The following is a 72,089-nucleotide window of genomic DNA, read 5'->3' as shown; positions in this document are numbered from 1 at the left end:
TCCATACCGTAAACAAAGCATGCAAATTGAATCAGGAAAATGTCAGACACTGTAATTTTCCCAGCCTTGATCTCATCAGCATAACAGTGTCATTCAAATGCATAGGTGCTAATTCAATCAGTCTGGCAAGACTGGTGAGGAAGAGCACAAAGACAAAAGGTCATTATCTCAGACTCTTGATTTTCTTGATTTGATCTTCTTGGATATGTCAGCTTTATTACCTACTATTATATTGGAACCTATATTTAACATTTTATAAATTTGTAATCCCACAGTCCTCCCGTTGAGAGTTCTAATAACTCTCACATAATAAAAATTTATACATTTAAAAGTTCATTCTTGTAACCTGTGATCGTTACAGGCACATAGCACTTGCTCTGTGTTGATTGTCTGTAGTGACGAATGGCATGTTGACACAGAAACAAACATGCAGCTAGGGTCTGTCTAGTTCTTATGGGTAATAATCTTTTCTGGTCGGAATTGTCATTTCCTCGTGATGGGCATGAGTAAGTTGTTGAATAAAACACTTGATACTGTGGACGCATAGATAGTACACCAGTAGTAAGAACAACAGCAGAATTGCTATTTCCTTGATCCACAGCCAGGGTTTACCTAACAGGTTTCCGAACCATGACGAATTGTCTTCAGTCATCTGGTGTAATTTTGATGAAAGTTCAAGAATGTCTTGTTGAATTTTGTTCAAGTTCTCTGTTGGATCCAGTAAACCGGTGCAGCACTCAGGTCCGATAGTGGTACATGCTCCCCCTTGCATTGCAAGAATGTAATCCAAGGCAACTCTGTTCTGTAAGATCATTATCTTGTGTGAAGCGAGAGTGTTTGTGATGTTACCCAGGGCCAAAGCCGTATCGTTGGCCAGTTTCTGTACAGAATTCGATAAGCTTCTGACTTGATCCAGGGCTTGAATGAAACCATAAGATGAGATTAATGTTCCAAGAGTTCTGGACCACCATGTTTGTGCACATGTGAGTCCTGGAATGCAGTGATCTTCTGTGTTCGTGGTAGGAGCTGAATCACTTAAACGTGGAATATTTTGAAAGGTGGTATTGCCTGTTATTAGGGCTGGAGTGGATTTCACATTTTCTCTGACTGCAGGTAGGGCATAGACTAAGGTGCACCTGCCATTCAACTTCACCGTTAGCACACTATAGATTGAGGTTCCACATAGCCAAAACATGCCTGTTGGGGGGGAAATCCTGCACCATTGGTTCACATTAAATAGCTTAGGAAATGATTGCGTTTGCCTAATACATACTTCCACATCCTCATTCTTTTGTCGTGTGGATGATGAAATTTCTGTCTTCAGTGACATTCCCATTTTAATTATGAAACCACATGCAGCACTGGGAATTTTCCCCAAATCTTTAGAGTCTAAGGATAGCTGTTCAACACACCAACTAAATGTCATTGGTAAGAGTAAGTCTGTCATAACAGGTGTTGTTGAGGTCAAATTGCAGGACCTTAAACCTGGAATGCAACATGGTGAGGCTTGAGGAACAGTCACCTCATGACATGTGCTTTGGTTAAAAATTCCATTAGTGACAACACCAAATAGAGTGCAGGTATCACAGTCAGAAATGGGGTGTGATACCCATGGGATTCCTGCTCCTACAGAAGGTGGACGTGGCATGCAAACGCTCTTTCCAGCAAACAAGGAGTTTCTTGACATATTCATCAGCTCTAAGAATATGTTGTCTAAGAATATGATGGCCTCACTGGCCATCTAGAGAACTTGTCCAATACTACCAAAACATCAGTTTTTCCCTTACAAGGAGGCAATGATATGTAATCAACTTGCAGGTTGATGGTCCTTGTGGAGCTGGAGTATGTGTTGCTGCTGTAGCTGCTGCTGGCACATCATTATTTTTTTGACATGTAACACATCTCTTGACTGTTCGGTTGCTACATTTCTGAATTTTGGATTCCACCATTGATTTGAGAACCTGTGATTCATCGTTGCTGGACCACTGTGACCCAAATTGTGTATTTGTTGAGCCAAATATGGCAGCAGTGATTCGGGAGCGACATACTTCCCCTCTTTGGTCCAGCATCCAGATGAATCCACTGTGGCCCCTTTGTCTAACCATGTCCATGCTTCATATAGAGGAGCGTCTTTGTACAGATCAATAATTGATTTAGGAGGCAGAATTGTCTTCTACATTTACATTACATTTACATTTAATCATTTAGCAGACGCTTTTATCCAAAGCGACTTACAAATGAGAACAATAGAAGCAGTCAGGTCAACAAGAGAACAACAACAGTATACAAGTGCCATGACAAGTCTCAGTTAGTCTAGTATAGAACGCATAGGTAGGTGTTTTTTAAAAAAAAATTTATAATAAAATTAAAAGACAAGAAAAGGAAAAGTGCTAGTGTTAGTGTTAGTTGGTTAAGTGCAGGCGAAAAAGATGAGTCTTTAGATGTTTCTTGAAAATGAGTAAAGACTCAGCTGTACGAATTAAGATTGGGAGGTCATTCCACCAGCTGGGCACAGTCCAGGAAAAAGTCCGTGAGAGTGATTTTGAACTTCTTTGGGATGGCACTACAAGGCGTCGTTCACTTGCAGAGCGCAAACTTCTGGTGGGCACATAAGATTTAACCAATGAGTTTAAGTAAGTTGGTGCGGTGCCAGTGGTCGTCTTGTAGACTAGCATCAGTACCTTGAATTTGATGCGAGCAGCTACTGGCAGCCAGTGTAACCTGATGAGGAGAGGAGTAACATGAGCTTTTTTTGGCTCATTGAAGACAACCCTCGCTGCTGCATTCTGGATCATTTAAGAATATGTTGTTTCTGGAGTCTATACTTTGTGCGATGTCCATGATGATTACTAGTACGGCAATCTTGATCATGTTGATGGATGACTGAAGTTCACGTGTATGATTTTCTGCGTTGTGTATTTAATTTATTTATTTTTTTCTTCCGTGACAGTTGGCTCGGTTGTGGGTCTGGTTGTCTTTTAAAATTGGTGTCGTCATACACAAGTGAGGAGGTTGGTGTGTATGGGCCTCGGGACAGCCATCAAGTGGTAACTGCACAGAGTAAGAAAGAAAACAAACAACGACAGAGCAGCATTTGTTGTAAAAAAAAAAAAACTGTAAACACTAGGGTTGTATCCTCTGGTCGATTTGAGTCTGCTATTGTTGTTCCTTTCTTTCCCTATTTCTTAATTACTGCGACACCTAAAGAACAGTGAGGTAAGGATGGACTAGTTGGTGGGGGAATGCCTAAAAGGGAATCTTCACCGCAGGATTGGCCCCCGAAGCCTGTTGCATTCGGTTCTTTCCTGGGCTCCTCACTGGTCCATGTGTCCTATCCTATCCCTGTAGGTGGAGGAACAACTTTACAGTGTGAAACATGAGTCCATGTTTTCCTTCCCTGACAAAACACTGCAGCTGCTGTAATCAACATCACTTGATGTGGTCTGTGCCACTTAGGCTCTAACGGCTCGTTTCTGAATGACTTTATCATGACCCATTGACCTGGGATGATTGTGTGTCCCCCTTCTGGTGGAGTCTGCCAACACGACTCAACTCTCTCTCTGGCACTCTGTACTGCCTTTGTGAGGTTTTCACAGTAAGTGATCAGGGCATCTGAGGCTATGTGTACATCAGCATTTCTAAGATCAATCACACCTGGCATCTGCATTGGGCGTCCTGTAATAATCTCATGAGGGCTCAGTCCTACTGATCTGTTAGGTGACGCTCTCATACTACACAATACCGCTGGCAGTGCCTTGACCCATGGTACTCCTTCCTGGTGCATTTTGCTTAGCCTGGTTTTTATAGTTCTGTTTGCTCGTTCAACTTGTCCTGATGCTTGTGGCCTATAGGGGCAGTGAAGATTCCACTTAATTTTCAACATTTTAGAAACTTCCCTGACTACCTGTCCTGTGAAGTGTGTACCTTGATCTGAGTCAATGCAATCTGGTAATCCCCATCTGGGAATGAAATCAGTGACTAGACATTTAGCAGTATGTGCAGCTGTAGCACGCCCTGTTGGATAAGCTTCTAGCCATCTAAAGAACTTGTCCAATACTACCAAAACATCAGTTTTTCCCTTACAAGGAGGCAATGATATGTAATCAACTTGCAGGTGACGAAATGGTCCTTGTGGAGCTGGAGTATGTGTTGCTGCTGTAGCTGCTGCTGGCACATCATTATTTTTTTGACATGTAACACATCTCTTGACTGTTTCGGTTGCTACATTTCTGAATTTTGGATTCCACCATTGATTTGAGAACCTGTGATTCATAGTTGCTGGACCACTGTGACCCAAATTGTGTATTTGTTGAGCCAAATATGGCAGCAGTGATTCGGGAGTGACATACTTCCCCTCTTTGGTCCAGCATCCAGATGAATCCACTGTGGCCCCTTTGTCTAACCATGTCCATGCTTCATATAGAGGAGCGTCTTTGTACAGATCAATAATTGATTTAGGAGGCAGAATTGTCTTCTACATTTACATTACATTTACATTTAATCATTTAGCAGACGCTTTTATCCAAAGCGACTTACAAATGAGAACAATAGAAGCAGTCAGGTCAACAAGAGAACAACAACAGTATACAAGTGCCATGACAAGTCTCAGTTAGTCTAGTATAGAACGCATAGGTAGGTGTTTTATTTTTATTTTTTTATAATAAAATTAAAAGACAAGAAAAGGAAAAGTGCTAGTGTTAGTGTTAGTTGGTTAAGTGCAGGCGAAAAAGATGAGTCTTTAGATGTTTCTTGAAAATGAGTAAAGACTCAGCTGTACGAATTAAGATTGGGAGGTCATTCCACCAGCTGGGCACAGTCCAGGAAAAAGTCAGTGAGAGTGATTTTGAACTACTTTGGGATGGCACCACAAGGCGTCGTTCACTTGGCAGAGCGCAAACTTCTGGAGGGCACATAAGATTTAACCAATGAGTTTAAGTAAGTTGGTGCGGTGCCAGTGGTCGTCTTGTAGACTAGCATCAGTACCTTGAATTTGATGCGAGCAGCTACTGGAAGCCAGTGTAACCTGATGAGGAGAGGAGTAACATGAGCTTTTTTTGGCTCATTGAAGACAACCCTCGCTGCTGCATTCTGGATCATTTGCAGAGGCTTGACAGTACATGCAGGAAGGCCCACCAGGAGAGCATTACAATAGTCCAGTCTGGAGAGAACAAGAGCTTGGACAAGAAGTTGGGTTGCTTGCTCTGACAGGAAGGGTCTAATCTTCCTAATGTTGTATAAGACAAACCTGCAGGACCGGGTAGTTGTAGCAATGTGGTCTGTGAAGCTTAACTGATGATCCATCACAACTCCTAGGTTTCTAGCTGTCCTCGAAGGAGTAATGACTGATGAGCCCAGCTGTATAGAGAAGTTGTGATTAAGCAATGGGTTAGCTGGAATCACCAGGAGTTCTGTCTTCGTAAGGTTAAGCTGAAGGTGATGGTCATTCATCCAGCTGGAGAGGTCACTCAGACAGGCTGAAATGTGAGCAGCTACTGTCGGGTCATCTGGTTGGAATGAGAGGTAGAGTTGGGTGTCATCAGTGTAGCAGTGATAAGAAAAGCCATGCTTCTGAATGACAGATCCTAATGATGTCATGTAGATGGAGAAGAGAAGTGGTCCAAGTACTGAGCCTTGAGGAACCCCAGTAGCAAGGTGGTGTGACTTTGAAACATCACCCCTCCAAGACACACTGAAGGATCTGTCAGAGAGGTAGGACTTAACCCACAGGAGTGCTGTTCCAGAGATGCCCATCTTTCTGAGGGTGGACAGGAGAATCTGGTGATTAACAGTGTCAAAAGCAGCAGAAAGGTCCAGTAAGATGAGTACCGAGGATTTTGAAGCTGCTCTTGCTAGTCGCAGGGCTTCAGTAACCGAGAGCAGAGCAGTCTCAGTTGAGTGGCCACTTTTGAAGCCAGATTGGTTGCTGTCCAGGAGGTTATTCTGTACAAGGAACATAGAAAACTGGTTGAACACATTTCGCTCAAGTGTCTTTGCACTGAATGGAAGAAGGGATACCGGTCTGTAGTTTTCAAGAAGCGCTGGATTTAGAGATGGTTTCTTGAGCAGTGGGCTTACCCGAGCCTGCTTGAATGTGGAGGGAAATGTTCCAGAGTGAAGAGATGAGTTGATAACGTGAGCAAGCGAAGGTATGACTGCAGAAGAGATCGCTTGAAGGAGGTAAGTGGGGATCGGATCAAGTGGACAAGTAGTAGGATAATTGGACAGGAGAAGTTTGGAGACGTCCATATCTGAGAGTGGGGAGAAGGAGGAGAAAGAGTGTGCATCGGTCATTGTGAAGTTGTCCTCAGTCTGCGGTGTGGAGAATTGGTCACTGATGGATCTTGTCTTATTTGTGAAGAAAACTGCAAAGTCTTCCGCTGTAAGAGTCGATGGAGGAGGTGGTGGCGGCGGATTAAGAAGAGAAGAGAAAGTCTTGAAGAGTGTCCGAGCTTCACAACAGCTGTTAATTTTGTTGTGGTAGTAGGATGTTTTAGCCGTGAAGACATTTGCAGAGAAGGAATAGAGGAGAGACTGATACACACTGAGGTCTGTAGAGTTTCTTGATTTCTGCCATTTCCTCTCTGCAGCCCTGAGTTTAGAGCGATGTTCACAGAGAACCTCGGACAGCCAGGGAGTGAACGGGGCTGTGCGTGCTGGTCTAGACAACAGTGGGCAAAAGTTGTCCAAGCAAGATGTTAAAGTGGAGCAAAGAGTGTCCGTAGCGCTGTTTGTGTCCAGAGCAGAGAACTGAGAGAGTGCAGGAAGCGAGGATGAAACCACAGAAGATAGGTGAGATGGAGAGAGGGAGCGTAGGTTCCGTCAAAAGGTGACCTGCGTTGGAGTGTAAGGCACTTCAGGAGTAAGTGCTAGGTTAGCAGTAATGAGGAAGTGGTCTGAGGTGTGCAGTGGAGCAACTGAAGAGTTGTCCACAGAGCAACAGCGGGTGTAGATGAGGTCCAGTTGGTTGCCTGATTTGTGAGTCGCTGTAGTAGACACTAGCTTGAGATCAAATGAGGTGAGCAGAGTTTTGAAGTCAGCAGCCTGGGGTTTATCTAGGTGGATGTTGAAGTCACCAAGCAGTACCAGAGGAGTACCATCTTCAGGAAAGTTTGAAAGCAGCACATCCAACTCCTCCAAGAAGTTTCCCAATTGACCTGGGGGATGATAAATGACCACAAAGTGGATTTTAACAGGGTGGGTTACAGTAATGGCATGTGATTCAAATGAACCAGTACCTGAAGGTGATGGCTGAAGATCAAATTTCCATTCTTTTGATACAAGGAGACCTGTCCCTCCACCCCTCCCAGTGGTACGAGGAGTGTGGGAACAAGTGAAATTAGTGGAGAGGGCTGCAGGGGTGGCAGTATCTTCAGGTTTGATCCAAGTCTCAGTCAGTGCCATGAGGTTGAGACCAGAATGAGCAGCAATAGAAGAAATGAAGTCTGCTTTGTTAACTGCAGACTTGCTTTGTTAACTTCTGTGCTATACTATCTGAACACACTTGTACAGTTGCATAGGAACAAGCCTGTTTAGCAGCTACATCAGCAAGAGTATTACCTTTAGCTTCTGCAGTGTTAGTTGTGAGATGTGCTTTCACTTTGATCACCGCTAATTTCTTTGGAAGATTCATGGAAAACAATAAATCTTTTACTAATCCAGCATGCTTGATGGGGGATCCAGCAGAAGTTAGAAACTGTCTAGTTTGCCAAATGACACCAAAATCATGAACCACCCCAAAAGCATATCTGGAATCAGTGTAGATATTTGCAATCGATCCTGAAGCTAGCGTGCATGCTCTAGTTAAGGCTACTAGTTCTGCAGCTTGAGCTGAAAAATGATCTGGAAGACGGCCTGAAGCTACAACTTCAGTGGTGGAAGTTACTGCATAACCTGCTCGTCTGTTTCCCTCAATGACTTGAGCTGAACCATCAACAAACAACTCCAATTCTGCATTCTCTACGGGAGTTTCTTTTATGTCACTCATAGCTGCGTATGTAAGCGTAACACAATCGTGAGTTATTTCACCTTCATCCTCTAACAAAACTTCAGTCATTGCAGACATCATACATGAGGATGGGTTTGTTACTGGTGCACGTTGTAAAACAATGTTCGGGGCTGTGAGGGTCGTTAACCAATTTCCCCAGCGAGAGGAGGTGACAGAAGTGACTTTTGCTTGATTCATTAGTGCGGACACTGCATGAGGACATCTTACATTTATAGTCTGTCCTAGCACCATTCCTGTTGAAGCCTGAAGAGCTAGATGAACTGCCTGCACTGCTCTAAGACATGGGCCCATGCCTTGAGCAACAATGTCAAGTTTACATGAATAGTAATGAATTGGGCGTAAACTGCCTGTATTTAATGGAGCACATAGCAATTTTGTAGTCAGAGTCTTTGGGCCTAATTGTACATCTATGGACGGGGTTTCATACAAAACAGAATCTTCACCTATTACACCTGTTAAACAAAGTTTAGTTTTCTTGTATGGGATGTTTAAACCTTCAGCCAATTTTATAGGAATTACGGTAATTTCTGCACCTGTATCAAGCAAAAAGTCAATCTCTTTCTCTTGTATGCTACCTTTCACAAAAAATATTTTGTCATTGTGATGGATTACAGGGTAAAGGTAGCTACTCACAGCCCCAACAATTAATTTTTTTCCTGTTCTTTTTGTGCTTTTAGAAGAACCTGATCGAGTTGTCCTAAAGTTTCTGTGGTCATTGTAGGAATTACTTCAGGATTGTAGGCAGGCTGAGAAAGAGCAGAATTATGCATAACATTTCTTCTACTATCTTTCAACTTCTTTCTACACTCTTTCTCCCAGTGACCTGATCTTTCACAGTAATTGCATTTGCCTTCTCTTTTAGGCCATCTATGGTCATGTTTCCATGTGCTAAATGTAGCTGCTGCTGCTACTCTCACTTTTGTCTTAACATCCGCATCTCTTTCCCATGTAGCTAAACTGTCTAGATTACTTCTGAGAGTTTTGTTAGACCAAGTGAGATCTAGGAATGGCAAGGCTTTTCTGTACTCCGCTACAAGGCCATCTGACCAGATGCGTACTAATGGTCCCTTGTCATCTAGCACACGTTCAGGATCATCAACGATCCCACTGTACGTTACTGCTGACTGACAAAATCTTTCAGTGTATTCACTCACAGTTTCTTCTTTCCTTTGCACGCAGTTAGTGATTCTAGACCAGTCTATTTTAGGTCCCATAATATTTTTTAGAATTTTCAAAACACCTTCCCTCAAATCGCCTTTACTGACATGTTGTAATTCAGAAGTAACAGCAGACTCAAAGGTGTTGAATTCAGATTCAGTTAGAATTTGTGACATTAGCTGTGTGACTTCGTAGAGACGCATTTTGCTGATTAATGCTCTTCTAAATTCAGAAAAATGTGTGCGTGCTGAGGGTAAGCTCTGGGATAGTCTCTCTATATCTTTAGGTCCTAGAACTTTGGTAACAGTTTGTACCTGGACAACAGAGGGGTTGGGAGCAACACTTTCAGTTCCCTCAATTCCCTGAGATCTCCTCCTAGCGCCACATACCTTAACAGAATCTACAGGCACATCAGTTACTGACTGGATGGCTACATCTGTTTCAAAGAAAGTTTGTAAATCAGGATAAATGCTATCAGTCTGACTAACTTCTTCCACATCAGTTTTTGCTGCAGCTTTGTTGCGGTTAAATTTCCTAGTCAAAGAGGATACTCTAGCTCTGAGCTCTTTGTTCTGTTCCTCTAGTTCTGAGTTACGCTGAGACTGTTGCGTAGCTAGCGCTAAGGCAAATTCTCTGTGGCAGCAGATAATGCCTTTCAAATTGTTCTTGCGAATACATGCTCCTAGTACCTTTTTACACTCATCTACAGACCATGTTTTGTCTGGATGGATATCATATTTCTGAGTTAGTACTTGTCTAACTTTCTCAGTGACTATTAGGTTCATTTGCACACCTAACATTGATTTGAATTTGCTATCAGACCACAAAGGAGTCGCGAGACCACCTTTTTCAGTTGTGAGGATCAATCTAGCATTCTTTCTAAACATCTTGTGAGTTTCCTTTTTTTTTTTTTTACCACACATTCAAAACACTAAAACTTCTCTGATCAACAGAGAGTACCAAAAATTAACACAAACTTCTATCACTTTACGCTAAACTTCCCTGCCGAGACACAGAGGGTAGCAAAATATTAGCATGTGATGCTAATCTTCCCTGCCTAAACAGAGGATTATTTCCATCTCTAAAATATAATTTTTAGAGGGTAACTTAGTTAACCAAACCCTACAGCTGTCTGTTAACTCTTCTCTGACAGCGCAGAGGATAACATTTGTTCTGGTCTTAAAGGTTCTTTTGGATAGAGGTACACTCACCAACCATTGGTTGTACAGAAAGATTCAGACTGGAATGAAGTCAGATCTTTTTTGAGATTGCAGTTTCAATCTGGATTCAGGTGAGAAGCTCTATCCAGGTCACGGCACCAAAAACTGTTGGGAACTCAGAAACGAAGACCAGGAGACTCTTGGGTAATCTTCAGCAGGATTCTTTATTGAGAACGGTCTGCGTGGCGCTGCAGTCATCAAGAAGTCTAACTTGTCCTTAAGACATTGTAGTTTTTATACATTCAAGTGGGAGGGATCCATACCGTAAACAAAGCATGCAAATTGAATCAGGAAAATGTCAGACACTGTAATTTTCCCAGCCTTGATCTCATCAGCATAACAGTGTCATTCAAATGCATAGGTGCTAATTCAATCAGTCTGGCAAGACTGGTAAGGAAGAGCACAAAGACAAAAGGTCATTATCTCAGACTCTTGATTTTCTTGATTTGATCTTCTTGGATATGTCAGCTTTATTACCTACTATTATATTGGAACCTATATTTAACATTTTATAAATTTGTAATCCCACAGTCCATACAAGAGGAGCTGACAGAGCCTGCAGATCGTCATACTTCTAATAGAGAATAGATGATTTCAAAAGTTATCAGACAGAGTTAAATGGCTCAAATGGATGGCCTGCCAGGCCTTCCAACTGAAATAAGTCCCAAAAAGGATCTGTGCTGGGTGGAAAGGCCTAAGCCATCTCGTCCCTGCATAATAGAAAACCAGAGGGTGACATCCCTCTGAAAAACCTCTATGGGTAATGCTCAGCAGATATGGCAGCCACATAAACCTGTGGCAGGTCATTACAGGGTAATGGACTGAGTCCAGATTGTGTCCACTTAAGGGCATACAGCTCCATGTATGAGTGGGCCAAAAAAGGCACCACCAAAAATAGATGTTCACTCAGACCAACCTTACTCTGAACAGAATCGTTTGGAAGCAAACAGGTCAACGGGAAGGCAGAAGACTGGTCCTGGGCCATTCTTGGCTAGAGCGTCCACACCCAGAGGCGACGGACGAGACAAGGAAACCAGAGCGGGCAATGCACATGCTCGAAGAAAACAATCCACTTCTGCTCAGCCGAACCTCTGCCATATGAGACTCACCCACCTGAAAGTGCAATCTCCTGCCTTCAAACTCAGCCTCAATAGTAAGTCCACTCCTAAATTCAGGTGACCTGGGGCATGAACTGCTCTGATCGACAGGAACCTGGTCTGCGTCCAAAGAAGAACCAGTCTCACCGACCTGACAAGGGGCAATAGCTTAATCCTCTCTGACCAAAGTATGGGGCCGCAGCAATGTTGTCTGTCCTTGACAGATTCTTATGTACGGAACGTGAATATAGAGACACCAGCCACCATAGTCAAATGTTTACCGGGAGCCAGAGCGCCTGACATCTTGGCAAATTTAAAAGTGCTGGCTAATGCTAAATGTAAATACAGTAAGATTGTTATTCATGCCGGCGCTAATGATGTTCGACTTCGCCAGTCGGAGATCACTAAAAATAACATTAAAGAGGTGTGTGAACTTGCAAGCACGATGTTAGACACTGTAATATGCTCTGGTCCCCTCCCTGCTTACCGTGGTGATGAGATGCATAGCAGATTTTCATCACTCAATGGCTGGATGTCTAAGTGGTGCCCACAGAATAACATAGGTTTCATAGACAATTGGACGAGCTTTTGGGGCAGACCTGACCTGTTGAAAAGAGATGGTCTTCATCCCTCCTGGGGTGGCGCCACTCTTCTCTCTAGAAATATGGCAAATAGTCTTAAAGTTTATACTTGACTAACTGGGGCCCAGGTCAGGAAGCAGACAGACTGGCTAAACCGACCGTCTGCTAGCTGCCTCCCGTCACAGAGGTCAGTTAATTCTCAGCACATAGAGACTTTTCCATCTAGATATAACACTATAGAGACTGTGTCTGTTCCCCGAACTAGAAAATACAAAAAACGTCCAAACCAAGTTAAGATTAACAATTTAATTGAGGTTCAACAAATAAAAAACAGAAGCAATATGGATAAACAAATGATAAAGCTTGGCTTATTGAATATCAGATCCCTTTCTACGAAAACACTTTTTGTAAATAATATGATCACTGATCATAATATAGATGTACTCTGTTTGACAGAAACCTGGCTAAAACCTGATGATTACATTATTTTAAATGAGTCCACCCCCCAAGATTACTGTTATAAACATGAGCCGCATCTAAAAGGCAAAGGTGGAGGTGTTGCTTCAATTTATAACAACGTTTTCAGGATTTCTCAGAGGGCAGGCTTCAAGTATAACTCGTTTGAAGTAATGGTGCTTCATATAACATTATCCAGAGAAACAAATGTTAATGATAAATCCCCTGTTATGTTTGTACTGGCTACTGTATACAGGCCACCAGGGCACCATACAGACTTTATTAAAGAGTTTGGTGATTTTACATCCGAGTTAGCTCTGGCTGCAGATAAAGTTTTAATAGTTGGTGATTTTATTATCCATGTTGATAATGAAAAAGATGCATTGGGATCAGCATTTATAGACATTCTGAACTCTATTGGTGCTAGACAACACGTTTCAGGACCTACTCATTGTCGAAATCATATTCTAGATTTAATACTGTCACATGGAATTGATGTTGATAGTGTTGAAATTATTCAGCCAAGTGATGATATCTCAGATCATTATTTAGTTCTGTGCAAACTTCATATAGCCAAAATTGTAAATTCTACTTCTTGTTACAAGTATGGAAGAACCATCACTTCTACCACAAAAGACTGCTTTTTAAGTTATCTTCCTGATGTATCCAAATTCCTTAGCATATCCAAAACCTCAGAACAACTTGATGATGTAACAGAAACTATGGACTCTCTCTTTTTTAGCACTTTAAATAAAGTTGCTCCTTTACGCTTAAGGAAGGTTAAGGAAAACAGTTTGACACCATGGTATAATGAGCATACTCGCACCCTTAAGAGAGCAGGCCCGGTGAAACACACCAATTTGAAAAACTAATGGAATGCATAGTCGATATAAAAAACTGGATGACGATTAATTTCTTACTGCTAAATTCTGAAAAAACAGAGGTGTTAATTATAGGACCTAAAAACTCCGCTTGTAATAACCTAGAATGCTGTCTAAGACTTGATGGTTGCTCTGTCAATTCTTCGTCATCAGTTAGGAACCTAGGTGTACTATTTGATCGCAATCTTTCCTTAGAAAGCCACGTTTCTAGCATTTGTAAAACTGCATTTTTCCATCTCAAAAATATATCTAAATTACGACCTATGCTCTCAATGTCAAATGCAGAAATGTTAATCCATGCATTTATGACCTCAAGGTTAGATTATTGTAATGCTTTATTGGGTGGTTGTTCTGCACGCTTAGTAAACAAACTACATCTAGTCCAAAATGCAGCAGCAAGAGTTCTTACTAGAACCAGGAAGTATGACCATATTAGCCCGGTCCTGTCAACACTGCACTGGCTCCCTATCAATGTCAATGTCAATGTCAATGTCACCTTTATTTATATAGCGCTTTAAACAAAATACATTGCGTCAAAGCAACTGAACAACATTCATTAGGAAAACAGTGTCAATAATGCAAAAATGATAGTTAAAGGCAGTTCATCATTGGATTCAGTTATGTCATCTCTGTTCAGTTAAATAGTGTCTGTGCATTTATTTGCAATCAAGTCAACGATATCGCTGTAGATGAAGTGTCCCCAACTAAGCAAGCCAGAGGCGACAGCGGCAAGGAACCGAAACTCCATCGGTGACAGAATGGAGAAAAAAACCTTGGGAGAAACCAGGCTCAGTTGGGGGGCCAGTTCTCCTCTGACCAGACGAAACCAGTAGTTCAATTCCAGGCTGCAGCAAAGTCAGATTGTGCAGAAGAATCATCTGTTTCCTGTGGTCTTGTCCTGGTGCTCCTCTGAGACAAGGTCTTTACAGGGGATCTGTATCTGGGGCTCTAGTTGTACTGGTCTCCGCTGTCTTTCAGGGATGTAGAGGTCCTTTCTAGGTGCTGATCCAGCATCTGGTCTGGATACGTACTGGATCCGGGTGACTGCAGTGACCCTCTGATCTGGACACAGACTGGATCTGGTGGCCATGGTGACCTCGGAACAAGAGAGAAACAGACAAATATTAGCGTAGATGCCATTCTTCTAATGATGTAGCAAGTACATAGGTTGTTATGGGAAGTGTTTCCGGTTCCGGTTTACCTAATTAATGCAGCCTAAAAATCCTTTAACGGATTTGGATAATAAAAGCATATTAGTATGTTATGTGTATGCCAGGTTAAAGACATGGGTCTTTAATCTAGATTTAAACTGCAAGAGTGTGTCTGCCTCCCGAACAATGTTAGGTAGGTTATTCCAGAGTTTGGGCGCCAAATAGGAAAAGGATCTGCCGCCTGCAGTTGATTTTGATATTCTAGGTATTATCAAATTGCCTGAGTTTTGAGAACGTAGCGGACGTAGAGGATTATAATGTAAAAGGAGCTCATTCAAATACTGAGGTGCTAAACCATTCAGGGCTTTATAAGTAATAAGCAATATTTTAAGATCTATGCGATGCTTGATAGGGAGCCAGTGCAGTGTTGACAGGACCGGGCTAATATGGTCATACTTCCTGGTTCTAGTAAGAACTCTTGCTGCTGCATTTTGGACTAGCTGTAGTTTGTTTACTAAGCGTGCAGAACAACCACCCAATAAAGCATTACAATAATCTAACCTTGAGGTCATAAATGCATGGATTAACATTTCTGCATTTGACATTGAGAGCATAGGCCGTAATTTAGATATATTTTTGAAATGGAAAAATGCAGTTTTACAAATGCTAGAAACGTGGCTTTCTAAGGAAAGATTGCGATCAAGTAGCACACCTAGGTTCCTAACTGATGACGAAGAATTGACAGAGCAACCATCAAGTCTTAGACAGTGTTCTAGGTTATTACAAGCAGAGTTTTTAGGTCCTATAATTAACACCTCTGTTTTTTCAGAATTTAGCAGTAGGAAATTACTCGTCATCCAGTTTTTTATATCGACTATGCAATCCATTAGTTTTTCAAATTGGTGTGTTTCACCGGGCTGCGAAGAAATATAGAGCTGAGTATCATCAGCATAACAGTGAAAGCTAACACCATGTTTCCTGATGATATCTCCCAAGGGTAACATATAAAGCGTGAAGAGTAGCGGCCCTAGTACTGAGCCTTGAGGTACTCCATACTGCACTTGTGATCGATAGGATACATCTTCATTCACTGCTACGAACTGATGGCGGTCATATAAGTACGATTTAAACCATGCTAATGCACTTCCACTGATGCCAACAAAGTATTCAAGTCTATGCAAAAGAATGTTGTGGTCAATTGTGTCAAACGCAGCACTAAGATCCAATAAAACTAATAGAGAGATACACCCACGATCAGATGATAAGAGTAGATCATTTGTAACTCTAAGAAGAGCAGTCTCAGTACTATGATACGGTCTAAATCCTGACTGGAAATCCTCACATATACCATTTTTCTCTAAGAAGGAATATAATTGTGTGGATACCACCTTTTCTAGTATCTTGGACAGAAAAGGGAGATTCGAGATTGGTCTATAATTAACTAGTTCTTTGGGGTCAAGTTGTGGTTTTTTGATGAGAGGCTTAATAACAGCCAGTTTGAAGGTTTTGGGGACATGTCCTAATGACAATGAGGAATTAATAATAGTCAGAAGAGGATCTATGACTTCTGGAAGCACCTCTTTCAGGAGCTTAGATGGTATAGGGTCTAACATACATGTTGTTGGTTTAGATGATTTAACAAGCTTATACAATTCTTCCTCTCCTATGGTAGAGAATGAGTGGAACTGTTCCTCAGGGGGTCTATAGTGCACTGTCTGATGTGATACTGTAGCTGACGGCTGAATGGTTGCAATTTTATCTCTAATAGTATCGATTTGAAAAGTAAAGTATCGAAGTAAAGTAGTTCATAAACTCATTACTGCTGTGGTGTTGGGAAATGTCAACACTTGTTGAGGCTTTATTTTTCGTTAATTTAGCCACTGTATTGAATAAATACCTGGGGTTATGTTTGTTTTCTTCTAAAAGAGAAGAAAAGTAATCGGATCTAGCAGTTTTTAATGCTTTTCTGTAGGATATGTTACTTTCCCGCCAAGCAATACGAAATACCTCTAGTTTTGTTTTCCTCCAGCTGCGCTCCATTTTTCGGGCTGCTCTCTTTAGGGTGCGAGTATGCTCATTATACCATGGTGTCAAACTGTTTTCCTTAACCTTCCTTAAGCGTAAAGGAGCAACTTTATTTAAAGTGCTAGAAAAGAGAGAGTCCATAGTTTCTGTTACATCATCAAGTTGTTCTGAGGTTTTGGATATGCTAAGGAATTTGGATACATCAGGAAGATAACTTAAAAAGCAGTCTTTTGTGTTAGAAGTGATGGTTCTTCCATACTTGTAACAAGAAGTAGAATTTACAATTTTGGCTATATGAATTTTGCAAAGAACTAAATAATGATCTGAGATATCATCACTTGGCTGAATAATTTCAACACCATCAACATCAATTCCATGTGACAGTATTAAATCTAGAGTATGATTTCGACAATGAGTAGGTCCTGAAACGTGTTGTCTAACACCAATAGAGTTCAGAATGTCTATAAATGCTGATCCCAATGCATCGTTTTCATTATCAACATGGATATTAAAATCACCAACTATTAAAACTTTATCTGCAGCCAGAACTAACTCAGATGTAAAATCACCAAACTCTTTAATAAAGTCTGTATGGTGCCCTGGTGGCCTGTATACAGTAGCCAGTACAAACATAACAGGGGATTTATCATTAACATTTGTTTCTTTGGATAATGTTATATGAAGTACCATTACTTCAAACGAGTTATACTTGTAGCCTGCCCTCTGAGAAATCCTGAAAACGTTGTTATAAATTGAAGCAACACCTCCACCTTTGCCTTTTAGACGTGGCTCATGTTTATAACAGTAATCTTGGGGGGTGGACTCATTTAAAATAATGTAATCATCAGGTTTTAGCCAGGTTTCTGTCAAACAGAGTACATCTATATTATGATCAGTGATCATATTATTTACAAAAAGTGTTTTCGTAGAAAGGGATCTGATATTCAATAAGCCAAGCTTTATCATTTGTTTATCCATATTGCTTCTGTTTTTTATTTGTTGAACCTCAATTAAATTGTTAATCTTAACCTGGTTTGGACGTTTTTTGTTTTTTCTAGTTCGGGGAACAGACACAGTCTCTATAGTGTGATATCTAGGTGAAAAAGTCTCTATGTGCTGAGAATTAACTGACCTCTGTGACGGGAGGCAGCTAGCAGACGGTCGTTTTAGCCAGTCTGTCTGCTTCCTGACCTGGGCCCCAGTTAGTCAAGTATAAACACTAAGACTATTTGCCATATTTCTAGAGAGAAGAGTGGCGCCACCCCAGGAGGGATGAAGACCATCTCTTTTCAACAGGTCAGGTCTGCCCCAAAAGCTCGTCCAATTGTCTATGAAACCTATGTTATTCTGTGGGCACCACTTAGACATCCAGCCATTGAGTGATGACAATCTGTTATGCATCTCATCACCACGGTAAGCAGGGAGGGGACCAGAGCATATTACAGTGTCTGACATCGTGCTTGCAAGTTCACACACCTCTTTAATGTTATTTTTAGTGATCTCCGACTGGCGAAGTCGAACATCATTAGCGCCAGCATGAATAACAATCTTACTGTATTTACGTTTAGCATTAGCCAGCACTTTTAAATTTGCCAAGATCTCAGGCGCTCTGGCTCCCAGTAAACATTTGACTATGGTGGCTGGTGTCTCTATATTCACATTCCGTACAATAGAATCACCAATAACTAGAGCACTTTCATCAGGTTTCTCAGTGGGTGCATCACTGAGTGGGGAGAACCTGTTTAATGTTTTGGTCGGAACAGAAGAGCAGTGTTTTGACCCACGACTACGCTGCCTCACCGTCACCCAGTTGCCCTGCTGCTGGGGCTCTGTTTCCGGAACCGAACAATGTACAGGAATCCCTGAGCTAGACGCATCCAAAGCCGTATCTAGAGCCCTAACATTTTTACTATCCTCAATTAAAGTTTGGATGCGTGTCTCTAATTCTGAAATCTTCTCTGTCAGCCTAACTATTTATCACATGTGAATCCCTCATCAGCGACAGAGATAGATAAATTGTACATGTGGCAAGAGGTGCAAGAAACAATGATAGGAGAAGCCATTACTCACCGTGCTTGATGAAAATTCTTACTGCGGTTGTTTGATGAACTTGTGAAAAACTGGAGCGAGGGAGAGGAGAAAAGAAAACAGCGATAGGTTCAAATGAAGACGCTAATGACAAGCTAACGAGTGCTAACGCTTTGCAGGTGTACTGCACTCACGGAAATAAAATAAAAGTGAACGATCAAAGTTAATCTGATAAGATTGATCGATAGTATCAGAAATATGGTGTGAATTAAGTTATATTTTACCACTTTAAAAAACAGAGAGTGATAGTAAGATAAAGATTTTTACTAGAACCAGGAAGTATGACCATATTAGCCCGGTCCTGTCAACACTGCACTGGCTCCCTATCAAGCATCGCATAGATTTTAAAATATTGCTTATTACTTATAAAGCCCTGAATGGTTTAGCACCTCAGTATTTGAATGAGCTCCTTTTACATTATAATCCTCTACGTCCGCTACGTTCTCAAAACTCAGGCAATTTGATAATACATAGAATATCAAAATCAACTGCAGGCGGCAGATCCTTTTCCTATTTGGCGCCCAAACTCTGGAATAACCTACCTAACATTGTTCGGGAGGCAGACACACTCTTGCAGTTTAAATCTAGATTAAAGACCCATCTCTTTAACCTGGCATACACATAACATACTAATATGCTTTTATTATCCAAATCCGTTAAAGGATTTTTAGGCTGCATTAATTAGGTAAACCGGAACCGGAAACACTTCCCATAACACCCTATGTACTTGCTACATCATTAGAAGAATGGCATCTACGCTAATATTTGTCTGTTTCTCTCTTGTTCCTAGGTCACCGTGGCCACCAGATCCAGTCTGTGTCCAGATCAGAGGGTCACTGCAGTCACCCGGATCCAGTACGTATCCAGACCAGATGCTGGATCAGCACCTAGAAAGGACCTCTACATCCCTGAAAGAAAGCGGAGACCAGGACAACTAGAGCCCCAGATACAGATCCCCTGTAAAGACCTTGTCTCAGAGGACCACCAGGACAAGACCACAGGAAACAGATGATTCTTCTGCACAATCTGACTTTGCTGCAGCCTGGAATTGAACTACTGGTTTCGTCTGGTCAGAGGAGAACTAGCCCCCCAACTGAGCCTGGTTTCTCCCAAGGTTTTTTTCTCCATTCTGTCACCGATGGAGTTTTGGTTCCTTGCCGCTGTCGCCTCTGGCTTGCTTAGTTGGGGACACTTCATCTACAGCGATATCGTTGACTTGATTGCAAATAAATGCACAGACACTATTTAACTGAACAGAGATGACATAACTGAATCCAATGATGAGCTGCCTTTAACTATCATTTTTGCATTATTGACACTGTTTTCCTAATGAATGTTGTTCAGTTGCTTTGACGCAATGTATTTTGTTTAAAGCGCTATATAAATAAAGGTGACTTTGACTTTGACTTTGACTGAAAGACAGCGGAGACCAGGACAACTAGAGCCCCAGATACAGATCCCCTGTAAAGACCTTGTCTCAGAGGACCACCAGGACAAGACCACAGGAAACAGATGATTCTTCTGCACAATCTGACTTTGCTGCAGCCTGGAATTGAACTACTGGTTTCGTCTGGTCAGAGGAGAACTGGCCCCCCAACTGAGCCTGGTTTCTCCCAAGGTTTTTTTCTCCATTCTGTCACCGATGGAGTTTCGGTTCCTTGCTGCTGTCGCCTCTGGCTTGCTTAGTTGGGGTCACTTCATCTACAGCGATATCGTTGACTTGATTGCAAATAAATGCACAGACACTATTTAACTGAACAGAGATGACATCACTGAATTCAATGATGAACTGCCTTTAACTATCATTTTGCATTATTGACACACTGTTTTCCTAATGAATGTTGTTCAGTTGCTTTGACGCAATGTATTTTGTTTAAAGCGCTATATAAATAAAGGTGACTTGACTTGACTTGACCTAATGTCACAGCCACTCAAATGGTGTTCAAGGCCAGTTCAATGGAATAATAAAGTATTGGCAAGCTTCATTCAAAAAGCAAACCTGAGGAACTTTCTGTGTCTCTTGACAATCTGAATGCAGAAGTACGCATCCTTATACTGATGGTCACAAACCAATCTCTGGTTCAGATAGAGACAGGATGAACATCTGTGTCAGCATTTTGACATTGCTTACTCCAGGCACAAGGTTAGGTGACGTAAATCCAATCAACCCAAATAAGCTGGATGGTGTAACCATACGACAGCCTGATCCTCCCTCATGAGGCCCCGAGACACATCAGCTGCGGGAAAAACCTCTGGAACAGGAACGGATACTAAATCAGGCATGGCAGCACAAACCACAGAGTGGGGACTTGGATGTCAACATAGGCCCTGTACCAATGGCTTTAGGGCTATCCTCTCCATCTTCAAAGCAAAAGCGCGGAGAACTGTAAAATCAATCAGAAACGCAACATATGGCGGAACAGCTGATGAACATACCACCCGATGTACTTGCTATATCATTAGAAGAATGGCATCTACGCTAATATTAGTCTGTTTCTCTCTTATTCCGAGGTCACCGTAGCCACCAGATCCAGTCTTTATCCAGATCAGAGGGTCACTGCAGTCACCCGGATCCAGTACGTATCCAGACCAGATGGTGGATCAGCACCTAGAAAGGACCTCTACATCCCTGAAAGACAGCGGACACCAGGACAACTAGAGCCCCAGATACAAATCCCCTGTAAAGACCTTGTCTCAGATGACCACCAGGATAAGACCACAGGAAACAGATGATTCTTCTGCACAATCTGACTTTGCTGCAGCCTGGAATTGAACTACTGGTTTCGTCTGGTTTAGAGGAGAACTGGCCCCCCAACTGAGCCTGGTTTCTCCCAAGGTTTTTTTCTCCATTCTGTCACCGATGGAGTTTCGGTTCCTTGCCACTGTCGCCTCTGGCTTGCTTAGTTGGGGTCACTTCATCTTCAGCGATATCGTTGACTTGATTGCAAATAAATGCACAGACACTATTTAAACTGAACAGAGATGACATCACTGATTTCAATGATGAACTGCCTTTAACTGTCATTTTGCATTATTGACACACTGTTTTGCTACTGAATGTTGTTCAGTTGCTTTGACGCAATGTATTTTGTTTAAAGCGCTATATAAATAAGCTTTAAGCTTAAGCTCGGCCTTAAGAGTGTTGGGTCTTGCGTCTCTCAACTTTCTCTTCACAATATCCCACAGATTCTCTATGGGGTTCAGGTCAGGAGAGTTGGCAGGCCAATTGAGCACAGTAATACCATGGTCAGTAAACCATTTACCAGTGGTTTTGGCACTGTGAGCAGGTGCCAGGTCGTGCTGAAAAATGAAATCTTCATCTCCATAAAGCTTTTCAGCAGATGGAAGCATGAAGTGCTCCAAAATCTCCTGATAGCTAGCTGCATTGACCCTGCCCTTGATAAAACACAGTGGACCAACACCAGCAGCTGACATGGCACCACAGACCATCACTGACTGTGGGTACTTGACACTGGACTTCAGGTATTTTGGCATTTTGGCACCTGTAGCCCATTTCCTGCACACGCCTGTGCACGGTGGCTCTGGATGTTTCTACTCCAGACTCAGTCCACTGCTTCCGCAGGTCCCCCAAGGTCTGGAATCGATCCTTCTCCACAATCTTCCTCAGGGTCCGGTCACCTCTTCTCGTTGTGCATCGTTTTTTGCCACACTTTTTCCTTCCCACAGACTTCCCACTGAGGTGCCTTGATACAGCACTCTGGGAACAGCCTGTTCGTTCAGAAATTTCTTTCTGTGTCTTACCCTCTTGCTTGAGGGTGTCAATGATGGCCTTCTGGTCAGCAGTCTTACCCATGATTGCGGTTTTGAGTAATGAACCAGGCTGGGAGTTTTTAAAAGCCTCAGGAATCTTTTGCAGGTGTTTAGAGTTAATTAGTTGATTCAGATGATTAGGTTAATAGCTTGTTTAGAGAACCTTTTCATGATATGCTAATTTTTTGAGATAGGAATTTGGGGTTTTCATGAGCTGTATGCCAAAATCATCAGTATTAAAACAATAAAAGACCTGAAATATTTCAGTTGGTGTGCAATGAATCTAAAATATCTGAAAATTTTATTTTTATCATTACATTATGGAAAATACTGAACTTTTTCACAATATGCTAATTTTTTGAGAAGGACCTGTATATATATATATATATATATATATATATATATATATATATATATATATATATACACATGTTGGTTTTCTGAGGTTAAAATAAGGCTCAAGATATTTTCATGTTTTCATCACAGAAGAAAACTCATCCACACACTTGTCTGCTTTTTGTTCTAACTAAATGTAAATGTTAAATCTCACTGAAATTGTTTTTAAAAGAGTTGTAACTTAGTGTTGGTGATATTTAAATCATTTGACTGTAGTTTGCTTCATTCATTCATAAGTTATCATCATTTGTGAATATTATCTTCACCGTTATCCACTAGCAAATCTATTATCCAGTAGCAATTGTGAAAAACCTACAATTATTTTTATTGATTGAACCAGGGTGATTCCAACTCCAGTATCTGCAGTACTATATTGCAGACAACCTGTGTGGAAACACTTTTTTGCTGTTGGCACAGAAATTGCACACGTCACTTTTAAGAGCTAACTCTGTGACATAAACTCATGCTGTACATTAGGAGATATATATTAAGGTTTTCTGGTTGTCAACCTCTGTAAGAAGGCACACATATACAGTACAAAGCTCAGAGTTGGGTTGCTCAGTACAGGTTGGCAACTGTCAAAGGACACACACATGAACTGACACACACACACACAAACATGTATACACTCTCCCTAAACCCATCTGTTGCTCTTTAAAGCGTGTGCCACTGTCCCAAGTGGTGAGGGGGAGTGTGGTCATCTGTCTGATCTTGCCTCATTTGTGTGTATGTGTTTGTGTTTGTCTTCCCCCACGGCCCCCTGTAACACTGAGAATGTGCAGTGATGAGTTAGCTGGTGGGCTAAGATTATTGTCCACAGTATGTAGCCTCAGGCTCGGCTGCATCATTTCTGCAAAGCACACCAAGAAAAAAGGGCACTTATGACAAGGAGTGACCTACTACTGCGTGTTTGGTTTCCGCAGACTGTGTGTCCCGTCCCCTGCCCTAACCTTTGATTTTTAGTGATGAGTGAGCTTGTGGGTACAGATGAAAGTATGTGTTCTTGCGTTTTTATGAAATACTCAGTGTTTATCATGTGATATTTCATAATGTCCACTGAGAGAAAGAGTAGGAGAAGTACAAAAACTGTAAAAGGTGTGCATATCTGCACAAGCACATGATCGCATTCTGGGTGAGTGGACTGTGTGCATGTGTGTGTACAGATAAAGATAATACCATTAGCTCAGTATAAAAAAAGGTCAATAAGAAAGATACAAAAACAAATGTGTTTGCATGTGTCATGACATGGGTACACAGGTGTGTGTGTACAGATGGGCTGCATCATGCTGAAGTTGGAGCACTCAGTCATGTTCAGCGAACAGAACTCTTTGACTCAGTGCAGCCCACACACGTGACACTTGCACACAAATGCATACATGAATTTCTAATGCTTCTTTTACACAACCATTTGCAAATGCAGCAGATTTTTTTCTGTTAAAACTGTGGTTCTGGAAATCAAAAACCCTGCATTGCCAATGAGTCCCTATAGTAAAAATGTTTCAGGTTAGTAGGATCAAATTTGATTGCTAGAATCGTCTCGGATATGATTGTATATTGATGTTTAAAAGAAATCACAATGAGAGCTATAGGGGTTTTAAAATTCTAAAAGATTTATGTTAGAATCACCAACACCTGATTTAGTTTACAAGTAATTTTAGGAGGAGTGTGATCCTCTTTCCAACTCAGTGATTCTGTCTTAAATTTTTAATTTTATATTTTAAAAACTATAAAAGTAAAAATACAACTGGATAAAACTGTCTGTCTTCATTTCAGGCTGCAAAGCAACAAAATGTGATTATTTTAAAAGTGGGTTATTCTTTTGTTTACCCACTGTACGTTAAGCCTATATAGCCTACTACAGTATAAGTGTATAAATATACTAAAAACTGAAAAACCATTGTACGTAATCTTCTAAAAGCTTATATAAGCTTAATAAGACATGATTGGAAGATATAAAATAGTCTATAGTCTGATATAATTGTTTTGACTAGGCCTAACATTTTTATGCCAGGCTTTACAGGATTAATATTCCACATGAGATTTATCCCATGGGAAATTTAAATTTCTTATACTGATGTTTTATATCTTATTGGAAACTATTTCTTTATTCATGTCTTGTAGGAAATACTGTCATTCACAACAAGAACAGAGTTGTTTTCACAGACGTAGCAATTATTTCCTGTGGCAACACTCATATCATCATTTTATTGTTGATGACCACAAAATTCCAAAAAGTTGGGACCAAACTGATGTACTGTGCATGTGACTAATCCTAATCACACTGCTCCAAGCAGGATTCAAACCAGCAGTCAGTCAGCCACTAATTTGTTTCTTGAGGCTGAGGGAATGATTATGTTCTTACCATTATTATTACACTTACATGAAAGAAGATATTTATATACACCTAGGATGACTTGACAGATTAATATCCAAATCTGTTAAAGGATTTTTAGGCTGCATTAATTAGCTAAACCGGAACCGGGAACACTTCCCATAACTCCCGATGTACTTGCTACATCATTAGAAGAATGGCATCTACGCTAATTTTAGTCTGTTTCTCTCTAATTCTGAGGTCACCATAGCCACCAGATTCAGTCTGTATCCCAGTGGCGGCTGGTGAAAATTATGTTAGGTGGGGCTGTCATATTCGGTTATTTTAAATAGCTTGGCCTTGGTAACCATGGGACACCAGGTCTTATAGCATTGTGGCTCCCAGGTTGTGGAATGCTTTTGCTCAAGACGTCTGTCAAGCATTCACCCTTTTCTCCTTCAAAACCTTTTTTTTTTGTCTGAATATTACTCTTTAGCTCAGAATCTTTAAATTTTACCTTATTATTAATGTTTATGTTACTTGCTTGAATCTTTAACCTAACTTTTGTAACTGAACTCTGTATATTTATATCTGCCCTTGGTATGTCTATCTTTGATGTTGAGGTTTATTTAGTTCAATTCCTTAACCTAGGCCTATATTGTAAAGCGACTTTGTTGGAAAGGCTATATAAATAAAAAAATCCTATTATAATTAATAACCACCCAGGATACCAGTGCTCTGTGAAAAGTAATTATTTAATGCCAATATTAAAAGGTTGAGGCATTTTTGCACAAAAACAAACATATTGCACAAACTTTCTATTTGCATTTGAAATTTAACTCAAACAAAATACTTAGTCATTAATTAGCTGATTAAATACAACTATTACCTGCAACAATTTTGAGTGATTTCAAACAAATGTTCCACAAAATGTACAGTAAATAAACATAATAAACTCGATACTTTAGTAGTGGCTCGCGCCCATTGCTCGCGCCTCGCGGCCGCGCGCAGTCTGGGGCGCTAGTCGAAGCGCCCATAGCTGACTAGATTTTAGCTCGCTGATTGGCTACAGTTTATGTCAAACATTTATATCTAAAATCAGCAATTGGCTAAACTGCTCCAAAGACCCGCCTTTCTGGGGCGCTTTCTCCAGCGCCCCAGAGCTGATCACGTGTACAGATCTAGACGGGACGTGTAGAAAAACAAACATTTTGAATTTCTATAATATTTTTCAAATATACTAGCTGCATTTACTATCTCAAACACACAAATATTGATAATTTTATATATGATTTATTTATGTATTTACATGTATTTGACTGCAGTCTATGGTATATGCTCATGGGGGGGCGGCGCCCTAGCGCCCTCTATTGGCCAGCCGCCCCTGCTGTATCCAGATCAGAGGGTCACTGCAGTCACCCGGATCCAGTACGTATCCAAACCAGATAGTGGATCAGCACCTAGAAAGGACCTCTACATCACTGAAAGACAGCGGAGACCAGGACAACTAGAGCCCCAGATACAGATCCCCTGTAAAGACCTTGTCTCAGACGACCACAAGGACAAGACCACAAGAAAGAGATGATTCTTCTGCACAATCTGACTTTGCTGCAGCCTGGAATTGAATTGCTGGTTTCATCTGGTCAGAGGAGAACTAGCCCCCCAACTGAGCCTGGTTTCTCCCAATGTTATTTTCTCCATTCTGTCACCGATTGAGTTTCGGTTCCTTCCACCGTCGCCTCTGGCTTGCTTAGTTGGGGTCACTTCATCTACAGCGATATCATTGACTTGATTGCAAATAAATGCACAGAGACTATTTAAACTGAACAGAGATGACATCACTGAATTCAATGATGAACTGCCTTTAACTATCATTTTGCATTATTGACACACTGTTTTCCTAATGAATGTTGTTCAGTTGCTTTGACGCAATGTATTTTGTTTAAAGCGCTATATAAATAAAGGTGACTTGACTTGACTTGACTTGACTTGACTTGAGGGTTTCAAGCAGGATTCAAACCAGCAGTCAGTCAGCCACTAATTTGTCTCTTGAGGATGGGGGAATTATTATGTTCTTACCCACTGCTTTGGGTGTGTGTTCATGGTTTGTTCACTTCTCACTGTTGTGTGTGTGTTCTTGGATGGGTTAAATGCAGAGCACCAATTCCGATTATGGGTTACCATACCTGGCAAATGTCATGACTTTCACTTTCACTATATATTATGTACTTTGTCATCTAGTTTATGAATTTAAGATAGATATGAAGGATAGGGAGTCTCTAATAGAACACTTAACATTTTCATTTTTTTACTACAGGGAAACAAAATGACATTTCAGCCTGATATGATGAAGCTCCATTTAGGTCCTCACCTTCCCCGCTACTTTAGTTTATTTTACTTTATTGTCCTTAAAAGCAATTATTTATGAAGGTAGCAGTATACCACAGCAAAACACATCAGCTTGTCTCCCAAAGCTACAACTAATATATAATTTATAATTTGTAACTACTATATGAGTGCATATTAAAAATGAGTCACCCAGCTACTGTATATACTGTACTGTACCACCTTGACAGCAAACAGCAAACCAGGCTGGTTTAAGCAGACATTTAGTCACAACTTATATTCACAAATATATTTACTTTAAAATAAATAAATAAATAAATAAATTACATGACAGCTGTCAATTGAGAGAAAAAGAAGAGCTTCCTCTAAAGTTGATGCTTCCAGCATCATGGTTTTCAAAAAAGATGTGAAATGAAAACACAACATACTGTACATCAGGGATAGGCAACTCCGGTCCTGGAGGCCCACTGTCCTGCAAAGTTTAGCTCCAACCCTAATTAAACACACCTGAATGAGGTAATCAGTGTTTTCGGGATAACTAGATAGATACTAAAACGTACTCGGTTACTAAACGTTACCTCGGTTCTCTCTAGAAGAGCGAACGAGTACTGCGTCTTAGCTAAGACGCTACGGGAAAAGTCTCTTTTCACGAAATACTGAAGCAAAAAATTATCCTTAATTTTGTATTTTTGTAAAGCGCATTTGCAGCAGTACACAGCCATAGGCGAGACGGCTCATTCGCTCATTGGCTTGTTCTGCGGCAACTGCACAACCTATCGAGCGCAGGCTGATGCAACATCAGACCAATAAGGGCGCTTCGCGCCCTTCTTGCCACTTCCCGCCGAAACGGGTGTGGCCCAACCTATTAAAGGAGCTTGAAAAGGCTGACTCACCTGATTTATTTCATCGCCGAAGCGAACCAGAGTGAATCGTACACACGGCAGAGAACGCAGTACTCGTTCGCTCTTCTAGAGAGAACCGAGGTTACATTTAGTAACCGAGTACGTTCTCTTATGAGAGCTCTCTTGTACTGCGTCTTAGCTAAGACGCTATGGGAACCCAATGTAAAACGCCGTGCACGCAGGGATCACACACCAATAAACCTGAAGCAACGCCCAGGATTTACAGTGCACAGTCACCTGAGGGACTCACAGAGAGTCCAGAACAGAAAAGGGAAAAAGCCTTCCGTCCTATATCTAGCAGCATCCGTAGATGCGGCAATATGACATCACACAGCCGAGGCAAGGCCTGACCAATGTGGCAATGCGGGTCTTACGCAATACTGCCCATATAACAGTCGGCAGCGCATAGCGCTCGTGAACTCAGAATTCCCCTCAGTTGCCCATGGTGAGAGGCAGCGGGCGGGTGTGGGTTTGCTTATAGCCCCCCAGCTCAGCTGCCATGTGTTGGAGTTTACCCCAGTGAATGAGAGGGTCGTTTCCCTGCGCCTTCGGGTCGGGGATAGGTCTCTCACTGTCGTTTGTGCCTACGGGCCGAACGGCAGTGCAGAGTACCCGACCTTCTTGGAGTCTCTGGGAAGGGTGCTGGAAAGTGCTCCGACTGGGGACTCCGTCGTTTTACTGGGGGACTTCAACGCCCACGTGGGCAACGACAGTGACACCTGGAGGGGCGTGATTGGGAGGAACGGCCCCCCTGATCTGAACCCGTGCGGTGTTCAGTTATTGGACTTCTGTGCTAGTTGCAGCTTGTCCATAACGAACACCATGTTCAAGCATAAGGGTGTCCATCATTACACGTGGCACCAGGACACCCTAGGCCGTAGGTCGATGATCGACTTTGTGGTCGTTTCATCCGACCTCCGGCCGTATGTCTTGGACACTCGGGTGAAGAGAGGGGCGGAGCTGTCAACTGATCACCACCTGGTGGTGAGTTGGATCCGATGGCGGGGGAGGAAGCTGGACAGACTCGGCAGACCCAAACGTACTGTGAGGGTCTGCTGGGAACGTTTGGCCGAGTCTCCTGTCAGAGAGATCTTCAACTCCCACCTCCGGCAGAGCTTCGACCGGATCCCGAGGGAGGCTGGAGATATTGAGTCCGAGTGGACCATGTTCTCCACCTCCATTGTCGAAGCGGCCGCTCGGAGCTGTGGCCGTAAGGTCTCCGGTGCCTGTCGAGGCAGCAATCCCCGAACCCGGTGGTGGACACCGGAAGTAAGGGATGCCGTCAAGCTGAAAAAGGAGTCCTATTGGGCCTGGTTGGCTTGTGGGACTCCTGAGGCAGCTGACAGGTACCGGCAGGCCAAGCGGACTGCAGCCCGGGTGGTTGGGGAGGCAAAAACTCGGGCCTGGGAGGAGTTCGGTGAGGCCATGGTGAAGGACTATCGGTCAGCCTCGAAGAGATTCTGGCAAACCGTCCGGCGCCTCAGGAGAGGGAAGCAGTGCCCTACCAACGCTGTTTACAGTAGAGGTGGGGACCTGTTGACCTCAACTGGGGATGTCGTTGGACGGTGGAAGGAATACTTCGAGGATCTCCTCAATCCCGCTGTCACGTCTTCCATTGAGGAAGCAGAGGCTGAGGGCTCAGATGTGGACTCGTTCATCACCCAAGCTGAAGTCACCGGGGTAGTCAAGAAACTCCTTGGTGGCAAGGCACCGGGGGTGGATGAGATCCGCCCTGAGTACCTCAAGTCTCTGGATGTTGTGGGGCTGTCTTGGCTGACACGCCTCTGCAGCATCGCGTGGCAGTCGGGGACGGTGCCTCTGGGATGGCAGACCGGGGTGGTGGTCCCTCTTTTTAAGAAGGGGGACCGGAGGGTGTGTTCCAACTACAGGGGGATCACACTTCTCAGCCTCCCTGGGAAAGTCTATGCCAGGGTACTGGAGAGGAGAATCCGGCCAATAGTAGAACCTCGGATTCAGGAGGAACAGTGTGGTTTTCGTCCAGGCCGTGGAACACTGGACCAGCTCTATACCCTCTACAGGGTGCTGGAGGGTTCATGGGAGTTTGCCCAACCAGTCCACATGTGCTTTGTGGATTTGGAGAAGGCATTCGACTGTGTCCCTCGCGGCGGCCTGTGGAGGGTGCTCCGGGAGTATGGGGTCCGGGGCCCTTTGCTAAGGGCTATCCGGTCCCTGTACGACCAGAGCAGGAGCTTGGTTCGTATTGCCAGCAGTAAGTCAGACTTGTTCCCGGTGCGTGTTGGACTCCGGCAGGGCTGCCCTTTGTCGCCGGTTCTGTTCATGATTTTTATGGACAGAATTTCTAGGCGCAGCCAGGGGCCGGAGGGGGTCAGGTTTGGTGACAACACGATTTCGTCTCTGCTCTTTGCGGATGATGTTGTCGTGTTGGCCTCATCAAGCCAGGACCTTCAGCATGCACTGGGACGGTTTGCAGCCGAGTGTGAAGCGGCTGGGATGAGAATCAGCACCTCCAAATCCGAGGCCATGGTCCTCAGTCGGAAAAGGGTGGCTTGCCCACTTCAGGTTGGTGGAGAGTTCCTGCCTCAAGTAAAGGAGTTTAAGTATCTTGGGGTCTTGTTCACGAGTGAGGGAAGGATGGAACGGGAGATTAACAGACGGATCGGTACAGCTTCTGCAGTAATGCGGTCGATGTACCGGTCTGTCGTGGTGAAGAAAGAGCTGAGCCGCAAGGCGAAGCTCTCGATTTTTTTCTCGATTTAGCTTTAGGTCATGACCGAAAGGACAAGATCCCGGATACAGGCGGCCGAAATGAGCTTTCTCCGCAGGGTGGCTGGGCGATCCCTTAGAGATAGGGTGAGAAGCTCAGTCACCCGGGAGGAGCTCAGAGTAGAGCCGCTGCTCCTCCACATAGAGAGGGGTCAGTTGAGGTGGCTCGGGCATCTGTTCCGGATGCCTCCTGGACGCCTTCCCGGGAAGGTATTCCAGGCGCGTCCCACTGGGAGGAGACCCCGGGGAAGACCTAGGACACGCTGGAGAGACTATGTCTCCCGGCTGGCCTGGGAATGCCTCGGTGTCCCCCCAGAAGAGCTGGAGCCCCCCCGCGACCCGGCCCCGGATAAGCGTAAGAAGATGGATGGATGGATGGATGGCCCTGATTCGACTATACCGACAGCAGCCTTGCTTGCAAGGCGGGAACCTCCAGGTTATAGAACCTGATAAATGTAGACGGCGAGGCCCAACCTGCCGCCATACATATATCCTGCAAGGAGATCCCAGTAGACCACGCCCACGACGAGGCGACGCCTCTTGTGGAGTGTGCTCTGACGCCCAACGGGCACTGAAGGCCCCTGGAAGCGTAAGCTAACGCTATGGCGTCAACTATCCATCTGGATAGAGTCTGTCTTGAAACAGCCATTCCCTTGGAACGTCCACCGAACGAGACAAACAGCTGCTCCGTCTGCCGAAAGGCAGCAGAGCGAGACACATAAGCTCTTAAAACCCTGACAGGGCAAAGAAGACTCGAGTCTCCATCCTCCCCTGACACCGGCAGGGCAGACAGGGCAATAACCTGAACCCGAAACGGTGTGTTGAGGGATTTCGGCACATAACCGTGCCTAGGTTTGAGTATGACTCTTGAGTCATTGGGCCCAAACTCCAAGCACGACTGGCTCACCGAGAGTGCGTGCAAATCACCCACACGCTTCACAGAAGCGAGAGCCAACAAGAATACTGTCTTGAACGATAGATGCTGAAGGCTAACCGATTGGATAGGCTCAAAAGGGGGACCCTTCAAGGCCTCCAAAACCGCCGCGAGGTCCCACATAGGGACTGACGGAGGTCTGGGAGGATTCAGCCTCCTAGCTCCTCTGAGGAACCGGATGACTAAATCGTTCCTTCCTATTGACTGACCGGACGCCGTTTCAGAAAACGCCGCGATGGCCGCCACATAAACTTTGAGCGCGGATGGGGCTCTGCCCTTATCCAACAGCTCCTGTAGGAAGGAGAGGACCTCCGTCACCTCACAACTAAGGGGTGAATAACCTCGAGCTTTGCACCAGCTGGAGAACACCGACCACTTTGAGGCATACAGACGTCGTGTTGACGGAGCTCTAGCCTGAGTGATGGTATTTAGCACTCCCACTGCGAGATCAGCGGGTAACCGTTGAGCGCCCACACATGGAGGGACCACAACTCCGGTTGAGGGTGCCAAATCAAGCCCCTGGCCTGCGAGAGGAGGTCCCTCCTCAACGGTACCGGCCACGGGGCGACATCTGCTAACTGCATCAAATCTGGGAACCATGGTTGGTTCTTCCAAAGAGGTGCTACAAGCAGTAATGAACATCTCGTTTCTCTCACCCGTTCTATCACCTGCGGAAGGAGGGAGACGGGAGGGAAAGCATAAAGCGGGCAGCACGGCCATCTCCGTGACAGCGCGCTTTCGTTCTTGGAAAAGAACGCGGGGCAGTGAGCGTTTTCGTGGGACGCGAAGAGGTCCACCTCCGCCCTGCCAAATCTCTCCCACAACAGCCGGACTGTTTGCGGGTGTAGAGACCATTCGCCCGTAGGAACATTGCCTCTGGACAGCCTGTCTGGACCCAGATTCTGCAGCCCAGGCACATGCACTGCTCTCAGCGAGCGCACGTTGCGCTGAGCCCAAACCAGGAGGCGTTCCGTCAGCCTGCACAGGTTTCGAGACCGCCCTGGCGATTTATGTAGGACACCACAGACATGTTGTCTGAACGGACTACGACGTGGTGATCCTTGATATGGGGACAAAAGCGCGTCAGCACGTTCTCCACTGCCAGCATTTCCAGGCAGTTGATATGATGAGCTTTTCCCGTTCTGACCATAGGCCAAAGGACGGTCTGCCTTCGAGCAGCGCTCCCCATCCCGAAGAGGAGGCGTCCGTCGACACCATCTTCACATTCGGGGAAGTCCCCAGGCTTACACCTAATCGGTACCAGCCGTTCGCTGTCCAAGGTGCTAGAGCCGAAACACAGCTCTGATCGACCTTGAAATGCAGCCGGCCAGACGCCCACGCTCTGCGCGGCACCCGAGCCTTCAGCCAGAACTGCAGGGGGCGCATGCGGAGCAAGCCCAGCTGCAGAGCCGGAGATGCTGAGGCCATGAGGCCCAGCATCTTTTGACAGTGTTTGAGCGACACGGTCGCGCCGCAGCGGAAAGAACTCGCTGCACGCTGAATGCCCATCACGCGCTGTGGTGACAGCCGCGCCGTCATGGAACACGAGTTCAGAACTATACCCAGAAACAGGATCGTCTGACTGGGGTTCAGCGAACTCTTCGCCCAATTGACACTGAGGCCGAGCTTCTCGAGGTGATCGAGTAAAACGGCCCTGTGGTCCACGAGCTCCGCTCGTGATTGGGCCAGAACCAGCCAGTCGTCCAAATAATTCAGCACTCGTATGCCTCTGAGTCTGAGAGGAGCAAGCACTGCATCCATGCACCTCGTAAACGTACGAGGAGCTACGGACAAGCCGAATGGCAGGACTGTAAACTGGTATGCCTGGCCCTCGAAGGCGAATCTCAAATATCGCCTGTGGTTTGACGCTATCTGTATTTGAAAATACGCGTCCTTCAGATCTATTGACATGAACCAGTCCCCTCTGCGAATCTGCGCGAGGAGCTTCCTGGTCGTGAGCATTTTGAAACTGTGTTTCATCAATGCCTTGTTCAGCTGTCTTAGATCCAGTATGGGCCTGAGACCCCCGTCTCTCTTGGGCACCAGAAAGTATCTGCTGTACAGCCCTCCCTCGCTTTGAGCTTGAGACACAGGCTCTACAGCCCCTTTGCTCAACAGTTTTGATATTTCGGCCCGAAGTATGTGTGCTACTTCTGTTTTGACCGTAGTTTCGACGCGCGCTGAAAAGCGCGGTGGGCGTCGAGAAAACTGTAGCGAGTAGCCTCTCTTTATAATGCCTAGCACCCAATCCGAAACCCCTGGAAGCGCTGACCATGCATCTGCATGAATGGCTAAGGGCTGGATGCGAAGCGCGCTCTGTTGACTGGGCAACGGCGGCGCTCGAGTATGCTGCGCATCTGAGGCGGGGAGCGCGCTGATCACAGCGGGCAGATCGCTCCTCCTCGACCCCGTCCCGGCGCTTAACCGTCTGGGGGGAGGCTGAGCGGGTCCCGTGGGACTCGATATATCTGCGAGTAACTGTGGGCTGCATGTGTGCACATTTACCACTTTCAACTCGCTGTCTGCCTGTGAAGAATGTACGTGCACGGGCCTCGTTTTTACAGAAGCCCCGCGCCGTATGTGACATAGTGTTTGTGGGCACTGGGAAGTGGGCTCGTGCACATCTGTACTTTTTGTTGTTTCTGATGAGAGAATTCGCTAAATAATTCAGTCAGCAAGCAAGTAAACAAAACACTGCATTTCAGTGTTGACTCTTCTGGACGTCTCTGATTGGCCATTGCATCCATAAGCGCAACAGAATAGTTTCTGATTGGTTATCATGAAGCGTTGTACGAACGCGTCTGTCTCCGGCTCAGCGCCAGCCAGCGAATGCAGATTTGAATTTAGCAGCTGATGCTGTGCACTGAACGATCTAATCTCACCGCTGTGATTGTATCAAATATATAAAAAAATAATATTCTGCAATTTTTTTTGTTGTCGTTTGGAAGCTGCATTTAAAATCCACTTGGCTCAGAAATCTGAGGGGGCACGTGCCCCCTCACTTCGAATGGGCATGACGCCTCTGAGCGCAGACGCAGCCTGCCCAGCAGCAGAGAATATCCGTGCGAGCAGCGATGACGTCATGCGGCAGGCTTCGGATGGCAACGCCGCCTTAGTCCGCCGTCCAGCAGAGGGCAGGCAAAGGTGCGCTGCTATAGCCTGTTCCACCGGCGGAAGTGACAGGTAGCCTCTGTTCTTAGCACCGTCCAGTGTGGAGAATGCTGGCGAAACAGATGAGCGGATTCTCGCCGAGAATGGAGCGTCCCAAGCTTTCGCCACTTCTTCGTGAAGCTCAGGAAGAAAAGGAGCGTGCTTTGAGCTTGAGGAAGAGCGCTCATCCGGAAGATAGCTACCATCCAGCCGGAACGTGAAGGGGGCGCTGGTGCAGACCACTCGAGGCCGAGGCTCGCCGCTGCCAGAGAGAGTACACGCATCAGCTCCTTATCGATATCCCCCCGTTTGCTGGGCCTCTGAGCAGCGAGCGCGAGATCCACGGAGCTCGCCCAACCCTCACTGCCCGAAGCAAGCAGAGAGCACGTGTCTTCTACCTCCGACGCGGGCCTGAGATCCACTTCCTCAGATGACGCGTCGGCAAGCAGCGGACGCTGAACATCGGGAAGCGATGCAGGGGAGGCCGGCGAAGCGGAGGGAACCGGCGAGCTCGGCCGAGCTGGAGGCGGTTCTGGTAGGCGCTGCGAGCGGCGCTTCTTACGGCGCTGCGGCGCAGCGGATGATGCAGGCTTCGAGAAGGATGCCAGGCGAGTCCTCAGAGTCACCATAGGCATTAACTCGCAATGAGGGCATCCGCCGTCAGCGAGCGCGAGCGCTGCATGGTCCTCAACCAGACAGGAGACGCAGATGACGTGACGATCTCCTTCGCTGAGCGGGGCTCTGCACGAGCCGCACGAGGGCATCTTTAAAAAGACGCAGCTCTTTTTGTGAATGTGCGTCGCAGGGCGAACACACACACAGGATATAAACAGATATAAGGATGTAAAGGATATGGGCGCCGGATAGCGCAGCAGGAACGGCAGTGGAAGGCGGCGATGCCAGCAGCTTCAGAATGGCTCGTCCTGCTGATATGCTCTTTCAGACGGCGCTTGCTTCCTCCGTGATCCAGTGATGCGTGAGCTTCGCTGAAGAGATGAAAAATCAGGTGAGTCAGCCTTTTCGAGCTCCTTTTATAGGTTGGGCCACACCCGTTTCGGCGGGAAGTGGCAAGAAGGGCGCGAAGCGCCCTTATTGGTCTGATGTTGCATCAGCCTGCGCTCGATAGGCTGTGCAGTTGCCGCAGAACAAGCCAATGAGCGAACGAGCCGTCTCGCCTATGGCTGTGTACTGCTGCAAATGCGCTTTACAAAAATACAAAATTAAGGATAATTTTTTGCTTCAGTATTTCGTGAAAAGAGACTTTTCCCGTAGCGTCTTAGCTAAGACGCAGTACGAGAGAGCTCTCGTAAGAGAACAATAGGCTATTAAATAGAACAATCAAATGCATTATGTGTAACTCTGACAAAGATGTAAAAAATTTTTACTATTCAGAAACTAATAATTTCATAATTTATTCATGTGAATGACTAAACAATCATCTAAAATGTATGCTGAAATCATAAAGAATTAAGGATCCATATTATAATAACTAATGGCATTTTTTAATACCTCCATAATATAGGTTAATAAGCATATCTGTCATAAATAAATTTATATTATAATCTAATCTTACTTAAACGTTTATTTAGTTTTTCGGCCATTGACCTTATCTGTAGCATACACGCTGATTTCATAGGTTGTTGTATCCTCGGCTGTTTACTAATATGACTCTAGAGAAAAGAACAGTCATCTATGTAAAACAACCATTAAAGTTATTTAGTCATCCCCCTCAGACACACAGTCCGGTTTCCTCCCCCCACCTTACGTGCTTCTTGCCCGCGTGCGCGTTACGTATGAGAGATTCCGCTTCCCGTGTCCGTGGGCAGCCGATGCTGGACTATAAACATTCTCGGGGTGCGTGTCGCTCCTCAGTCGCAGTCGACTCCAGCAGCAGAGCTGACTGTTAGAGCAGATAGCAGCTCATGCACAGGCTAACTCGCTCTCGGTTTGGATTTTGGGATGGAAACTCGTGCGGGTGCGCGGAGCGCTCGCGTCTCCAATACTCTTACATTCAAGAGTAAGTACAAACTTTTTATTATAATTATTAGTTAATGTTTAATGTTTGTGCATAATTTAATTTGATGCGTAATTATAGACATTATTTATCTGCATTTTTGTTTAAATTGTGCTTTTTTATGTTGTACATGTTATAAAATATAAATGTATCAATAAATATAAATGAAACAAAAGTAGAGATAATTATAATCACTACTTTTGTTTGTTACGCATTTATTGCTACATATTTATATTGATGTTTGCAGCTTGTAAAATTCATAATATAACGTTGATTCTTTTTTTTCTTTACATGTACATCAATACATATGTAACATAAACATACAGATACATAAAAATACATGATATGTATAAATAAAAAATAAATAATATATACACATGTTTACATAGTAGCGTTACATTTTTAAGTTTTCCGTTTGGATACTCAGTTTGGTCTGACCTCAATACAGCAATTTCTGATTAATCCATAAGTGTAATGTCAAACTATCTTAATAAACCTCTTTGATGTAACAATGATACATGTAGAATATAAATAATTTCTTAACATTGAGAAACTTACAAATCTATACTGTGAACAAAAACGTGTATGCAGTTAACACAAAAAGGTAGCACAATTACAGTTACACCGTACAATTTTTCACAATAGTCCTGTGCAGTGGATTGGTACATCTTTTCCTGGAAGGGATGTGGAGTGACCGGGTCATGGGTCAGGTCATAGGAAAATCTTGTGCACGCAACATGAACGCACGCAGCATTATTGATTCAAGTCATGCCTGTCTTCAAGCGCCATGTTATTGTCTAGAGTCACTGATCCCCGTGAGGTCCCTCTTAAATATTTATGAGCTGCAGTAATTGAATCGGGTTCAGTTTCACAAACCTGAAATTAATCTGGCCTTTTTGTTTCATGCACTCTTAGACACTGTTCTGTTCTGTCCTGGATGGACATTGACAGAGGTAACCTCTGACTGGACAGAAAATCTTTCCTAGAACTGCTTTCTTCAAGCAGAATAAATGTGGATATTACTTAACCCAGCAATGATATCTCAAACAGTAGCTGTTATATTGTATTTAAGATGGCATGAAAAATGACAAATTGTTTCCTCATGTCTGCATCACTCCAGAACTTTTAAGAAGATGCGGAAAAGCTTCTTCCCAAATATAAACATGAGCATCATGTTAAGTCTACTTCTTTTTCACTCCACAGGTGGTTTGTCTCTTTGGTTGGTGATATGGTTGTTGGCATGCCACTGTGCACCGGGTCAGGCATGTCCCAGGTTGTGTGTATGCTACCATATGCCCATGACTGTGAGCTGTCAGTCTCAGAACTTCACTGCTGTTCCTGCCGGCGTGCCCTACGACTCCCAGCGCGTTTTCTTGCAAAACAACCGTATCACTGAACTCAGAGCCGACTCCTTTGGCTTCGAAACCCTAGTGAGAGCATATCTTTAAGTAAACATCATGATGAATCTTTTGTGTAAAGACTTGCAGTAAGCAGAGATTTACCTTTGTCTTTACTTTCCGAATTCGTAGGTCCTATGGCTGTACTCCAACAACATCACAAGTATCGAAGCAGGTGCATTCAGTAATCTGCGTGTACTAGAGGAACTAGATTTGAGTGACAACCCATCACTGCGCAGGCTGGATGGGGGTGCGTTCAGGGGGCTGGAGCGCTTGCAGAGTCTACACATGCACCGCTGCCACTTGACCGAGTTGCCTGCTGACCTCTTCCACAAGCTCTACAGCTTGCAATTCCTCTACCTGCAGGAGAACCAGCTGAGCCACCTTCCAGATGGGCTCTTTTCCGACTTGGTCAACCTCACCCACCTGTTCCTGCATGGCAATCGTATCCGTATCCTGTCTGAAAATGCCTTCCGCGGCCTGGTGAATCTTGACCGCTTGTTGCTGCATGACAACCGCATCCGACAAGTCCATCGGCGAGCCTTCCGTGACCTGGGCAGACTGACCATCCTCTATCTCTTCAACAATTCTCTGCAGGAGCTTCCAAGCCAGTTGTTAAAGGATACGTCGTCGGTGCAGTTTCTCAGGCTCAATGGTAACCCCTGGACCTGTGGCTGTGAAGCCATGTCGCTATGGGAGTGGTTTGGCAAAGCTCGGATCTCCAGCTCAGACATTACATGCTCTTCACCAGCCCCTCGTAAAGGCCAGGACCTGAGGTTCCTGCGGGAGCTGGACTTCGCCCTCTGTCCACTACCTGACCCAGGATCCCTGGCTGGCACTACAACAACCACCTTCAGCACCAAGACCCGTTGGTGGTTCTCAAAGAACAAACCGGCCTCTTCATCCAAGAGACACTTTTACAAGAGCAGCGAGACCTTAAAAGCTTCTCCATTCACCTCTGTCAAACATCCCTCATCTTCATCATCCTCCTTCTCATCCAAGTATGATCTCACAGTGGAGGAGGCTGCTTTACCCAAGCTAGAGCCTGAAGAGTACTGGGCAAACTATGGCAATGAGGATGCAGCCTCAGTCCACTGTTTCGAGCTTGAATGTCCACCAGGTTACGACTCTCCCATTCTTCCATCTTCCTCTTCGCCTTCTCTACTGTCTTTCCTCTCACTCACAGCACTTACTTTCTCTTTTCACATTCTCTTCGGCTGAGTTTTCCACCTCCTCCTCTTCTTCTGTTATGCTCCACTACATTTCTCCTGTAATCGGGCTTATGCCAATAAATGCATAGAAGCAGCCATGCAGGAAAGGGTGACAAGACTGGCACACAACAACAAATACAGTAAACACAACACAAACTGTGCAATTCATACAGTACAACAGAGACAGGACTACTGCATGCATGCACTGCCCGGACAGCAGGCTTTGCAACACCACCTCAAGTCATGTCCTTCTCAAAAATCAGAGAACACAGGACAAGTAGAGGGGCAAAGAGTAAAAAGTGAGTGTTGTGGAAAATTAAACTAAAGGTTTCACCATTGTCAAAAATGGTGGGGAAAGATTCTACATGGTGAGGAAAACTCTCATGTTGACAAATGAGCATACCTGAGTTATCAATTTACTGTCACATCATCATGTAAATAGGAACATACACAAACTAGACTACTCCTACTTTTCCAACAGGAGACAATAGATTAGAGAATAGATCTCTTGGTATTTTTAGTGAATGTTGGGTACTAAACCAGATACACTATCACATACAGTGGCTCCAAAAAGTATTTAGGCACTTATGCTACAATGTCCAAATTTCAAGAAGAACATTTCACAAAAAGGCTTATTAGGTTTTAAATTATAAAACAATAGAGATATTGTATTTGGACACATTCTGATTGTCAAAATGAAATGTGCATAGTTGAAGTGATTAACTAAAAGCAGATGCCATTTGCTTTGATAATTTATTTCCTAATGCAATTACATATTTATGAGTGGTTTAAATGTCCACATATGTTTGGCGCTACTGTAAATAATACGATGAACAGATAGCAAATGGAAGAACTGACTAACAAAGACCATCACTAATGTTTTTCATTTGTTAAAACCATGTTAAGTTCTTTGGTTTGTGTTAGTTAATCTGAGTTGTGCCACCTGAGTATCAGGTGAAGTTAGGGCAGGAAGTCGATGTTTAATTCAAACTGAAGAGCTGCTTGAGGTGAGAGATCTGTGTTTTCTCTGTGTGTAAGATATCACATAGTCTTTCTCTCTGAGCAAGTTTACAGAAGATGTCAGACACAAACGGTGTATTTTTCTAAAAAAAACAACAACTTTTAAATAAAACCACCATGAATAAATATAAATTGTTACCAAGTCTTTTATTTAGTATTTTCTCATTGCAGTATTTGATTTGTTGGTATAGGTGTGTACAAGCATTAACTGAGCAGATGGTGATGGAGAGGCAATTAGATTTTTTTAAATCTTACCCCAGTGTTAAAATGGCTAAAATACAGTTTTTAAGTCCCTAACAGAGCATTCAGTTAGCTGCCAGTACCATGCATGTAAGAGACCATTTCTCTTAGTTAATAAACACAAGCTAACATTAATATGTAAACTGATAGTCATTTCTCTATTTAGAATTTCTCACCTGATAAGTCACTATAGACAACACCCTTCAGCAATACAAGTAATCTAAAACTCCTAGAAGAATTGCTCAGAGGTTGCCCTTTCATCACACATTTAATGTCATGGACTTTGATGTTTAATTTGGGAATCAACTTTATCTCTGATGTTTTTCCATAAATTTCTTAGGAGAAATAAACTAAATGAGAAAAGCAATTACTAAAATAATATTTATATGAAAAGGTATGATAATGTAGATAGCAAATGATAATCTGACCATCACAAAAAAAAAACTCTCCATTTACTCTCAATTTAATCTCAATGCTGTCTAGGATTAACAACTGAGGTCATATATCTTTCAAATGTGTCCATATGTGTGCATACAATCTTTCAAAATAATTCGACTATAAATTTCTCCTTTGAAGACGCACTTGCTCTATTCTCCCACAGAATGTTGCTTGTTCGAGGCTTTCTGTTCTGCATTGTTCTGCTGTCTTGTGTGACAATCACTTGCATTCAGGCATTCATGAACTGGCTACTCATTCATCTCTCGTTTCCTAAATCTCATCATCTCCTCATACGCTCTCTCCAGTTCTGATTGCATGGACGTGTGTTGGCTTGGCTGTGACGTGCATCATCAGTTGTGTGTCATGCCTCAGAGGGTACAAGTGTATGTGCTAATGTGTCCTTAGACAGAGCACAAGTGTAAATGTTTCGCCTCCAAGATCATTAGCGCTATTAATTTAGGGGTGAACAGAATGTGGGGAGAGTCTAAAAAAAGATCAAGTTTGAACAACAAATAACATTCTGTTACTATAGTGAGTATGGGTGATACATTTGGCATTTAATAAAGTTAATAAACTGTTCACTAACAGAAATTATTTCCAGTATCTTATTGAAAACATATTAAATTGTAATAATTCAGTGCTTGCCAAACACAATATAATATTTATATAAGTATATTATATTATATAAGATAATATTTTATCTATGCATACCTTAAAATGAAATAAATAAATAAATAAATACATAAGCTATGTCTTCACAGAATGGTCAACTTGGAGCAAATATTTTTCATCATAAAATTTATATAAAAAATTTATATAAATGTAATATACAATATCCAGTAAAAAAAAAAGAGAGAGAGAGAGAGAGAGATGTTGTAGAAATCTTATAAGGGTGCATCATATCTCAATAATGAGATTTTTAACAACAATTGTATGTTTTTTTTTTTTTTTTAAATGTGAAAATAGTTCAATTTTAATTGATAGAATTGTCCAGTGGACTGTTATTTCTGTCACACTATTGTCAGCATTGTTACCTTGGTAACAGAGTTTGACGGTAACAGAATTGACATTTTTGTTTTATCTTTTTGCCAAAAACTCCACTTGCTAGCATAAATGCTGAGAGCACATGGCACTAATGAAATCATGATTATAATGCCTACAGTATAAATAACCCAATTTGTGATCAGTAATACATTTAGTTTTCCTTTTGATATTGTGGTAACATTGTTGAAGTTCTTAAAAATAACTCTTGGTATAAGAAGTTTTTGGATTAAAAATATTTTCTCTATGGAGTGAAAGCACAAGTGAGAGCAATGGTTGAAGTATACACTAATATGTGCATTAATGTACACTTATTAGATGGAGTGTACTTTAGTGTACGTATATATACCAGATGCATATCAGTCACATGGAGAATAAAAAAGTGAAAGTGAAAGTGAAGTGACATTCAGCCAAGTATGGTGACCCATACTCAGAATTTGTGCTCTGCATTTAACCCATCCAAAGTGCACACACACAGAGCAGTGAACACACACACACACTGTGAGCACACACCCGGAGCAGTGGGCAGCCATTTATGCTGCGGCGCCCGGGGAGCAGTTGGGGGTTCGATGCCTTGCTCAAGGGCACCTAAGTCGTGGTATTGAAGGTGAAGAGAGAACTGTACATGCACTCCCCCCACCCACAATTCCATTAGGCCACGACTTCCCCCTAAATAGAAGGATCATATAAAGTGTGTGATATGAGGAGGGGGCTGGCGTGAATTAGTTGGGGTAATTAAGAGAGTGCGTCAGAAAAGTTGGGGGACTGCATCTTTTACCTATGATCCCCACCAAACTTCTGTTCTGAACTAAAAATACGGTCTGGCATAAGGCACCCAGAGAAGAAGACAGAATGTGTGTGAAGGACATTTTGAATAAAGGTATCTGAAAATACCAGATCAAACAACTCTGAAAATAACTATCAGTTTAACATATGGGAATTAACTAGTTGGAGCAGCTTGTTTTTGGTGGTTTGAATCAGGTGTCCATCATACTTTATATCGTCATTCATTCATCATTCTTTCTAGATGAGTGCTAATCTGCACTATGTTTAATCATGTAGATCACACTGACTAAATCAAATCTCTCTTTTTCTGTCCAACTCTATTTTTGACAGGCAAGTTTGTTCAGGCTTTAGCTGAGATCATCTCTCTGGCTCAGGAATCTGTGCGTAAACACATGGGTTTATTTTCTGCTTGTCAGCGAGTACAAGAACCTTCTAAGGTGTTCAACCTCACTTCTGCTGATTTCTTTTACACTCTGCTCCTCCTTCTTTCACTGCCTTTATTCACACACGCATCCATACTTTTCTGGCTGCACCTTCTTCTCACATGCCTTTTTTTCAGTGTTCTGCCACCTTCTCTGATTGGGACTAAGAAAGTTGCCATCTCCATGTGGTAAGTCTAGCACAGTGAGGTGAACTCAGGTCGGGTGAGTGAGACGGTCTGCAGTACTTTGCCCATCCCAGACAACAAAAGGATGAGGGATGGATTATTACTTTACTGCCACCTACTGGCTGATCTAAACAATAGCTTGCTTTAAAGTAAATAAATGCGAACCTCCCATTGTCTTGTTCACATCTGAATTAAACTTTAAAAAAGATTAATACAGATAAATACAGTTATCTGTAATTTTAATAAAGCCTTCAAGAGCACATGTGAAAAAAATACAACTTTATTAAATTAAAATAAAAGCAGTCTGACAATTGCAGAAGTGTCTTTAATACTCAATATAGCAAATATTTAGGGTGCATTCATTTATATTTGTTCACACTATTTTCAATCGGAAAAAAAACAAGATTAAGCAGCCTCTGGAACTCTTGAAATACGAATTATTCTCTTCTGAAATAAAATATTAAAAATATGTTTCGTACAACAAACTGAGAAATGATTGTGTCACCAAAGTTTCTAGTGGCAAAAGAGATCTTTCGTCTAGATACTGCACCTGTGTGTGTTTGAGAAAGATAGAAGGAGATATAGAGAGACAGTATGATGTGTGTAGGTTTTAAGGCCAGAGAATAAAAGCTAGGGAGAAAAATAAGAAAAGGAACAAAAACTATAAATTATAATAAACACAAATTTCAAACAAGAGAGAGGAGAGGAGAGGAGAGGAGAGGAGAGGAGAGGAGAGGAGAGGAGAAGAGGAATCAGTCTTACAGCCAAATTTGCATTTATATACATTATTAAGAATTATTACCAGCCCAATACTAAAGTCCACAACTACTCTATTTAAAGATGAACATTTAAGAGAGAGTATCTATCCAGAACATGATCGAACACACTGATAAACACGAGAGAAGGTCACATCCATACACACCTTCTCTTCAATCTCTTTGATTTGTCTTCTCTGCATGTCAATCTTATCTTCAAGTTCTCTGATTCTCTGTAAGTCAAATGATAAAGTACCAAATCATTGTTGAATGATTATTAAACACAATCATTGTTAAACACAAAAAAAGAATGTCCAAGCTGTTTTATACAATGAAAGTGAATGTGAACCAGGGACAATCATTGACTTTAATTATGTGGAAGAGCAGCTTGGACAAATACTTTTTGGAAATTATTGTAATTATCAAATGCACAGATCCCAACCTGCTGTGCAGACTGGAGGAGCTCCATGCGTTGTTGTAGAACGAGTGTGTCGGCATGGCGACTTTGCCGCAGGATCTGTCTCCGCACTGCATCCATTGACTCAGCCAGCTTCACACGCTGCCTGTCACTCAAACTCTCCCCCAAACAGCTGTCTGGATCCTGTTGTAGGGCAGCATATAATGTAGCCTCCAGCTCCTGCACCCTCTAAACATAACAAACAAACATGTACACAATGCTTTTTAAATGGCAAACGGTAATGAGTTTGGCCATATTATGTAGCGAAATTGATTTTTAAACAATTTCACATCTTTTCATGAATTTATCATTTACTTATGGTCAAACTGACCAAACTGGCACTTGCCACAAATATGGTACAAACTGTTGCCCTGTCACTTTCCAAAAAGAAATGAAGGTACTTATTATACAAAATAAAAATTCAAATGAATATTTTCTTATTGTAATCACTAAAAATATACAATACATTCGTTTTTTACTTGAGCTAACAAATACACTTCCTGCGATCAACTAGCACACCAACGTAACAGTATTGTTTAAAATTTTGGGCTCAGTAAGATGTTTTTTAAAACTACTTCCAAACACAAAAAATTTAATAGTAAGTGTATATATTATTTCATTTATGATAAATATAATTTAATTACAACATTTGTTTCCAAGCTAGCTGCTACTGAGTTACAGCATAATTAAGGGTAAATCTGAAGAATTATTGTCCATTTCAGTAGAACCTTGGAATTAATTAATTCTGAGTAATTTTTTAATAAATATTATCAAATTACAAAAAGAATATTTTATAAAATATGCAAATATATGTATCTTGGCCAAATAGTTTCATATTTCACCTCTCCTGTGGTAAGCCAACAACATTTCTATTACTGACACATTATAGCAAAAACGTCACAAAAAGTATTCAAGTATACTCATTGATTATAAGTATCCAGAAGTGTTGTTTACACTGCTACATAAAAGACATACAAAGTCCTACCAGTTGGGCCTGATCAAGAGCTTGTTTTCTGTAGTCTAGTTCCTCTTCCAGGAAACCTTTCTGTTTACTGAACAGCTCCTGTTGATAACATCAGTTCACCATGGTCAAGACAGGAGCACACACAATTTATACATTTTTAATCAAGTGACATCAAACCTATCACTAGACTGACTGTTAGAACAAACAGTTCAATACATTTATATCAGATGGCATGAATGGCTGTTCTTACCTTCTCATTCTCCAGATCAATCATTTTCTGTGTCAGCGCTGCCTCAGTGTTGTCGATCTGCTTCAGCCACTGGTCACAAAGACACAACAATACAATAGAACTACTAATAAAATGTAAGGCATCTTATATATAAAGAGACTGAAGGACATGATACCTTTTCACATAAAGACAGCACAGTGCCTGCTTGAATGACTGTCACCTGCTCCTCGTTTCGCAAATTCTGCCAATGAAAACTGAAGTGTTCATTCTCTCTTTTGAGAAACAGGAGTAATACGTGCACATATAAAAAAAAATAAAAATAAAAAACATACCCCATTATCCCCAAGAATGTCAAGCTTTTTCATGAGGTCAGGAATAATGACATCCTAAACCAAAACACATGAATATGAAGCATACAGTATGTTATCATACAGTACATATATACAACTGTGTGAAGTGTGCAATTTGTGGTATTGTATATGAACTGTACAGTATAAAGTATATTTTATCATATTGTATATTGTATAAGTCAATGGTGCTAAACTCACATTCCTTCAACCACACATTACTTTAGTTAGTGCATTATGTAGTTTTGAATTAAGTAAACATTAACATTAAAAACTTCGGCATTACATTGTAATATGCCAGCAGTGTGTGGGTTTTTACCTTGACATCCTCTTGCTGGCAGTGTAGCTGTAGAATACTGTTGTTTTCAGAGGCAGAGATTTGCAGGTTAAAGGCAGGAGAACGGCGTTCCCTCTCCTATAAGTTAAAAAAGGAATTGGGGGTCAAATATAGAGATAAATCATTTTTTTTTTCATCTGGAAAGAAACTGTAGTTTTAGAGTAACAGTTAAATTATTAAATATTTCGGGATTGTTCAACCAAAAAAAACGTTTTCTTCAGAAGTAACTGTTCAACAATACACAGGCAGCTCTTCAAAATACAATAAATAAATAAAAAATTGAAGAGTGACAGAGGGGAGCAAAAAAGAAGCACATAAAGATTCTCCATGTGTTTTTAAGTCATAAAATAGCATACTGAAATATGACTTAAATTTTGGTCATTTCATCACACAAATGCTATTATATGACTGGACACTATGCACATTTATGGTACTTTAACATGTATTTTTTTTTTTTACCATTATTGAAGCATGAAAACACCACTCTAGTGAAAAAGAAATGCACTTAAAGGGTTAGTTCACCAATAAATCAAAATTATGTAATTATTAACTCACCCTCATGTCATTCCAAACCCATGAGACCTCCGTTCATCTTCGTAACACAGTTTAACCCTCCTATTAACTTTGGGGTCAATTTGACCCCATTCAATATTTAACGTCTGTAAATACATTATTAAAATTTAGTTTTTTTTCTTCAGATTTAATGAGTTTTCCTAATTTAATGGGAACAACTCTGTAAACATAAAATTAACCTGCAGGTATTTTTTAAATGTCCTGTACACATTTTGTAGCATCGGTGTTCCAGGCTCTTTTAGCTGTATAAAACATAAGAAATATAAAAATTTCACACACATTTGTTTTGATTGTTTTATTGAGGTCACTATAACATGTTATAATTATATAATGTTCATTATAATTTTACATATTCAATATTATATATAAAAAAACTTCCCTCTTTTTTAGGGCTCTAACCTAACATAACCATATCTGAAGTAGTTCACATGACATTGGACATAATTCTCATGAGAACTTTGATGTTCCTGTGCCGTAGGGGAGGGGAAAACATAATTTTGCGAGAACTTTGATATTTCCTGTGCCATGGGGAGGGGAAAACCTAATTTTCATGGTTTACCAAACAAAGGGGAGGAGCAAACATTATAAAAGCATGAAAAGAAGCATTCTAAACCATTTCTGTGTGCTCTCTATGTTCTCCATCTCTCTCATTTGAAAATGACATCTAAGCAAAGATTTTCTGTCAATGAGATTTTGTCACAGGTTTTTGACAGTGAAAGTGACATAGAGGAGAATGTGTCTGAGACCGATGATAATATTGAGGACCCTGATTATGAGGCATCCTCCTCAGATGAGAATGAGACTCCTAATGTTGACCCTCCTGTTGTCTCTCAACCACCCACAAACCCATTACCTTCCAAAAATGGAAATTTATCATGGTCCCGCTCACCACCTGAACAAGAGGGTAGACTTAGTGCTGCTAATGTCATCAAAATGGTTCCAGGGCCCACTAGATATACTGTCAGCCATGTCCAAGATATAAAATCAGCATTTCATCTTTTCATCACACCATCAATTGAAAAGAATGTACTTGAAATGACAAACTTAGAGGGTAGGCGTGTGTATGGGGATGGTTGGAAAGACTTTGATGTAACTGACTTGAAAGCCTACATTGGGTGGCTCATTTTGACAGGAGTCTACAAGGCAAAAGGAGAAGCAACAGCAAGCCTTTGGAATGCTGACACTGGAAGGGCAAAATGCAATATGCCCCTGAGGGGGCACATCTTGTAGCTTTTGGTCTCTCAACCGAGGTTGCTGAGATCATCCAGAACTCCCTCCATGAGGAAACTGTACACCTTGAGGTGGAAACCTTTCACCTCCTGGTGCGAAGACTGCCAGCACAACCCAGTTATTTGCCCAGTTGGGACAGTTCTGGAGTTCCTGCAGGCCCTTCTCTCTGCAGGTTTGACCCACTCCACCCTGAGGGTCTACGTGATGACCATTAAAGTCTACCGCACCCCTCTTAGTGGCCATTCAGTGGGCAGACAGCCTCTGGTTACATGTTTCCTCTGCGGTGCACTGAGGCTGAGGCCTCCGGCCAGAAGAAGTGGTTGATCAGGATGCTATCCTAAAACCTTGAGTCCTCTGATCTCCCCACACCATTGGGAGTCAAGGCTCACTTGAACCGAATTATGGCAGCCTCCAAGGCCTTCTTGTCAGGTGTGTCTATACAGGACATCTGCAAAGCAGCTGGACGGTCCACACCCCTCACATTCATCAGATTTTCTTTCTCTTGCCTTAATTGTGCTCTTTTATGGCTCAAAGCCATACTTCCGTCATCCCTCCGAGTTCCATACTTCCGAGTTCGTTTCATTCCTAGAAGCTGACGCTCGTTCCACCTTACGTTCTTTTATAGCTTCCTGGTCGCTACGTCGCCCGCCTATGACGTCACGCCCATTCATGAGACTGATTTCACATACTATTCAGAGCTGGTCATGCTGAAGGGTGTTCCCATAGCGTTTCGGACGCAGCGTCTCATTCCCTTCGGGGAACCATGGTTACATACGTAACCTAGGACGTTTTTCTTGGGGTCAAATTGACCCCACACATTATGTTTGTTGCAATCCTTGATAACAAAAAAGGACTGTTATGTGTTCCTTACTGATGTTTTGATTGTGATGATGTTCTGTTTAAATATAAATATTTAAATGTTTAAAATAAAATCCTTCAAAATGTTTGAAATTGTGTTTGTTTTTCCCGGGGTCAAATCTAGGAGGGCGGTGGAGCGGAGTCAGAACAGGTGGGAGGGACGGAGGGCCAGGTCCGTGTAGAAGTGGAGTGCCCGGGGACCGGGGCAGAGCCAGCAGAGCAGGAAGCCCGGGTGGAGTTGACAGAACAGGCATACATCAGACTAGGGCTGTAGCTATCGAATATTTTAGTAATCGAGTATTCTACCAAAAATTCCATAGATTATTAGAGTAATCGGATAAAATTTGTTTTTGCTTAATTACAGTGCAATATTAATTATGCAAGAGAAAATAAGACTCCTGGGTCTCTTAAAATGAACAACTAAGTTTCCTTTTTTAGAAAAAAAATATTTTTACTTTTTAAATGCATAGAATGCATACATCAAAAATAAACATTTAATTATTACCCATTGTTTCTCTGTCTGTACTTGTACTGTGAACAATGACAATAAAGTTGACAGATGAATTAAGTGCATTTAAGTGCCATTCAGTTGGGGTTTAAAATAAACCATTTTCTGAGATGCACATTAAACATTAAACACATAAAACATTCATTTAATTTATCTTTTAATTATTGAAAATGAACTTAACTTTTTGGCAAACAAAAGGGATTTACTATTTAAAATAAACCATGGAAGAAATGTGATTAAACCTTAAAAAATATTTTTTTATTTTATTTATTTTTTTGTAGTAGGCTATGTACATTCTGCTGAACAATAGTCTTTAACCGGACTTTTATTTTGACGGGTTGACGTACCTTTACAGTTCTGTGTATGTGATGTGACGCTAGTTTTACTCAAATCAAACGGTCAGATGCTCATGAAGTGACTGTCAGAGCAGTTCTGGAGATGTTGTTCATGTGTTCACGTCTTTAGTGACAGCAGATGCTGAAATCACCGCATGCGTCACGCGCGCTTCAGTGTGTGTGTGAATAAACGGAGACGCGCTTCTGCGCCATTCATTAACACAAACACGCAGAACATGCAGGATTCATATTTAAATAGACTGTTCCGACTTAATATTTACAGATATTAGTCCATATCATGATTTGATGTAAGTGCAATGACCTATTTTTGATTAATTCATTCAAAATTTGGCAAATTCCGTGCCATTCCGCATTAAACTGTAAATTCCGTTTTTATGACTGGATTCCGCGATTCCCTCCGCGTTTTCTGCATCGCGGAAATCATCGGCCCTAGTTGTGGTATGCCAGCTCTATCTTGCAATGGACACAATGCCACGACGTTCTCTTTACATTTGCCCGCGCCCTCAAATCAAAACACTGCTGACTCCTTGCAGTATGCGAATTCGGACGCAGTGCTTGTGTCTCCTTCCGCTTTGTGGGTGACGTAAACGCGTTGTCAGAACCTGACGTGAGATTTAAAATAAATTAAAAGAGACTTCGAGGCAGAGGAATTTGCCTCGATCATTTTTTGTAATCAAGTTACTCGAGGAATCGTTTCAGCCCTACATCAGACCATAGTCAACGGAACAGGCATCTACCATGGCGGAGCAGGCGCCCTTCCTAGGCCTAACATGGGGAACAGGAGCCCTTCCTTGGCTTAACTGGGGAACAGGAGCCCACCAGGCAGAGCTGTAGCCCACCAGGGCAGAGCAGGTGGAGCCATAGCCCACTAGGGCAGAGCAGGTGCATCCGGAGCTCACCAGGGCAGAGCAGGTGGAGCCGGAGCCCACCAGGGCAGAACAAGGGGAGCTGTAGCCCACCAGGGCGGAGCAGGTGGAGCTGGAGCCCACCAGGGTGGAGCAAGGGGAGCTGGAGCCCACCAGAGTGGAGCAAGTGGAGCTGGAGCCCACCAGGGTGAAGCAGATGGGACAGAAGCTCACCAGGCCGGAGCAGAGGACCACCACAGTGGAGTCGATGGCACATGAGAGCAAATCTGGTTAGGTGGGACTGGAACAGATAACATAAACAGATTAATGGTGGCCTCTGTGGCCATGATAAGGCAGGTAGAAAGTTCACACATGGCCTCTATAGCCATGACAGGAATGAACGAAACTTCATAGATGGCCTCCATAGCCGTGACAGGACAGAGCGAGAGTTCATAGGCGGCCTCCATGGCTGTGACAGGACAGGCGGGGAGTTCATGGATGGCCTCCGTGGCCATGACAGGACAGACAGTGATTTGGTGGATGGCCTCTGTGGCCATGACAGGACAGGCAATGGGTTCATATACGGCCTCCATAGCCATGACAGGAAATGATGAGAGTTCATGGATGGATACTACTAACACCTCTGAAGGTTCTGCAGCAGTTGCCGCCACTTCTGGAGGTTCCACAGCAGTAACAGTCTCGTTGACAGCAACACAATAGGCTGAGAGAACATTGCTGGGCACAACAGACAATATGAAACGAGGCTCTGGATGATCAGCTGAGACGTGTTGAATCTCTGGAAGATCTGTGGTGATTTGACTGGGCTCACAAAGATCAACTGTGGCTTGATTTAGTTCATGAAGATCAACTGGGACTTGACTTTGTTCACAAAGATCAACTGGGACTTGAATTGACTCATGAAGTCTAACTGTGGTTTTACTTGACTCTTGGCGGTTAATGGGTGCCTTGACCTGACTCTGGACAGTCAGCGGTGACTTGACCTGACTCTGGACGGTCAGTAGTGACTTGACTGGACCTTGTTTCTGGAAGATCGAAGGTGACTTGAATTTGTTCGCGAAGATCAACTGTGGTTTTACCCGACTCATGGGGGTTAATGGTGACTTGACCCGACTCTGGACGGTCAGCGGTGACTTGACCCGACTCTGGACTGTCAGCGGTGACTTGACTGGACTTTGATTCTGGAAGATCGACGTGGACCTGACTTGACTCTGGAAGATCAACGGGGACCTGACCTGACTCTGGAAGATCAATGGGGACCTGACCTGACTCTGGAAGATCAACTGTGGATACTGCAAAAGTGCCGTGTTCCTCCTCCACAATACCCACAGTATATGCAGAGCTGCTCAGTTGGAGTGCCAGATTAATGTAAAACTGCAGAGTCCAGTGAGGATCATGCAAAGGCATGAGTGAGCCGAGCGGCTCAGATAGGCCACAACGAAAAAATATCATCAGGCATAACTTGTCCATGTTAGAAAAATGGGCCAACTCTACAAAGTCCATCACATAGTCCAAGATGAGCCAAATTCCTTGACGTAGACACATAAGTTGGCCAACTGGGTTCATGACTGAGCTGGATGTACTCCTTAAGGCTGCTGGATCCTGGTTTGGTTAAGTCTTCTGTAGAGTGAAGTCAGAGACGTTCGGATCCAATTGCAGTATTTATTAGAGAATGGTCAGACAGGCAGAATTCAGGTAACAGCGTCAAGTGTGTCAAGGGATATCCAGAATGAATAACAATACAAGGCAAAGGTCAGGGCAGGCGGCAGAGTATCACAGGCGGTATTTACAATCCAAAGTCAAACACAGAAAGAACAAACACAGGGAAACCGCTTGGAAATGCCAGACAGAACTAAACAAAACTTCGCAATGTGAGTGTGGATGAGTGCAACCTTTATAGTGTCACTGATAGGAAACAGGTGTGGTTCAATAATGAGTTCCTAGGCAGGGGTTTGTGGGAAATGTAGTCCAGGGTGTACTGAGTCATATGAAAGTCTGTGTGGTGAATAGACGGATGTGCAGTGACCGGATCATGACAGGAAGGGTAAGTAAAAGATGATTTTTTTGGGGGGTGAACTGTCCCTTAAAGCACACTCATTTAACCAGATGTTTCAACTGAATAATTTTTTATAACCACACACTATGTGTAATTTCTGTAATCAAACAGTATGCACTTAATTATATGCAGTAATTTGAACTAAGAAAGTGTTCTTTCTAACTGGCAGCTGCAGTTACCATATGCTGTAAGTTGGACTCTGTAAATGAAATTACATTCTCACAAATTTTTTTAAAATGATCACAAAGAAATATTCAACATCTCATAGATGTATAACATTCTACACAAGTTTTTGAAATGACCATTAAAAAAATAGTGAATTTGTGCATTGATAAATTAATAAAAAATACATGCAGGAGGTGTAGTAAAAAAAAAGAAAAAGAAAAAAAAGAGAGATTGGTGAGGAGTTTCATTCAAATAAATTTTATTCCACTGAAACTTATAATTAACAAAACAATAGTGATATAAATATACAGTTCTTAATACAGAAAAATTAAAACATTTAAAATGTGTATGAAAATATTTATAACAACATGAAAACATAAAACTCAAAGCATTGCTGGTTTTATGTATGTAAGGGTTAAAATGGATTCATGTATGTAGCTTGTGTAGACATGAGCCGGGTTTGACCATCCCTGTTTGCTGCTGTGGGAGCAAAACAGATTCTCTTACTTCCAGTTCTAGAATGCGGAATTCAAGCAGCTCATTCTGATCCAGGTTGTCCTGAACTTCTGAGCGTAATCGAATTTCACACTGCTCCAGCGATACTATCTACCACGCACACACACACAAACAAACACCAGAAGAATGTTAAGTGTTTATGTTTGAGTATATGTATATTATAGGAAACTAAGGACCCAGGCTGTACCTTTTCTCTGAGTTCCTGGTTCACCCTTAGAAGATTTTGCTTTTCCTCCACCCACTTTGAGTCCTGCATAACATAAACCCACACACAAACACAAACACCACTACGAATTACACTACCAGTACTTGTAACACTATTATCACTAATCACACACAATCCACACTCTCATTTTCATAAATAAAACACATCAAATATCAAATACTCAGTCTTAAACAAAGAAATGCATAAAGAAAAAAATAATGAAAAATAATAAAGAAGTTACCGATGGAGAAAATAAAATGTATTAGGCCGCATGCAGGTCCATTTCCATATTTTACAGAAAAAAAAATAAATCAAGTAACCAATAAGAGACAAGCAGAGAATAGAAAGTAAACACAATGCAAGAGCATATAGACCAATGATAAACATACACTGTGAACCAACTGATCATTAAGCCAAAAATAGCTACATTCGGAATAGCATACTATCATACTACTTTTACTATTTCTGCTGTATAAAGTATGTATACTATGCACAGTATGGAAAATTCACATGAACTTGATTTTTAACTCTTTCCGTACAAAAATTTGAGCAAAAATACTACATTTTTATTTCTAAAATAATAGATGGCCAGCGTTCACCTAATGAAATGTTCAACATTATGTGATCAAGCAAAACATTGTTGCACACTACTGCTTGAAACATTTAGCAACTGTTAAATAATTCACAGTTCTGTTTCATACTATTTAAAGGGTCATCAAACACTAAACTACATTTTCTGAGATTTTAACAAGAGTTGTTTGTGTTGCACATCACAGTAGACAACGTTAGCATCCATTATTTTTATTTTTATTATTCTAGGAGAAAATGGTTAAGTTTTTTTTCTAATCTGTAGCTTACCACACCTAGTTTTGCACCCTTTTTTCAGAACTGTGGAGAGAACTAACTAAAATAGAGTGCAACAGTTCCAGAAGTGAAAAAAAAGTCCCTAGGGAAAATGACTTTTAATGACTTGCAAACCTTAAAGACTCTTCTAAGGTTGTTAATTGATGGTATATGCCTGCTGAAGCCACAGGCCAGATTATTTCAACATTTTTAAAAGAATAATGTTTGCAGAATTTGTGGTGAGAAAAGCTCCCATGAAGCATGTTAATATCTATCTATCTATCTATCTATCTATCTATCTATCTATCTATCTATCTATCTATCTATCTATCTATCTATCTATCTATCTATCTATTTAAAAGCAGTTTTTAAAGCAGTTACAGTCTCATCTATTTCTCTTCTTGTCAGATTTTAACATACTTTTTTAATGTACTGTAGTGATACACCTCATAGCTGGTTGGCTTGGTTATAATGCTTTACTGAAGACTTTTTTTTTAATCCCTATGTGAAAATTAATGGAAAAAAATATTCTGGAACCAATGCCATTGGAAAAGTGGGTGTGCACTAATGCACTTTTTAGGAGGTTTCATGACCCTTTAAAAAAAACAGTAGGCAGTAAGCTAGTATTCCATTCCGAGTAGGACTGAAACGAAAGACCAGCAATATATTTGTATCCTAGTACACCCCCAATTTTTGGTCAGTGAACAGTACAATTCTCAAATCTAGTGTTAAGGCAGGCTGTGAAAACAACCTTATAGTATACAGGGGAGACAGCAGGGCACAAATAGCATGAATATGAAATGATTACACCATAATTAACAGTGCTGATTGATTTGATTAAATATACATTGAAAAAGCAAAGTAAAAAGCATTGGTCAAGCAAAGGAAATGTACAGAAATTACAAAAACTGTAAAACATGACTGATCCTGTGGGGAAAGTCACATGATTTGGTGCCATATCTTCTCTGTGTAGTGCAGCACACAAGCATGGCTGTCAGAAAGACAAGCAGCAAAGCCAATGTGACTGGAGTCAGGGGTGTCTTCTCCCCGCCCTCTTTCTTATTTACCTGCCCCTTCTCTGCCAAGCTCCGCTCCAGGTCAGCAATCCGTGCCTGACAGCCAATCAGCTCCGTCTGCAGCTGCTCCCGTGTCTGACGGACAGAGCACAGAGCCAATCAAAGAGCCAGCCTAGGGCATATGTACGCATAAACAGTCTATGCTTTTGAATTATAATTTTTTTTTTGAGGCAGGAATTTTCGGCCATGCTTGTTACAATGCTGGCTGTGACCAACAGATGAGTGGTATTTCAGTGTGGGCAAAGGAGATTCTGAAAAGATCTTGGAATTCATTTAAATTGTTTTTAAACACTGGTGCAATTTAATTCAGATAAAAAAATTATTAAAAAAAAAAAAAAAAAAAAAAAATAGTGGTAAGAAAAGGATCCTTCAGAATGTCCAGTGTTGGTGGGGTCAAACATGCGTCTGTGGAGTTGGCATCAAGGGCCCTCACCCTGCAGTGTCTCTCAGGGTCCAGAGGCCCTGTAGTCTCCTGCAGAAGTGCATAAGCTCGCTGCAGTGCCTGGTACTCTCGTGTCAGCTGCCGAAATCGCAGCTCTGCCTCCTCTTTGGAAAAGCTCTGATGAATATCAAATGCAATTCCATGTGTCACATTTGATTTTGAGCTGTTAATGTAAAATATGAAACAATTTCACAAGACATTTGCTCAACCTCAAGTTGCTCCATCCCTGTAAGACTTACTTTCTCCTGGTGAACACAAATTAATATATATTGAAGAATGCTGGTAACCAAAGAGTTTTGGGGGAGTTGGTGTGGAGTTTATACAGCACCAAGAAAGTCATACAGGTTTGGAATGACATGACGGTGAGAAAATTATGTCAGAATTTTAATTTATAGGTGAACTATTCTGAGGAAAAAACTAGTTAAGTTGTTTCTGAAAATCAAAAACACAATTTTTGGTTATTATTGTGTATCTATTTTTTGGGTTATGGTTTTGCTTGCCTGCAGTGGCAATCTTTTTGAAGACAATTTTATTTTTTTATAAATAACTGTGAGATACAGCTGTGCGGTAAATACAGATGAAACTTAATACAGTGCGATAATACAGTTTACATTTTGCTACAATAAAATGTTTGTTGAAAACAAACAACTGTTAACAGTTAGTAACAGTTTCAGTCAGTTAACTAAAATTTAACTCAAATCAAATTTGTGCATTTTTTTAATGACATTTAGTGAAGAAAATCTTATTTAATGAAGAGCATAATCGAGATAGCCGAGAAGAACACTACAAGAACACATTGTTATGAGATCGTCTTCATGGTGCAGTTATTATAATCCCACTCCTCGTTAACTGGCTCCGACTATCAGTAAACAACATGAAGGTAGGGGGCCACTTAGGAACAAGAGAACTGCTGAGATGCATCATCATGTTCCCTTGAGCACAACACTTAACTACATCTGACCAAATAACAAGCCTAATTCAAATAAATGCTTTGAATTAAACAAACACTGTAGTTTGACACCATGTTTACACTCTCAAGGGCTGCCAAATTTATTAAATGGACATGAAGACTACAGTTTTACACTGTCAGAAGATAATCAAAATGTTAAGGTGGTGTTAAAGATTTTCATATACTGCTATGTGGCTGCTAAAATGTTTGGAGTTGTTTTTCTTTTGTATTTATATGTGGTTGCTCAGAATTCAATTTAAGAACTCAATTAATTTTTCATGGAGAGTAACCAAGTATCTGTACTGGGTTGTTGCTAGGTTGTTTCTTACTTAGAAAAATAATAATATATGTATCTTCAATAAAAAAAAAAAAATAAGTAAAATGAATGAATAAATAAATAAATAAAAACTCTTTTTGACCCCAAACTTTTGAACCTTAGTGTAGTTGAGTTGCAAGAAAATTTAGAGCAGGTATTAAGGTTTGTAAAATAATTTATTATTATGACATACATCTTCAAGATCCTCTTCGGGGGTGGCAGGGGTGTGATCGGTGCGATCGGTGTTATATGATGTCAGAGAGGACGTTTCAGAATCGACAGATTCTTCGTCAAATCCAAAATATGTCTCCACAACATGCCTCTGAGAAAGAAAGAGACCATTACTTAAGTATTATACACATATTAACATTAAACTAGTGTAATAAAATCAATTACTAACCTAACTAAAGTCCAATTTATATCTGCAAGTATAACAAAAATATACATGCTGTAACTTTCTGCACAGTACAGTTAGCCTCTCCTCTCTTTTGATTAGGAAAAAAATGATGGTACCATATGACCTGCCCAGGGAGATCAGTGTGTGTAAGTGATTTAACAAAAAATATTGTATGACCCTGACCGTTTCTGCTTTAATATCTTTTGGAATGTCTTACCGTAAGTGCATTACTGTAAATGTTAATTTTTACAAAATGAAGGAGTCACACATATTGTCAGTACTACCCACATATGCTGTGAACACAGTGTGACTTCTTTCTAAATCCATAATAATAATAAAAAAAAAAATGCTCATTTTCATGGACCTTACAGTGTTTAACTGACACGTAGATGTCCTTTGATTGCATAAACACTTTTTGAAGAGAACTGAACTGAGCTGGGTGATAACATCCCTGAATCAACCGTGAACTGACTTTAAATGAAAAACTGTTTTCTATTGCCCTTTTGCATTTTCAGCAAATTTTTTTTTTCCTGTAAAGCTGCTTTGACACAATCTGTATTATACAAAGCGCTATATAAACAAAGATGACTTGACTTTGAATACACTATGCAATCGCTCTTACCATCGTGTTTGTAGGTCATCTCCTGACAGCCAGAGAAATACAGACACACCAGAGCACACAGACACAGGAACATGGAGAGATACAGCACCAATAGGAAGTACTCTGGCATACTGGATGTGCATTTGTGCTCCCCAGTCCAGTGTTATGGTATGCGATATATCCTTTTAACCTCTTTAACCAGCATCGTCTTCCTCAGTGGTCACAGGAGAGTTACAAATGTTTGTGTGTTAAAGCCTGTGTTACGGTAATCTCTTGATGCTTCTCTCTTGCATGAATTTATAGTCAGGTCCACTGACTCCACCTCCATAGCAATGGTTCTTGAAAACGAACAACTAAATCCCACCCCGAGACGCCACAAACACACACACAGGTTTACTTCATTAAAATGAGAATATGCAGTACAATATACAGTATAAAGCTAATCATAATAAGGTTTATATATTAATTACTTCATATTTTAGTTACCCAAGCTTTTAGAATAAAATAAAATACTATTTCATTTATTTAATTATTTCTTTTTTTCTTTCTTTCTTTTTTTTTTTTTTTTTTTTTTTTTTATCCAGGACATCCTCAAATGTTCCCAAATGAGGTTTTGTCAGATTTGGCAAAAAAAAATTTTTTTAATTTTGTATCGAATATACAGTAAAGTAAACCCAAACATATGCAAACTCTGAAGGACAGTGACATTGCATCTGCGCTTATAGACTTTTGCATCGTGAAAATAGGATTTTTAGTTGTTTGGATGACAAAGTAAAGAAAAGAAAAGAAATCAAAGACTGTTTAAGTGATGTTAAGCTGGTGAAAGCATGAGAAAGAAAAAAAGAACTTGGCTTGACTCAGAGGTCTCGAAAGGCCAATTAATGTGCCAATGTAACCAGCACACACACAAAGAAACACACACATGCGTGCACCAAACACACACTCCTCAGAGGAGACAGTTGCTTAGCAACAGTGTCCATATGCTTTGAAGAAAAGAGAAAGTGACCAGAGCAAAACTTCCATCAAATATGGTTCAAGATAATTCACCTAATTAACTCACCTTGGGCAACTTGATGTTTTTTCGCCTGTTCTTTTTGTTCATTATCAGCCTGTCCCGTTCCTGAAAGCACATCCAGACACTACATTAAATAAGCTGTTAACAATACAACACAATAACCAGTGTTGGGGAGTAACTAGTTACATGTAACGGCGTTACGTAATTTAATTACAAAATAAATGTAACAGTAATCAGTTACAGTTACTAAGAAAAAATGAGTAATTAAATTACAGTTACTTATGAAAATTGTAACGATTACAAAGAGGATTACATTTGAATATTTACACACATCCACATACAGCTTATTTCTTTCCCAAATTGCACTAAGACATATGGCCCATAATCTCCGAGACGCGGAAAACACATTCGTAGAATCCAGTCATACAAATGGAATTCAGCCTATAACGCGGACGCAATATGCCACATTTTGGACGAATAAATCAAAAGTAGGTCAGTACACTTGAATCAAAACCCGATATGGACTGATGTCTGTGAATATTAAGCCTCAAAAAGACTGAAAATGAATCCTGCACGTTCTGCGTGTCTGTGGAAATCAGGCGCTGACTGGACATCGGGAGAACCGGGACTATTCCCGGTGGCCTGGCAGACGATTTGGCCTTCTACTTTAATATTGTTATTGTATAATTGCAGGCCGAATATACTAAAGCGATTATTTCCGATAATCCGCCATTCGATAATTAAATCTCTAATAAATCATGAATCGGTTAGTCGTGACTGGCAATGGTTGGGCTCGCGCGCTCTCCGCGCCTCCGCCGAACGGTTTGGATCAGACTCCGAGTAATCAATGAGAGAGAGAGAGACCGGAGTGAGATGTGTAAGCGCACAGCTGGAGCAGAGAAGCGACACTTCTGTTCAGGGTTTCAGGTGCAGGTCAGTTTCATCTGTAAAGATGCTATTGTAGTTTTGTCTTTGTTTACTTAGTCAAGCAGCAGCAGCACATTGCTCGCAATCACTCAAAATACTGTATAAACGACGTCATTATTATCTTTTGTAATGTTACAGTAGTAATTTAGCAGACAAATCATCATATTTTATCATAGGTTTAGGGGGAGCTAGTGCATACAAAAACACAACCCTTAGGGAAATTAATGTAGCCTATGGTATGGCACTAACCGTGGTTTAACTATGGAATTTGTAGTAAAAATAAATACAAGTGGTAATTCATTTGCCAAAAAAACAAAATTGCACTTACAAAACATGGTAAAAGTCGAATAAAAACCTTCAGTATTAAAGTCATGAGAGAGATGGGTGGATAATGGAAGTGAAGGTGCAGTTCAGGAGAGAACTCTTAATTACGTTCCAAGTCCCCCAACCTAAGGATTCACATTTTTTCATGTCAGGTCCAAAAAATAATAATAGGGTTGTCCATGTTTCAGAATGGGTTGTGGGTGTATGAGTGGGAGATTTCCCAGCCTATTTTTTTCCCAGTCCGCCCCTCATGGAAATTAATCTCTAGAACAGTCACTTCATGAGCATTTTTTACTTATTTTGAGAAACTATCATCATATCATATACAAAGAGACAGCAGTGTTTCAAAAAGACACCAATGTTTCAGGAGTTTAGTACACAAAATAGGACACATGCTTATTAGATAACCGTACTTGAGTTGATGTATATGCTTTTATTTTTTTATTAACTATTTTCCCCCAAACCATTGTTAGATGCAGTTAGATGCCTGTAGTTATGCAAAGATTTGGTTTAAAAACAGTATCTATAAACTAGTTCTTTTGATTTTAAATCTGCTTTGAACTTCAGACCAATCTCTAAGTAAAAGGCAGTACTAAAGTCTGATTGTGTGGTGGATGTGTTCAAATGTGATCATCTTAATTTAAGTGATGAAGGATGGTGAAAGTCTTTCAGTATTGAGCACTACTGTAAGGTTAAACCTGCATGGTGTAAAATGGTTGAAGATGATTAACAGTTGCAAATTAACATTCATTAGAAATTTATAAAAGTAATCAAAATGTACTCAAAAGTAATTAGTTACATTACTTTATTAAAGTAATTAAAAAAGTTACACTACTATTACATTTTAAATAGGGTAACTTGTAATCTGTAACCTATTACATTTCCAAAGTAACCTTCCCAACACTGACAATAACACATAACTCAGAATCATCAGCAGCACATCCAAGGAGTAAGTCTTATTTCACACTGAATCAAGTATGAATGTTATAATGTTATGTTATAATTCAAGTTTACACTACTGTTCAAAAGTTTTTTGTTTTGTTTTATGTTTTTGAAAATCTCTTATGCTAACCAAGGCAGCATTTACTTTATTTGAAATAAAATTAAAACAATAATACTGAGAAATATTATTATTATATAAAATAGCTGTTTTAACATATTTTTAAAATTACTTATTTCTGTGATGACGAATGCTGAATTGTGGTACTGAATTTTCAGCATTATAACTCCAGTTTTTAGTGTCACATGATCCATCAGAAATAATTATAATATTCTGATTTGGTACTTCAAAACATGTATTATTATTCACAATTATGATTTTTATGGAAAACATGAAACATTTATTCAGGATTCTTTAATGAATAGAAACTTAAAAAAAAAAAATCTTTAATTTCAAATAGAACAAATATTAATTATGTTTTTACAGCCATATTTGATCTATTGAAAGCATCCTTGCTGAATAAAGTTATAAAAAAATGAATTTCTTAAAATAAATGGTAACACATTAGTGTAGTACAGGGACACATTCTCACTATTAACTAGCTGCTTATTAGCATGCCTATTATTTACATATCGGCTGTTTATCAGCATATTCTGCATGACCATATTCTACACTCCTAATTCTACACAATACATAAAATCTTAACAACTACCTTACTAACTATTAATAAGCAGCAAATAAGGAGTTAACGGAGGCAAAAGTTGTAGTTAATGATTTGTTAATAGCGAGAATTGGACCTTAAAATAAAGTGTGACCAAATAAATAATAAATAAAATATTTGAGTGATTATTACATAAACATTGTCACATGCAATAGTACTCTGATGCTGGCAATATTGTATTATCAGCTAACTCCTCATGTTAACATACGTCATGAGGAAGGGAAGAGAAAATGAGAGTGATGCTGTAATTCATTTCTAATTAGGCTTTGTCTTAATGAAGTAAACAAACTAATTAACGGAAACAGCACTGATTACCAAACACAAATAATTACAGGCTAAGACCAATTAGAGAATAAACACACAGTGCACACACACTGACACAAACAGGACACAGGCTATGTATCTGTAAATAAATGTAAAGATGAAATCTTGAAAAGAAATGATTTTTTTTTTTAAATATATTTTAACTTCCTGATTTTATTATTTCTTATTTGCTGATGTGAACAGAGCTGTGTGAGTGAGGGAAAATGACAAATAAGTGCACCTATTATGGTTTTTCAGAAATTGCCAGTCATGTAGTGTATACTGTATATATTGCCATTTGAGAATGTAAAAGATCTGCAAAGTTTCAAAGTGAATGATAAATTAAGTTTCTTTCCCAAGTGAAAGAACCGATTCTGAACGGCCTGAAACAAGTCATCTGTAATTTCATTCTGACTTCCTGCACAAACCTACATAGGTTTGTCACAACTTTGGTTAATGATCTTTATTGGCTAATGTGTAGAAGACAGTATTTTCTGTGCAGCGAAAGTGAAACCACTTTGCATGTACTCCCAAAGGATGAGGACTGAGTATATTTTCTACTGAGTGTTCAAAGCGCAGTTTTGTGTTGTATACAATGTACAATAAGTGCACTGGTGTAGCCCTCTGCTAACTGGCTCACTTAGATTTTTATCTTGAAATTCTTCTGCTAATCAGCTGTAGGCCCACTATTACCCATGTTGATACCTTCACTGCAAATATCAACATGTGTGTGTTTATGGTTCACAGAAACAAACCTGTGTGAGCTCATCTATAATGCCACGCTGCTCGTTGATTTGCAAATGCAGATACTCGACTTCCTGTTGCTCATGGGCATGACTCAGGTCCGTTAGAGAAGTGTGTCTCTTCAGCCCACCTGACTGCAAGTTCTGCTGGGATTTCTCTTTCTGAGGAAACACAGCGACAGATTTACTCTATAAACACTGTTTAAGTACAAATGTAACAAATGTTAAATGTTTATTAAATGAATTCTGAATAAAATCAAAATATATATTTTGTGATGATGTAACAACAGCTGAAACAATCAGATCCTGATTATTAAAATCATGTCCTGTCCTACATTATTTCCCATAATTTTCCATTTTCCCTTTAACAACAAACCTGTTCTGCGTTCTCTCTACTGAGCGTCTTCAGTTTGTCCTCCATCCGCTGTAGAGTCTGCTGCAGCTCTTCATTCTTTTTATTCAGACGTTTATTCTTCTCCATGAGAGGCTTTATCTCTGCATCTGTTTCTCGCACTCGTTTCAGCTGTATGACAGAGACAGACTGATCTAGATACAGAATGCAAGACATTTGTGCTAAACTCCAATTGGGATTTCTATCAGAATCTTACAGATTTCTACAACACAAAATACAAATCTTTTGAGAACAGTGGCTTCAGATAACAACAGATAACATATGATTATATAATGATCATAAATCCTCATATTTATGTGAACTGTCTTTTTTAGTATAATATGTTACCCTGATGGTGTTTTTTCTGTATCACCCTGTGCTATACATGAGCACTGGCCATGTTTTTGATCAGGCCATCATGTGGCTTTTTATCGTACCACCTGGTTAATGGTTCATTTTAGTATTTTGGTAGTTAAAGGAGATTGGTATATTAACATTATTTTACTTAATTAAATATTTGGTTATAATTGTTAAAATATACAGGCACCAATATTCCATCCTATTACTGAAACATTATCACAGTCATTTTTGCACTGATTTTTTGGCAATAACAGCTGACATTTTTAACTCTTTTTTTTTTTAACTAGATTTAACAGGATATTTTACAGTGTATGATTCAGATAAGATCCTATTAGATAAATTCCTATATGATTTTGCCTTTATTTTGTTGAGAGTATATGTATACATACCAGTTCATTTCTCTCATCTGACAGCAGGGTGTTTCTGTCCTCTAGTTTCCTGATTACTGCCTGCAGCTCAGCGATCTTCATCTGAAACCTCCGTACATCCCTCTCATCCGCGTCCTGTGGATAAACATACTTTATTGTGTGATGACAAAGTTCATCATGCAGGAAAAAGTTTTCGCCATGTTAGTCCAGCTCTAATGTATGTTAATGTTCCTGATGATATATACAGTAAAAGCTTTTTGTCAGCTGTTTCTGATAGCAGAACAGAACAAACCTGGTTATTGACAGAGTCTGTGTTTTCCCCGAGGAATGGTGCCACCTCTCTCTTCGGACTCCCATAATGTCGATCTGATTCCTCTTTCTGCAACAGTAGACGCTGTGTCTGTCCCGCCTGCACACCCAGCTCTTTTTCCAGTGACTGCACCACACGATCCCTGCTCTTCAACTCATCCATCTGACACAAACACAAACATACTTTTGAGTTCATGCTTTTTGTGGTCCAATTCATAAAATGTCCTTCCTTCAGGTCTACCTGCTGTACTAATAGAAAAAATGGAATTGAGGTAATTCCTAATAATTCACTGATATAAAAAACTTGAAAGGTTTTTGGCCAGTAAAATTTTGTTTAAAGATTTAGATTTTTGACAGTTAAGACATTTACAAAGTTGCAATATCTTTCTATTTCAAATAAATGTTGTTATTTTGAACTTTTTATTCATCAAGAAATCCTGAAAAAAGGTTTCACAGTCTCCACAAAAATATGTCGCAGGACAACACTTTTCACCATTGAGATAATAAGAAATGTTCCCTGAGCACCAAATCAACATATTAGAATGATTTCTGGGGGATCATGTGACACTGAAGACTGTTATTATGAAGCTGAAAGCTGCAAGTTCAGCTTTGCCATTACATTAATAAATTACATTTTGAAATACATTCAAATAGAAAACAGATATTTAAAATTTGTATAACATTTGACAATAAACAAAAACATTTAAAAAACTTAATGACCGCACCCTTTGAATGGTATTATACATAAACTGTTTAAAAATTCGAACCCAGGTCTCTCACACCAATGGCATGTGTATTATCCACTGCGCCAACACCACCCCACCACTATCTGTGACTGATTCATATAAAGAATGAGACTAAGACATTTTAAGGGCTTATATTATACATTAATATCAACTTATCAGCTGATATTTGAAAGGTGATGCATGTCAATATTTTCTTCTATTCAAGCTTAATACGCAGAGACGTATTAAGGGTTGGTTACCCACTGTGTCTTTGTTTGTTTTATTCAGAGAAGTTACACTGATTCAACCAATGGCTTGAGACTGGAGCGGAACTTTCAGCTATTATTTTTACAATTCTATGTGGTGACATTCACTGGAACTTTTTTTTAAATAATTCCATCAATCCTTCTTACCAGTCTCCGGATTTCTCTCTCGCTCTCGCGTTTGATTCTCTGAATCTCTTCCTGATGAGCTTGATGGGCCACCCTGAGATCAGCAGCTTTGGCTCTGTCGGCCTGCACAGCATTGGACAGTGCCTCCTCTGCCTGCCGCCGCAACATTTTCGCCTCTTGCAGCTCCTGCGTGAGCCTGAGTTTCTCTGCCTCGTAGCTCCTGCGGGCCTCCTCTCGTGCCTCCTCTTTCAGGGCATTACGTAGTTCACCGCTGGCTCCATCCCGTAAAATACAGACCAGTGCCTGAAGCCGGGCCAGTTCTGTCTCGCGGAGACGTGCCGCCCGGGCCAGCTCGGTCTCATGTTGCCGAGACAGGCTCTCTCGTGTGGCCGACACCTCTCGCTGCTTCTCTTCATGGAGCTTGACGCGGAGTTCCGTGAGAGTGACCGAGTGCTTGTGCTGCTCATTCTCTCGTTGGGCCCGTAACTCTTGGAAACGTTCCCGTAATTTACCCACCTACAAATTGAGAGACAAAGTGTGTACACTGACACCAACCAAGGTGAACATTGCCATTCACATTAAGTCTTAATTCTCATAATGTCACAAGTTTACCAACAAATTTCCATTACTTCATGCATTCCATAATTAGAAAACGTATATTGAAATGTCCCATTATTCTCCCAGACCTCCATCCTCTAAATTTACTGACCGGATTTGTTCCTAGCTCTTTGGCACTTGGCACATATTCTCCAGACTTTGTTTCCACCATTAGCAAATGTCTTCATATTATATTTTATAACCTTCAGGTTTTTATAATGGTTTAGAGAGAGGGACAAAACATAGTGAGCTAGCAATGAGCAAGAAGGAATGAAATGTACCAAACTAGTCAAGCTCTGTGTAAAAAAAATTGTATGATTTGACCAGTTCTAAAACTATGTTTGATCATATCATTTGATTATGTGAAATATTTCCCATAAACTGCCACATCTGTCCTAGCTTTCTAGCAGTGTTAAGATGTCCCATTGTTTGATGCTTCCAGAGGGTATGGCGTGTTATCTCTTCTACTCATCATGGCCATGAAACAATCACTGGCACATATTACTGCTCAAAACGGGTAATGGATTTTGGGATATTTTGGGATTCGTGAATGCAGAAATTTGTGAGCGATTATGGATGCTAACATGTCTGAAAAACATCCAGATTATGTTTTCTGGATCACACTGTGATGTCATAAATAAACATAAGCAGAGCACAAATTCCCACTCCTCTCTTTTCACAAATCATAACTTGTGTCTCCTGGTTTTGTACTGATACTTATGTCATTACTATGGCAAATGATGTACTGGATACTAACAACTCGGTCTGAAGAAAAAAAAAAAACAGATCAGATTTCATCAACTGCAGCATAATAATGGAGACAGTTCCTCGTAAAAAAAAAAAAAAAAAAAAAAAAAAAAAAAAAACAAGTCTGCGCTTGCACATATACTTTTAAATCTTTCACACACCTGTGTGAATATTGATATTTTTACCCACTTAGTGTAAGTAGGACTTAAGTACATCTTTATTTGAAATTTCATAATTACTTCTACTGTCTTGTTTGGTAAAGTGTTCTGCTAAATGTACTAACAAGCATTTATGTTAAACTAAATTATACTTTATTGTTATTTCTATTAAAATGTGTATGACATGCATTTAAAAACATTTGAAATTACACATTTGTAATGATAAAGTTGCAGTTTAGTTGCAATTTAATTTTAAAATATGTAAAATAGAAATGTACTGTATTATTGAACAGCATTACAAAAAATTATAATGAAGTTAATGTATTTCTTTAAAGCAAGACAAAAGATTATGTAAGAATGGAGCGGGACCGTCTGGACTGAGGGACGACTTCCTAAGAAAATAAAGGACTTTATTGATAAACAACATTTGAACACTCTCTTGAATACCCTCCATCATAAGTAACAGTGCCATCGGAGATGCACTACACCTAGCAGTTCACACTTCACCATCGCATTCCCTACACTTAGTTTCACTCAGAATTGCCAATAGTATAATATTCTGCATTAATGAAATTGATATTTACAGTCATGTTTGGTGTCATTTGAATTGTCTCAGTGCGACTGGTACTGAGACAATTCAACCTTAGAAAAGTAGATTAAAAGATAATACAGATCCTAAGAGTTAAGAGATATTTTGATTACTGTAATGGGAGTGCCCTTTCCTAGGGTCTTCCATGTAAATTACCTTCTGTTCCCATTGAGGCGTAAACTACCCTGGTCTGGGACCTGACCTAATCGAATTCCAATTGTTAGTTTCTGTCTTCATCTCCGGGGATGTTTGTTTTTGGTCTGAGGTATTTAAAGGATTGCAGCAAAAGGATCAGGGCGATTAGACAGAAAGCCCGTAGTGTGGTGTGTCTCTTCACTTCATTCTATGTATTTTCTAAGGTCAGGTATCCATATTTTACTTTTAGATTAATCTTTGAGAATTTTATGTTTTATAATGCTATGATTTGATATGTTTCAATTGGATATATAATTTGAAGAACACATATTTACCTGACTGATAATAAATTGTTACATTTGATTTTATTCAGTTTTACTCTGTAATTATTGACTCTAGTAATTTACGGTGTATCCTTGTTAGCAACATGAGCACCTGAGTGAACAAGTTAATATAAAAGTAAAGAGTTAACTAGAATAATCAAATGTAAGAAGAATACTAATTAAAAAGGCATACAACCAATTTGCATTTCAACCTAAATTCAAGGTCATAATAAAATGGAGTCAGATTTGAGTTTAACCTAAATTGAATAACTCTACGCACTGAAAGACCGAACACGCAGGAAACCTTCATCCAGCACCGGATACCTTCCTTGAGCCGAGTACCTGGACCTTACAATTATTAAAACATAATGGTTTAAAATGCAATGTAAAATAAAAACCTTTAATTTGGCATGATTACAAAGTCCTTTTAAAAGTGTACTTAAGTGTCATGAAAGTGTCTCTTTAAGTACACTTAATTGGCTTTTTTATGTTATTAATATTATATTAGCATTAAATTACTATTATATTATATATATAGGATTTGAAGTACTACTAGTGCACAAAATCAGACTGGGTGTAAATGTGAACAAAGCCGTGCAGTAGATGGGTGTACCTTGCCTCTTTCCTGTTGTAGTTCATTTTGCAAGTCACTCAGTCGGTTCCTCAGCTCTTCATTGGCTGCCTGCAGAGTTTCTATTTCCTGTTTTCCTCTGCTCTTTTTGGGAGGCGGGGCTGATGTGGGAGTAGTTGCAGCCATCCTGCCCAAATGATGATTCACCAGTCAAATCCTCACTTCCACAGTCAGATCTCACTCTAAACCTTTTGTAAAACTGGAAATCGACCACACCATCACTGGCATCTTCCTCTTCTCCTGATAGAAACAGAAATGGTCGGTCTGTGAGTTCAACATCCAAAGTGACTGCACAGACAGTTGTTCCACTCAGTAAGTGCGAGGGTGTTGCCCTTACACGTTAACAAACTACAGTCAACACTAACATATCTTACACACATACTGATCTGAACATTCAAATGTGCCATATGTTCACTGGAATTGGCTCAGAGATATTTTGCATGTTGGTGCCACCATCTAGTGGTGTCTTATGGTATTACGCGACAACAGATGAGAGGCCAAAAAAATGTTTGTGGTGTTGTTGGTGCTGCTGCTGTTGTTGTGTGTTTATGTGACAATGCATATATATATATATATATATATATACAGAGAGAGAGAGACTTTGACTTTCTAACATCTCTTTAATTACAATCTATACCAGAATGTATACACCCTCAACACCTTAATACATAAATAGCAAAACCTAATAAAAAACTATTTTACAAAAAAAAATGAAAATATTTTTTTTTACATCTTTTACAGCAATACATCACATCCTCCCTTTTCATTGGGTTTATATAGAACATTTTCAACACCGCATAAATAGAAAAAAGAATCAGTATCATTCACCAGTTCATAATACTTACTGTACAGTATACTCCATAACCAGCCTACTCTTTACTAGAGCTTTGAACATGTCCAAAGGATCATATTCACTATTGAACTGCATTTTTCTTTCTTGTCAGCCACATTGCCATTTTTGCCATAACAAATAAAACATTTATCAAGACAATTTTGCTTTTATTTGAGGTGCTATATTTTGGATCAAAAATAAAAAAAACTATTTGTAAAAATAAAACCAAAATAATGACTCAGGTTATTTAACTCACCCATAATTCCTTCTAGCCTGGGACATCCAATAAATATATGAAACACTGTTTCTGGTAGCCCACAAAACAAACACGCTTCTCCTTGCAAAGGATTAAGATGAACTTTATAACGGTTTGTTGCTAAAATCCAATGAGTAATCCTTCATTGCAAGTCTCCACTTCTTTTCTCAATTGGTTTCTTATACAACGTCCTCCAACATCCTTTTGGAGAGGCCTCTGATTCAAGTAAATTAGTCAATTGGTCTCTGGAATATCTTGCAATGCTCTTAAATTCAAGTATTTTATGCATACCACATAAAATGCCTTATTTAATATTGCGTTGAAACGACCAAATTCAGGTCTTTTAAAAGACAGTAATCTTCCATCACCCTTCTGCCAATCTCCTACATTTACACCCACCCTGATGCTGGGGAAAACAGTTTCAACCATTTCTGCTTGAACAGGTACAGTAAAACACTCCTGCAATTCAGCTAATAATTTTTCAACAATAACAATCCTAACAAAATGAACACCAATCCTCGAGGCCAGTTTTTCCGCAGCAATCCATTTGCCCCCCAACTGAAGCTGACCGATTTGACATATTCCTGCTTTAACTAAGCTTGCACATACACCTTTAGATTTTAACATCACACTAGATAAAAGAGGATAAAAATCAAAGTTTCTTCCAGCACCCACTCATGAGTTACTTCAGACAGCTCTCTTTTAACAATAAATATCTGCCACAAATTTAAGACTGATTCATAAAAAGAAGGGAGTCCATTAAAATCTACTTCCTTCAAATTCATTAAGAATAGGTGTCTATCCACAATCATCCGCCCAACTCTTCTTAATAAAGCACAAGCTATTTCAGTCCAGTTCTGCGGCTATTTCAGTCCAGTTCTGTCCTGGGTCCACTTCTGTTTTTACTGTACATTACCCCTCTTGGAAATATTTTGAAACATTTTAATAATGTTTCACACCATTTTTATGCTGATGACATACAATTGTATTGCTCGTTTAATGATTCTGAGTTCCACAAACTAACAGATTTATTGAATAGTATATCTTGTGTTAAATAGTGGCTTGCTAGTAACTGTCTCCAATTAAACTGGAAAAAGACTGAAACCCTGATTATAGCCCCAGACAACAAAATTCCACCAATTGTCCAACACCTTGGTTCTCTGAGCTCCACTGTCCAGTCGAGCATCAGAAATCTAGGTGTCTAGATATCACCCGGCAATTGGGTGGTGCAGATGGAACTCTTTTCGTTGTTAGTCTATATATATATGTGAGTGGGTGGGTTTGGTTTG

The 72,089-nt window shown here is 41.0% G+C and overlaps 2 protein-coding genes across 4 annotated transcripts; one reads left to right on the top strand and one right to left on the bottom strand.

The window, feature by feature from the left end:
- Positions 1 to 36,735: 36,735 nt before the first annotated feature.
- LOC132114339 (reticulon-4 receptor-like 2) lies at positions 36,736 to 40,945 on the top strand. Its single transcript, XM_059522448.1, has 3 exons — positions 36,736 to 37,234; positions 38,435 to 38,661; positions 38,761 to 40,945. The coding sequence occupies exons 1-3, from the start codon at positions 37,177 to 37,179 to the stop codon at positions 39,847 to 39,849; spliced, it is 1,374 nt and encodes a 457-aa protein (XP_059378431.1). The 5' UTR covers positions 36,736 to 37,176; the 3' UTR covers positions 39,850 to 40,945.
- A 3,248-nt stretch (positions 40,946 to 44,193) lies between these two features.
- Positions 44,194 to 69,962, bottom strand: LOC132114011 (janus kinase and microtubule-interacting protein 1-like). 3 transcript variants are annotated; one of them, XM_059522120.1, is made up of 20 exons: positions 69,695 to 69,962; positions 66,554 to 67,048; positions 65,399 to 65,578; positions 65,128 to 65,241; positions 64,364 to 64,510; positions 64,000 to 64,149; positions 60,075 to 60,134; positions 58,210 to 58,338; positions 56,743 to 56,868; positions 56,301 to 56,384; positions 54,373 to 54,435; positions 54,177 to 54,275; positions 47,043 to 47,138; positions 46,709 to 46,762; positions 46,552 to 46,617; positions 46,398 to 46,466; positions 46,169 to 46,246; positions 45,169 to 45,372; positions 44,894 to 44,959; positions 44,194 to 44,632 (listed from the first exon to the last, which is right to left on the bottom strand). In XM_059522120.1, exons 1-20 carry the CDS (start codon positions 69,836 to 69,838, stop codon positions 44,582 to 44,584), a joined length of 2,475 nt encoding a protein of 824 aa, XP_059378103.1. In that variant the 5' UTR covers positions 69,839 to 69,962; the 3' UTR covers positions 44,194 to 44,581. The 3 variants fall into 3 exon arrangements, with proteins under 3 accessions (XP_059378103.1, XP_059378102.1, XP_059378104.1); XM_059522119.1 differs by lacking the exon at positions 44,194 to 44,632 and having other exon boundaries at positions 44,811 to 44,959; XM_059522121.1 differs by lacking the exons at positions 44,194 to 44,632; positions 56,301 to 56,384 and having other exon boundaries at positions 44,811 to 44,959.
- Positions 69,963 to 72,089: the final 2,127 nt, after the last annotated feature.

The sequence above is a fragment of the Carassius carassius genome, chromosome 33 (genome assembly GCF_963082965.1).
Source record: "Carassius carassius chromosome 33, fCarCar2.1, whole genome shotgun sequence".
NCBI lineage: Eukaryota > Metazoa > Chordata > Actinopteri > Cypriniformes > Cyprinidae > Carassius > Carassius carassius.
Note: the sequence above shows the minus strand (reverse complement) of the source record. Positions and strands in the feature narration are given on the sequence as shown.

Excerpts from the sequence above, each read along its gene's own strand:
- LOC132114339 (XM_059522448.1), top strand. The coding sequence starts at position 37,177 with ATGGAAACTCGTGCGGGTGCGCGGAGCGCTCGCGTCTCCAATACTCTT. Across the intron at positions 37,235-38,434 it reads CAATACTCTTACATTCAAGA|GTGGTTTGTCTCTTTGGTTG; the intron begins GTAAGTACAAAC and ends TTCACTCCACAG. Across the intron at positions 38,662-38,760 it reads CCTTTGGCTTCGAAACCCTA|GTCCTATGGCTGTACTCCAA; the intron begins GTGAGAGCATAT and ends CCGAATTCGTAG.
- LOC132114011 (XM_059522119.1), bottom strand. The coding sequence starts at position 69,838 with ATGGCTGCAACTACTCCCACATCAGCCCCGCCTCCCAAAAAGAGCAGA. Across the intron at positions 64,511-65,127 it reads CAGATGAGAGAAATGAACTG|CTGAAACGAGTGCGAGAAAC; the intron begins GTATGTATACAT and ends TCTGTCATACAG. Across the intron at positions 58,339-60,074 it reads AAAACATCAAGTTGCCCAAG|AGGCATGTTGTGGAGACATA; the intron begins GTGAGTTAATTA and ends TTTCTTTCTCAG.